Here is a 72,089-nt window from a genome sequence, read left to right on the forward strand (position 1 = left end):
ACGATGGTCAAGTCATAGGGGTCGAGGTGACAAACAATATTGCACCTCTTATCCCTTGTCAAGTGCCACTACAAGAAATTAAAAAAAAACAGTTTCCAAAGCTTGAGAACTGCAATGGTAAAGCGAAATCTAACCTTCTCTAGTCAGACAGAAGGACGCTCTTGCTCGAGGCTGTGAACACTTCAATTTATGTGCTTGGTGCACCCTTCACCGCGATAATCACTGACCACAAGTCGTTGGAAACAATATTCAATTATCCGAAGTATAAACCACCAGCTCACATTGAGAGATGGGCTCTTCGCCTGCAAAGCTACAACTTTACTGAGAAGTACCAAGCCGGGTGCAGGAAATCCCGCTGATTACATCAGTCTACATCCTGCCAACAGTTTCATCACCACCAAGCATCAGCAAGTTGCCGAGGAATATGTACACTCTGTAAACCGTGATGCAGTCCAAGGCTCTTATCAAATCCATACGGCAACCCTAGAGGATCCAACTCTGCACAAGCAACAGTGGATGCATTGACCAAGAAAAAAAGTTTCCACGCATCCCACTCCCAGGAGTTGACAAAGATGCATTCAAAGCAAATGAACGCATCCAAACAGAGTTAAGCCTTACGCAACAACGCGACACTGTGCTGCGAGGTACTCTTATCATTCCAGCAGTTCAGCAGCGTGCTCTGAAGCTTGCACATCAAGGACGCAAGGTCTTGTTAGGACCAAACAGCTGCTACGAGAAAAGGTGTGGTTTCCAGGTACTGATCGTCAAGCAAAGGACATGCATGATGCCTGTGTCCCTTGCCAAGATCTAGTGGATACTTCACGACACCTTTACAACCTTCACTACTACCTGCTGCACCATGGACTAAAGTATCGATGTACTTCTGCGGACCACTCCCAACTGGAGAGTACTTTATGGGAGTCATTAATGATCATTCACGTTATCCAAAAGTAGAAAAGTACTTCCACATCTGCAAAGGCTGTCATCCCAAAACTCGACAAGATCTTTTAAAATTTTAACATTCCTGAAGTTAAGACCGATAAGGGACCGCCATTCAATGGACATGACTTCTTCAACTTAGCCGAGCACATTGGATTCAAACATCGCCGTATGATGCCACTACATCCTCAAGCAAATTGGAGAAGTCGAGAGATTCATGCAACTTCTAATGAAAGCGGAACGCTGTGCTCATGCCGAAGGATGATCCTGGGAACAAGCTATGTTTGCTATTCTCAGGAACTACCGTACAACACCGAATGGAACACTGGGCAAGTCGCCTGGTGAACTGTTTGGGCGTCCTATGAGGATCACACTACCTGTCATGCCAGCTGAGGTAACTGATAAACGTCTCGCTCAGAAGGATGCACTGGCCAAAGGCAAAATGAAAATTTCTTATGATCAACATGCAAAGGAACAATTCATAAAGGTTGGACACTGTTCTAGTTAAAAAGAAAAAAAAAGAGGGAAAGCTAGATATGCCGTATGATACAAAACCATATAAAGTGATTAGTGTAAGTATCAGTAAAACAGTGAGTAATAAGAGTTCATAGTATACCACACAACATGGCTTACTTCAAAGTGATTCCAACTAGTTTAGAAAATGATCAAATGCAAAGTCGTACAAACGATAAAGAAAAAATTAGTTATAACTAAGCAATTCATCAAGGGATATTCCTGTGTTTAAGGACTTTCTAAACGTCATGTTAAACGCCCTACGTGATTTGATTGTGTTCCTATGTAATGCAAATTATTTACTTATGGTAAATTGAAATTAAATAGTTTGAATAATGCAGAGCTTACTCAATATTTTGTAACTGTAGTAGTATGTCATTTTTGTTTAACACTTCATATTTTAAACACTGATATCCGGTGTGGTAAAGATTAAGTTGTGTAAATTCTTTGTCTGCTTTATGTAAAATGTATGCAACATCTTTTGATATGTTAATAACTCGATAGCTTTGCTTTGTGCTACACGTATGGTAGACATCCTTTATTCATTCTTTTAAAGTAAAGGAGGGATGCCATGTTCATAGCAAACGGCACCATCCGTTTGTAAGCGTTGCGTTTCATGCGCCAGTTGTAAGTAAACAGAGCGTACAGGACGCCCACCTAACTTGGACGCTGCTAGTCATGTACTATTACATGTACTAAAGTCAGTAACCAAGCAATGGCTTTATATCAACCCTACAACCAAGACTTCCCCAGCAACACAACACCACAGCCCACATTAACCGAAATACACGGAGACGGCAGCAAGACTAACCCGCGTTGTCTACATCGATCTAAAAAAGTGTGGCGGCCTGCTAGCACCTACCTACCCAGCAACCCAAGCAAAAGGGCCAAGTTGTATCAAGACTTACTCCAGCAGTCTGCCAAACAAGAACCAATTTAAAGCACCAGACTTCACCATCCCCCCTTTAAGGGGATGGCGACTTAATTTTGCCCGTTTGGATTTTTTTTTGTTAAATACATAGGAGTTCTTTCAGTCTTGTACAGCCACTAGCACATAGCTTTTTGGGCAGGTCCTCAATCCTAATATTCCCCGGATTATGACCCGCCAACTCAACAACCAGGTACCTATTTTACTGTTGGGGAAACAGAAGCTACAGTTTAGGATTGGCAGCCAGAAATCTTCCCCCAGCGAACCCAGGCCAAAGTGCTCGCGAAACGCCAGGAGTTTTACCACTCGCCAACTGGTGAAAGCCATATCCGCCTCCGTAAAACTGACGTAACATTTCTTCAGCACCACAGAAGAAAGAAGACTAGCTTCATGGAAGAAAGAGGACAGCTGTCTTCACCTCGTCGCCCCCGACTCAAGACCCTGCCTCCTCGCCTAGTCGGCCCGGTGTTTAAAACCCTCTGTTACGCCACGCAGCTGGGTTTAGCCCTGGCCATATCTGTCTTCAAAGTTTCTTCTCACTGGCTATTCTTCAGCTATAGACACTTCCCCGTTCATCCGAAGGGTATCTTGTCCTATATCTCATTCAGGCACATCCCCCACCGGCATGGTAGACATTAACTTCTAACTTACCGTTTACTTGAAAACTGAAATTTCTCCACCTTAATTGCTTAGGTCTTTACCTCTTTACTGCATCTGACGTTATTGATAACATGCTACCAAGTACCTTATACTTGCCGCTATAGTACAGTTAACTCTATGAAATCCTTTATCCAGTTGATCCTAACCTCATCAGGAACAAACTATACTCACGAAATGAACGAAATTGTAAACAGCTCAATTCCAAGGCAATGTCAATTAAATCAAAGTGAAAAATCGAAATCTATGAAACGTCAATTTATCAAATACAGTCGGAAACACTGAAATGTAATCTTAACATTTAGTGTAGTGTGTGTTGCTCTTACATGCAACAGATGGCGCTGTTTTTCAAAAAAAAAAGCATGTTTTTACCTCACTGGTGTTGCATCTATAGTAGGTATATAAAAACATGCGCCTATTTGAATGCAACATTGTGTCAAAATTTCAAAGCAATTGGTAAAAAGGTTTCGATGATGTCACTCACATGACAACACATGAAAAACAGAGTTAAAAAAGCATGTTTTTCCTCGTCACAGACGTGACATCTATATAGTATGTATATAATAACCCGCTCGGATGCGAATGTAAAGTTGTGCAAAAAATTTCAAAGCAATCGCTGAAGAACTTTCGGAGATTACCGATTTTGAACAAACGAACATTTCCATTTATATAGATAGATTACCAAGGCCGCTCGATCCCAGAGAGTAAGGCCAAAGCCGTCATCCTTGAACATTAAAGAACTTACTCTAGCAGCAAGTTCCACGGACACGGGATCTAACATGGAGAAGAAACTCCAATACTCAATAGAGTATGATCATTCACACTGTAAAAAACACTGAACTAACCTGCTGCTCATCGTGTGCCGGGTATCACCTCCTCACTTCCCTGACACACTCGTAACTACGTCCGTCCACTGAAGTGCGAGACTGCACACTGAACACCAGCCGCTTCCCTCCCCGACTGCATGCACACTTGTCCACCAATCACCAGCCATCAGATTATTCCGCCAGCCAATAGCAACTTGCCATATGAACAACCAACGAATCAGATTTCAGCTCATACCCAGTCCGAATTACGGACCTCGTCTTCCATCAATAACAAATACTCAATAGCCTAGGACTGTTGTTTCAGCAGTTATCATTTTCCATAAGCAAAAATACTTTTTACTCAAGACAATATTTTTAAAATCTTATTCGCTATGCACGTATTTGCGATTGTAAATGAACATAATTCATACACTATATTTATTTTAAAATTGCAAATGAGTATCATACATTACTAGGCTCAGCAGCGAGTGTCGGTGTTGCTCTAGGAACTTTGTTTTTGTTTAGAATAATATACGAAAGTTTAGTTCTTCAATAATTATGTATACCCCATACTCATCCTGTGGAAGGTATTGGACCCCAATATCCATCCTGTGCATAGTATTGGACCCCCATACCCACTGTGGATAGCATTCGACCCCCATACTTGTCCAACAGGCGGTACAGGAACGGCTACATCCACACTTACTATCTACAGTTAGCAAACTATGAACATTGGGCTAAAATTCCTCGTAGTGGATAATTGTGAATGAAATATTTGAACAGTTGCTGTAAATTTGTTTTAGTTCTGTTTCTAAATTCACGTATCTTTTTGCACTCCATGGCATAGTGACGAAGAATTTGTGAATAGGTTTGCTGACACAGCTTACATCTGGTCAGGTCTATATCAGCGGGTAATGGAAACTCACAGGGATACTTATAATTGACTCCAAGCGAAGAATTAGTAACTTTTAGCAGTCTGCTGGTTTTATTGGATGATCCACAGCTGTGTGGCTATTCTTGCATTACTAGTGGCTTTACATGAATGTAAAACTTCAAGTCTCTGTACTCTCATGAACCCTATGTACCTTCTTGTATATAAATAAATAAATAAATTAACTAATGTAGTAATTTGCCCCAGATCTATAAAGTTCGAGTTTTTGGTGCAATATAGTTCTCAAGCTGCTTATAGGCAATCCAAGCAATTATAGTCAACTCTTCCTAATGAAGGCTGATTCTTTGACTATTAGTTGGCAGTGTAATATAATGAAGACAGATTCATTAGTTCTATTATGCAATTGGAGGCCAACTAAAGATGGGATCCACGTTAACTTTCATTGTATTTATATCAAGCTATTAACACGAGCGTGCCAAGTATGTCATAGGGTGGTTAGCGTAGTTAAAGATGATAAAGACTTACTTAGAATTAATGTTAAAATTAATTAGAATTAGAATTTAGAATTAAACAAGAATGTATGAACTCTTGTATATATAAATATAAAAAAATAATAAATGTCAAGTTTGGAAACACGTCTACATACATTAAAGTCCAGGGAGTATTACAAGTAGTTTACTCTGAAAGGTACAGTCCAAGCTTCGTCTTGACGTGCGCGCGCACACTCACACACATTAGGTGAAAGGAGCAGGAGGGTGAACACAAGGTACCATCTGGGAGGTGAAATCCTGCAAGAGTCAAATAGAGAGAGAGATTTAGGGAAACATCGAACCTGTCCCCAGAGGCCCACATCAAAAGGGTATCATCAGCGGCATATGCTAGACTGGACAACATAAGAACTGCATTTAGAAACTTGTGTAAGGAATGGTTCAGGACCCTATACAACTTATGTCAGACCAATCCTGGAATATGCAGCTCCAGCCTGGAGTCCATACCTAGTTAAACACAAGAATAAGTTAGAGAAGATTCAGCGGTATGCCACCAGGCTCGTCCCGGAACTGAGAGGTATGAGCTACCAGGAAATGCGAAAGAAGCTGAACCTCACGTACCTGGAAAACAGAAGAGTAAGGGGAGACATGATAACCACCTACAAAATTCTCAGGGGAAATGACAGGATGGACAAAGGGGGCGTTATCTCTGGAAAATTAAGTTGTTCAATGTCAACCATTATTTTTTGACTAGTTTTAAAGTTTTGTTAAAGTAAAAGTAAAGTAAAGTTTTGACTAAGTTGTAAAGGGCTGCAATTGTTCCAAGGTTCAGTACTGTAGCCTAAATAGTAAGGGAGATTTTTATTTTTTTTTATTTTTTCAACGAATTTTACACATTTTCGAGTGTATATTTACAACCACACCTTTCAGATATAATCATTTTATGACACTTTTCTGACACATTCGCATATAAAAAAGGATCTATAGGAGGGGATTTTCCAAAACGGCTTTAGTTTTCCTAATACAAATAGTCTAAGTTCCCCCCCCCCAAATTATGCAAATATATCATGTTTATTGCTATTTATAAAATCAATAAATGAACTCAGGAAAAAACGCTTCCTTACGATTTTAGAGACATAAACTTTACATATAAGATGTAAGTTTCATGTAAGTTGAATATAAAATGAAGAGATATTTATTTTCAAGTAACATAAACGTTCAAGTAAGTAAAAAAATAAAGTCTAAGGTGTTGCCATCTGTGGCTGAGGTTGACATCAACCAATTTCTTCCAAAATTAGCACCCTTACACATAGGTTTACGTGCAGTCAGGTGTATAAGTTTCATGCAAATCGCCCTATAAACAAAAGAGAGAAAAAATTAAAAAAAAAAAAAAACGAAAATTTGCCCTGTTTTTTTAACAAATTTTTTTTTAATAAAACTAATTATAATTTGTTTTTAATATAATCTATTGTGATAGCTGAGAGTCATAGACATGATTTCAGTTGACATTTTTGTTTGATAATCGTTTTTGACCATTTTGGAAAATTTTTGACACATAATTCAATATTTTTTTTCTCCCTTCCCATTTATGCTACGATACTGAGACTTGGACCAGATGAAACCCTTTCCATATACAACTTGTAAAAAAAGTTTGATTGAAATCGAACGAGTTTTCATTTATTGCATATTTTGGGTAAATTTGGAAGTAACGCCCCGTAATGGATGGGCAGAGTGCATATTTCTGGACTGCCAAAAAGCCTTAGATACAGTACCGCACAGAATATTGCTATTCAAACTTGAAAAGCAGGAGGGAGTAAACGGAAAGGCTCTAACATGGGTAAGGTACTATCTAACAGGAAGGAGCCAGAGAGTAACGGTAAGGAGCAAGAAGTCTTTGCCTGCCTGCTCTGGCAATACCCACAGCTCTGCTATTCAATAAATCTCTATAATGTCATACGTTTCCTGGTATTCTTAAAGAAGCAAGAGTGACACCAGTTCATAAAGGGGGCGAGACAGCTGACTAACAATTACATATCAATGGTATGTAATTGTTTGATGGTAATCATGGGCATAGTATTTTATACTGCTCGGAGCACTATGCAACTGGTGTACAGGAGACCTTAACCACTCGACCATCACGACCGTACAAAATATGATGGTAGCTGAGGCTATTTGCCCATCATCCTAGGGCCATCCGTACGGCTAAACGTGAATGTTGGGCATCTTATGTCTCAACAATTACGTCCGAAACCTCTCTGGCCCAGATCTGGAAGCGTATCCGCAAGATAGCGGGTAAGTTCATTCCCGATGTTTCACCGGTCCTTCACCTCCATGATACTCTTGTGGCGGACCCGTTGCAGGTCGCATCCGAACTGGGTTCCCACTTTTCTTCTGTTAGCTCTAGTCTTCATCTTCCCCAATCTTTCCTTCTTCGAAAACCTGTCCTTGAGTCTCGTCCCTTAGATTTCTGCACTCATCTTCAGCTTCCTTATAATGATCCCTTCTCTCTCTCTGAACTTCGTTCTGCCCTGGCCCTCTGCGGTTCTACGGCGGAGGGCTCCGATGGTATTCATTATGAGATGCTTCGCCATCTCCCTCCGAGCACGTCTCAGTATTTACTGAGTCTCTATAATCGGATCTGGGAGTCGTCGTCAGTCCCTGAGGGCTGGCTCGATGCCGTTGTCCTCCCTGTTCGCAAACCGGGGTCTCTGGGTACTTCCCCTAAGGACTTTCCCCCTATTGCTCTCACAAGTTGTGTCTGCAAACTCTTTGAACGTATGGTTAACGTTCGTCTGATGTGGTTCCTGGAACACCATCACCTCCTCTCCCTTTCTCAATTTGGTTTCCGCAAGTGCCGCAGCACGACAGATGTCCTGGTGAACTTGGAGGTCTATATTCGTACTGCTTTTGCTGCGAAGACCTCCGTTGTTGCCGTCCTTTTTGACCTGGAAAAGGCTTACAACACCACTTGGCGTTATCATATCCTATCTCAACTTCATTCTTTTGGCCTTCGTGGTCATCTCCCTCTCTTTCTCCGCAGCTTCCTCTCTCGTCGTTCCTTTCGGGTGCGCCTTGGCACCGCTCTCTCTCCCTCTTTTCAGCAATACGAAGGTGTGCCCCAGGGTAGTGTTCTGAGCACTACTCTTTTTCTGGTTGCCCTCAATGGTCTTCTTTCCTCTCTTCCTTCTGGTGTCTTCTCCGCTCTCTATGTCGATGATCTTACCCTTTGTTGTCAGGGTGATGATTCGCCTCTCCTTCAACGCCGGCTTCAACTTGCAATTGATGCCGTGTCGTCTTGGGCCACCGATCAAGGCTTCAAGTTCTCTACTTCTAAGACTTGTGCCATGACTTTTACGCGGAAACGGGTTGTTCTTCGTCCCTCTTTGTCACTTTATGGTCATCCCCTTGAATACAAAGATTCCGCGAAGCTTTTGGGGTTATTCCTTGACACTCGTTTGTCTTGGTCTCCCCATATCTCTTACCTCCGTGTTGAGTGCTCTAAGGCCTTTACCCTCCTTCGGGTCTTGTCCCATACTTCTTGGGGGGCAGATAGGCGCACTCTCCTTGCTTTACATTCCTCTCTCGTCCTGTCTAAGCTCGATTATGGTTGCCCTGCTTACTCGTCTGCTTCTCCTTCTACTCTTCGCCGTCTTGATGCTTTGCACCATACTGGGTTGCGCCTCAGTTCTGGTGCCTTTCGTTCGACTCCCATCCTTAGCTTGTATGTTGACACTGGCTTCCTGTCTCTCCAGGACCGCCGTGATCGCTACTGTCTTTGCTATCTTGCGCGGTCCTTGCAACATCCTTCCTCTCGCCTCTGTCGTGCTTTAACTTTTACCCCTCCTGCGGTTCCTGTTCCTCTTCACCACCTCCCTCTTTCTGTCCGGTTATCTCGCCTGCAGGATTCTCTTTCCGTTCGTATTTCTGATGTTTCTCCTCGTGTTGTTCCTTCTTTGCCCCCGTGGAGGGTCCCTCTTCCGCGGTTTTGTACATCCTTGACCCGTATCACTAAAGCTTTTACCCCTCCTACGGTTCTAAAACGCCTTTTCCTCGAGCACTTTTCTTCTCACTCCCGCTCCGTTTCTGTCTTCACCGATGGGTCTAAGTCAGCGGACGGTGTTGGCTACTCTGTTGTTTTTCCTGATCGCACTTATATGTGTCGCTTGCCTCCGGAGACTAGCATCTTTACAGCGGAACTTTATGCTATTCTCTATGCTCTTCGTCTCCTGCTTTCTCGTTGTCAGTCTTCCTTTGTAGTTGTTGTTGACTCTCGTAGTGCCCTCATGGCTCTCGGGTCCTTTAATCCGGTTCATCCAGTAGTTGTCGAGATCCAGCATTGGCTGTTTCTTGTTCACAGTAAATTTAAGTCGGTTGAGTTTTGTTGGGTTCCCAGCCATATTGGCGTGTCTTTAAATGAGCGTGTGGATGCTGCCGCCAAGGAAGCTGTCCGCTCTTGTCCCATCTCTCGTAAAGACATTCCGTATTCTGACTTTTATCCGGTTATCCATTCCTCAGTCCTTACCCGTTGGCAGGCTTCTTGGTTGTCTGTTACTGGTAACAAGCTACGTACCCTTAAATGTTGTGTTTCCTCGTGGCAGTCCTCCTTCCACCGTAACCGGCGGTTTGGAAACAGCTCTGGCGAGGTTGCGTATTGGCCATACTCGCTTAACCCATGGTCACTTGATGGAGCGCCGCCCTGCTCCTTATTGTCCTAGTTGCATTGTCCCTCTTACGGTCGTGCATGTCCTTCTTGAATGTCCAGACTTCCAGGACGAGCGTGTGTCTTGCTTTCCGACCGCCCCTCGCGGTCACCTGTCCCTCGATAGAATTCTTGGTGACTCGGATACTTTTGATATCGTTCGCCTTATGCGTTTTTGTTCTCGTATTGGCATCCTTGGTGATATTTAGCGCCCTCTGATTATTTTGCGTATTTGATGGTGCTACATAGCCTTCCCGGTTTGGTGCCTTCTTTTGATAATTACTTACTTACTTGCCCATCATCCCGAAGGCACTTTGATGGTAATCTTGGGCATACTTCGCATAATAAATAATTACTAATGAAGAGACATGGAAAGTATCTTTGTTTCCCTGTTAGTTTAGTTTGATGTTGATATTGTGAACGAGGGAATTGACTTGAGAAAATGGCAGATGATGGACGCGCAACCGTTGTTGCTGGAGGGACTCCCGGATCAAGAGGGGGTGCCAGCGTAAGTGGTGGCGACGGTAATGGGGTAAGAGCACGCGAGCTAGCTCAGATGACTAGCTACCCTCTAGTCTTCAGGTTGACAAGAGTGAAATGGGGTGGGATCCACATTTTGATCAGATAGGTGGGTGAGAGAGGAGATCTTAGGCTATTGTGTGGTTTTAAGACTCCAGGCATAATGGGAGTGTATGTGTTTGGGCGCTGGTCTACAAATGTACCAGAGATATTGTTATGCGGTTGTGTTGGTAGGCACAGCACGGGGTACACGCACCTCCTTTTGTACTGCAAAAGTCCTATCAACATTAACATGGAACACCCTAGTTCTGTTTTTTTAAACTTTCGCAGAATAAACAGATTGATGTGGACCTTCCATAATCTAGACAATGTTACAGACACTCAGTGGCTGATGAGTGGTTGGTGATTAGAGAGGGGGAAACGCGCAGGAGAGCGGGTGGTAGAAAATTGACAACCCATTAGCATAACACTCCAGTAAGCTCTCGACCACGCTGGAGGAAACATACCCCCAGATGTGCAAAAAGTGATAGACAACTTCACTATCACTATCCTTCACTATCTCGGAGAGAGAGAGAGAGAGAGAGAGAGAGAGAGTGAGTGTGTGTGTGTGTGTATGTGAGTAAGGTGGGGGCTTATTGTTGACAAAGAGGGGATACCACAGACAGTTACCTCGGAAGCGTTGTTGTTAAGTTCTGTGACACTGTGTGTGAGTAACTCACTATGGAAGGTGGAAAACATCTTCCAATTTGGGGATATAGGACAGGCTACCCATTCTGTAATGACTTGTTTTTAAACATAAGAAAGGGTGAGGTGGTGGAGGGGACCAGCCCTGCCTGCCACTTCACACGCCTTACATCATATGTACCTGGTCTCCTAGGCATGTGTGCGTGTGTGTGTATACTCAACTATCTGTACTTGCAGGATCGAGCATTGACTCTTGGATCCCGCCGTTGTTGCCATCGGTTTTTTACAGCAATGACTCCTGTCCCATTTCCCTATCATATCTAGTTTTAAAATTATGAATAGAGTTTGCTTCCACAACCTGTTCCTTAAGTGCATTCCATTTTTCCACTACTCTCATGCTAAAAAGAATACTTCCAAACATCTCTGTGACTCATCTGAGTTTCCAACTTCCACCCATGTCCCCTCGTTCTGTTATTATCAAGTGTGAACAATTCATCTATTTCCACTTTGTCAATTCCCCTGCGTATTTTATATGTACCTTTCATATCCCTTCTCTCCCTTCTTTTTTCTAGTTTCGTAAGGTTCAGTTCCTACAGGGGCCCTTCATATCCCATCCCTCATAACTCTGGGACAAGCCTCGTCGCAAACTTCTGAACGTTTTCCAGTTTCCTTATGTGTTTCTTGAGGTGGGGACTCCATGATGGCGCGGCATACTCTAAGACTGGTCTCATGTAGGCAGCGTAAAGCACCCTAAAAGCCTTCTCACTTAGATTTCTTATGAAGTTCTAACTTTCGCCAGTATAGAGTACGCTGCTGTCGTTATCCTCTTTATATGTACTTTAGGAGTCAGATTAGGTGTTACGTCCACTCCCAGGTCTTTTTCTCAAATCGTCAACGGTAGGTGGTTTCCCTTCATTGTGTATAGGCCCTTTGGTCTCTTATCACCTAATCCCATTTCCATAACTTTACATTTGCTCGTGTTGAACTCCAGTAGCCATTTCTCTGACCATCTATGCAACTTGTTCAAATTCTCTTGGAGGATCCTACAATCTTCATCTGACACAACCCTTCTCATTAATTTTGCGTCATCCGCGAACATTGACATATAGGACTCCTGTAAACATATCATTAACGTATATTATAAGCAGAACTGGTCCTAGCATTGATCCTTGAGGTACTCCATTCGTTACTGACTTCTTGCTCCTTACCGTTACTCTCTGGCTCCTTCCTGTTAGATAGTACCTTACCCATGTTAGAGCCTTTCCGTTTACTCACGCCTGCTTCTCAAGTTTGAATAGCAATATTCTGTGCGGTACTGTATCTAAGGCTTTTTTGGCAGTCCAGAAATATGCACTCTGCCCATCCATTACGGGGCGTTACTTCCAAATTTACCCAAAATATGCAATAAATGAAAACTCGTTCGATTTCAATCAAACTTTTTTTACAAGTTGTATATGGAAAGGGTTTCATCTGGTCCAAGTCTCAGTATCGTAGCATAAATAGGAAGGGAGAAAAAAAATATTGAATTATGTGTCAAAAATTTTCCAAAATGGTCAAAAACGATTATCAAACAAAAATGTCAACTGAAATCATGTCTATGACTCTCAGCTATCACAATAGATTATATTAAAAACAAATTATAATTAGTTTTATTAAAAAAAAAATTTGTTAAAAAAAGGGCAAATTTTCGTTTTTTTTTTTTTTTAATTTTATCTCTCTCTTTTATTTATAGGGCGATTTGCATGGAACTTATACACCTGACTGCACGTAAACCTATGTGTAAGGGTGCTAATTTTGGAAGAAATTGGTTGATGTCAACCTCAGCCACAGATGGCAACACCTTAGACTTTATTTTTTTACTTACTTGATCGTTTATGTTACTTGAAAATTAATATCTCTTTCATTTTATATTCAATTTACATGAAACTTACATCTTATATGTAAAGTTTATGTCTCTAAAATCGTAAGGAAGCGTTTTTTCCTGAGTTCATTTATTGATTTTATAAATAGCAATAAACATGATATATTTGCATAATTTGGGGGGGGGGGGAACTTAGACTATTTGTATTAGGAAAACTAAAGACGTTTTGGAAACTCCCCTTCTATAGATCCTTTATTATATGCGAATGTGTCAGAAAAGTGTCATAAAATGATTATATCTGAAAGGTGTGGTTGTAAATATATACTCGAAAATGTGTAAAATTCGTTGAAAAAATAAAAAAAAATAAAAATCTCTCTTACTATTTAGGCTACAGTACTGAACCTTGGAACAATTGCAGCCCTTTACAACTTAGTCAAAACTTTACTTTACTTTTACTTTAACAAAACTTTAAAACTAGTCAAAAAATAATGGTTGACATTGAAAAACTTAATTTTCCAGAGATAACGCCCCTTTGTCCATCCTGTCATTTCCCCTGAGAATTTTGTAGGTAGTTATCATGTCTCCCCTTACTCTTCTGTTTTCCAGGTACGTGAGGTTCAGCTTCTTTCGCATTTCCTGGTAGCTCATACCTCTCAGTTCCGGGACGAGCCTGGTGGCATACCGCTGAATCTTCTCTAACTTATTCTTGTGTTTAACTAGGTATGGACTCCAGGTTGGAGCTGCATATTCCAGGATTGGTCTGACATAAGTTGTATAGGGTCCTGAACGATTCGTTACACAAGTTTCTAAATGCAGTTCTTATGTTGGCCAGTCTAGCATATGCCGCTGATGATATCCTTTTGATGTGGGCCTCTGGGGACAGGTTCGATGTTTCCCTAAATCTCTCTCTCTATTTGAGTCTTGCAGGATTTCACCTCCCAGATGGTACCTTGTGTTCACCCTCCTGCTCCTTTCACCTAATGTGTGTGAGTGTGCGCGCGCACGTCAAGACGAAGCTTGGACTGTACCTTTCAGAGTAAACTACTTGTAATACTCCCTGGACTTTAATGTATGTAGACGTGTTTCCAAACTTGACATTTATTATTTTTTTATATTTATATATACAAGAGTTCATACATTCTTGTTTAATTCTAAATTCTAATTCTAATTAATTTTAACATTAATTCTAAGTAAGTCTTTATCATCTTTAACTACGCTAAACACCCTATGACATACTTGGCATACTCGTGTCTATAGCTAGACATAAATACAATGAAAGTTAACGTGGATACCATCTTTAGTTGGCCTCCAATTGCATAATAGAACTAATGAATCTGTCTTCATTATATTACTCTGCCAACTAATAGTCAAAGAATCAGCCTTCAATAGGAAGAGTTGACTATAATTGCTTCGATTGCCTATAAGCAACTTGAGAACTATATTGCACCAAAAACTCAAACTTTATAGATCTGGGGCAAATTACTACATTAGTTAATTTATTTATTTATTTATATACAAGAAGGTACATAGGGTTCATGAGAGTACAGAGACTTGAAGTTTTACATTCATGTAAAGCCACTAGTAATGCAAGAATAGCCACACAGCTGTGGATCATCCAATAAAACCAGCAGACTGCTAGAAGTTACTAATTCTTCGCTTGGAGTCAATTATAAGTATCCCTGTGAGTTTCCATTACCCGCTGATATAGACCTGACCAGATGTAAGCTGTGTCAGCAAACCTATTCACACATTCTTCGTCACTATGCCATGGAGTGCAAAATGATACGTGAATTTAGAAACAGAACTAAAACAAATTTACAGCAACTGTTCAAATATTTCATTCACAATTATCCACTACGATGAATTTTAGCCCAATGTTCATAGTTTGCTAACTGTAGATAGTAAGTGTGGACGTAACCGTTCCTGTACCGCCTGTTGGACAAGTATGGGGGTCCAATGCTATCCACAGAGTGGGTATGGGGGTCCAATACTATGCACAGGATGGACAAGGGGTCCAATACCTTCCACAGGATGAGTATGGGGTATACATAATTATTGAAGAACTAAACTTTCGTATATTATTCTAAACAAAAACAAAGTTACTAGAGCAACACCGACACTCACTGCTGAGCCTAGTAATGTATGATACTCATTTGCAATTTTAAAATAAATATAGTGTATGTATTATGTTCATTTACAATCGCAAATACGTGCATAGCGAATAAGATTTTTAAAATATTGTCTTGAGTAAAAAGTATTTTTGCTTATGGAAAATGATAACTGCTGAAACAACAGTCCTACGCTATTGAGTATTTGTTATTGATGGAAGACGAGGTCCGTAATTCGGACTGGGTATGAGCTGAAATCTGATTCGTTGGTTGTTCATATGGCAAGTTGCTATTGGCTGGCGGAATAATCTGATGGCTGGTGATTGGTGGACAAGTGTGCATGCAGTCGGGGAGGGAAGCGGCTGGTGTTCAGTGTGCAGTCTCGCACTTCAGTGGACGGACGTAGTTACGAGTGTGTCAGGGAAGTGAGGAGGTGATACCCGGCACACGATGAGCAGCAGGTTAGTTCAGTGATTTTTACAGTGTGAATGATCATACTCTGATGAGTATTGGAGTTTCTTCTCCATGTTAGATCCCGTGTCCGTGGAACTTGCTGCTAGAGTAAGTTCTTTAATGTTCAAGGATGACGGCTTTGGCCTTGCTCTCTGGGATCGAGCGGCCTTGGTAATCTATCTATATAAATGGAAATGTTCGTTTGTTCAAAATCGGTAATCTCCGAAAGTTCTTCAGCGATTGCTTTGAAATTTTTTGCACAACTTTACATTCGCATCCGAGCGGGTTTTTATATACATACTATATAGATGTCACTTCTGTGACGAGGAAAAACATGCTTTTTTAACTGTTTTTCATGTGTCATGTGAGTGACATCATCGAAACCTTTTTACCAATTGCATTTGAAATTTTGACACAACGTTGCATTCAAATAGGCGCATGTTTTTATATACCTACTATAGATGCAACACCAGTGAGGTAAAAACATGCTTTTTTTGAAAAACGGCGCCATCTGCTTGCATGTAAGAGCAACACACACACTACACTAAATGTTAAGATTACATTTCAGTGTTTCCGACTGTATTTCATAAATTGAAGTTTCATAGATTTCGATTTTTCACTTTGATTTAATTGACATTGCCTTGGAATTGAGCTGTTTACAATTAAGTTCATTTCGTGAGTATAGTTTGTTCCTGATGAGGTTAGGATCAACTGGATAAAGGATTTCATTGAGTTAACTGTACTATAGCGGCAAGTATAAGGTACTTGGTAGCATGTTATCAATAACGTCAGATGCAGTAAAGAGGTAAAGACCTAAGCAATTAAGGTGGAGAAATTTCAGTATTCCAGTAAACGGTTAGAAGTAAAGTGTCTACATTGTCAGGGGGGGGGGGGAGCCTGAATGAGATATAGGACAAGATACCCTTCGGATGAACGGGGAAGTGTCTATGGCTGAAGAATAGCCAGTGAGAAGAAACTTTGAAGACAGATATGGCCAGGGCTAAACCCAGCTGCGTGGCATAACAGAGGGTTTTAAACAACGTGCCGACTAGGCGAGGAGGCAGGGTCTTGAGTCGGGGGCGACGAGGTGAAGACAGCTGTCCTCTTTCTTCCATGAAGCTAGTCTTCTGTGGTGCTGAAGAAATGTTACTTCAGTTTTACGGAGGCGGATATGGCTTTCACCAATTGGAGAGTGGTAAAACTCCTGGCGTTTCGCGAGCGCTTTGGCCTGGGTTCGCTGGAGGAAGATTTCTGGCTGCCAATCCTAAACTGTAGCTTCTGTTTAACCCAACAGTAAAATAGGTTCCTGGTTGTTGAGTTAGGCGGGTCATAATCAGGGGAATATTATGATTGAGGACCTGCCCAAAAAGCTATGCGTGCTAGTGGCTGTACAAGACTGAAAGAACTCCTGTGTATTTAAAAAAAAAAATCCAAACGGGCAAAATTTAAGTCACCATCCCCTTAAAGGGGGGATGGTGAAGTCTGGTGCTTTAAATTGGTTCTGGTTTGGCAGACTGCTGGAGTAAGTCTTGATACAACTTGGTCCTTTTGCTTGGGTTGCTGGGTAGGTAGGTGCTAGCAGGCCGCCACAATTTTTTAGATCGATGTAGACAACGCGGGTTAGTCTTGCTGCCGTCTCCGTGTATTTCGGTTAATGTGGGCTAAGGTGTTGTTGCTGGGGAAGTCTTGGTTGTAGGGTTGATAAAGCCATTGCTTGGTTACTGACTTCATGTAATAGTACATGACTAGCAGCGTCCAAGTTAGGTGGGCGTCCTGTACGCTCTGTTTACTTACAACTAGCGTATGAAACGCAACGCTTACAAACGGATGGTGCCGTTTGCTATGAACATGGCATCCCTCCTTTACTTTAAAAAGAATGAATAAAGGATGTCTACCATACTTGTAGCACAAAGCAAAGTTATTGAGTTATTAACATATCAAAAGATGTTGCATAAATTTTACATAAAGCACACAAAGAATTTACACAACTTAATCTTTACCACACCGGATATCAATGTTTAAAATATGAAGTGTTAAGCAAAAATGACATACTACTACAGTTACAAAATATTGAATAAGCTCTGCAATATTCAAACTATTTAATTTCAATTTAGCATAAGTAAATAATTTGCATTACATAGGAACACAATCAAATCACGTAGGGCGTTTAACATGACGTTTAGAAAGTCCTTAAACACAGGAATATCCCTTGATGAATTGTTTATAGTTATAACTAATTTTTTCTTTATCGTTTGTACGACTTTGCATTTGATCATTTTCTAAACTAGTTGGAATCACTTTGAAGTAAGCCATGTTGTGTGGTATACTATGAACTCTTATTACTCACTGTGTTACTGATACTTACACTAATCACTTTATATGGTTTTGTATCATACGGCATATCTAGCTTTCCCTCTTTTTTTTTTTTCCTTTTAACTAGAACAGTGTCTCCAACCTTTATGAATTGTTCCTTTGCATGTTGATCATAAGAAATTTTCATTTTGCCTTTGGCCAGTGCATCCTTCTGAGCGAGACGTTTATCCTTTACCTCGGCTAGCATGACAGGTAGTGTGATCCTCGTTGGACGTCCAAACAGTTCACCAGGCGACTTGCCCAGTGTTCCATTCGGTGTTGTACGGTAGTTCCTGAGAAAAGCATACATAGCTTGTTCCCAGTATCATCCTTCGGCATGAGCACAGCGTTCCGCTCTCATGAGGTTGCATGAATCTCTCTACTTCTCCATTTGCTTGAAGATGTAGTGGCATCATACAGGCGATGTTTGAATCCAATGTTATCGGCAAAGTTGACGAAGTCTTGTCCATTGAATGGCGGTCCCTTATCTGTCTTAACTTCAGGAATGTTAAAATTTGGAAAGATCTTGTAGAGTTTCGGGATGACAGCCTTTGCAGATATGGAAGTATTTTTTACTTCTGGATTAACGCGAGTGATCATCAATGACTCCCATAAAGTACTATCCAGTTGGTAGTGGTCCGCAGAAGTCCATTGATACTTTAGTCCATGGTGCAGCTGGTAGTGGTGAAGGTTGTAGAGGTGTCGGTCTTGAAGTATCCACTAGAGCTTGGCAAGGGACACAGGCATCATGCATGTCCTTTGCTTGACGATCAATACCTGGAAACCACACCTTTTCTCGTAGCAGCGGTTTGGTTCTAACAAGACCTTGGCGTCCTTGATGTGCAAGCTTCAGAGCACGCTGTTGAACAGCTGGAATAAGAGTACCTCGCAGCAGTGTCGCGTTGTTGCGTAACGCTTAACTCTGGATGCGTTCATGGGCTTTGAATGCATCTTGGTCAACTCCTGGGAGTGGGATGCGTGTAAACTTTTTCTTGGTCAATGCATCCACTGTTGCTTGTGCAGAGTTGGATCCTCTAGGGTCGCAGTATGGATTTGATAGAGCCTTGGACTGCATCACGGGTTACAGAGTGTACATATTCCTCGGCAACTTGCTGATGCTTGGTGGTGATGAAACTGTTGGCAGGATGTCGACTGATGTAATCAGCAGGATTTCCTGCACCCGGCTTGGTACTTCTCAGTAAAGTTGTAGCTCTGCAGGCGAAGAGCCCATCTCTCAATGTGAGTTGGTGATTTATACTTCGGATAATTGAATATTGTTTCCAACGATTTGTGGTCAGTGATTATCGCGGTGAAGGGGTGCACCAAGCACATAAATTGATGTGTTCACAGCCTCGAGGAAGAGCGTCCTTCTGTCTGACTAGAGAAGGTTAGATTTCGCTTTACCATTGCAGTTCTCAAGCCTTGAACTGTTATTTTTAATTTCTCGTAGTGGCACTCGACAAGGGATAAGAGGTGCAATATTGTTTGCCACCTCGACCCCTATTACTTGACCATCGTACAGTACTCTAGTTCACTGACTGTGGTCTTAGTGTGGAACGACACACAGCACCAAAACGACCTAGTTTTCCGCACAATCAGCACTTCTTAACTTGAGTAAGACGAGCATTATCTTGATGTGGGTGGTCTCCTCTACAATTGTAAGTTTTTTGTTGATACCCTCTGATGTGAGTCATTGTGACTGCTTGAGTCTTGTTCCTTGACCGCAGTTGTGATGTGGTTCCCGGCTCAAATTGCTATTGGGTTTGCCATGATATCTTCAATCACGGTGTCCTCCCTGAACCTTAGGTACCCCATCAGTTAGGGACACTGGCAGCACCGTTGTTGGCACTGCACTCAATAACAAGAGCATCACGTGCCGCATCTTCCATTCGACGAGCAATGTCCAGAATCTTCGTAAGAGAACTTTCATAAAGTTAAAGAGCTCTTCGACGGAGACGTGCATGTTTCAATTATTTGCCGTTTGATTTGTCAACATCAGCAAACTCGCAATGTGCTGCCGAGTCCTGTAGATGTGTGTGGTATTTATCTACAGTTTCATTAGTTGTTTGGCTCTTCTGAAATGCATAATTTCCATAGTTTTTTGTCGAGGTTTGATATGCTCAGTTTATTTATCTTTGGCAGTGTCGTAATCTTTTTCACCACCAGTGTCTTTCAGTGTGTCAAAAATGGGACAAATTAGATCACCTACATAATGAAGGCATGCCTTCTTTCAACACTTGATGTCTGAAACTATTAAAATTTTCAAACCCTCTAAGCTATTTGGTCCACCTGTGACATGTTTGGTCAAGATCAAATGCAGGAAACTGAGGTATATTTGCTATTTTTACTGCATAAATGTAAACTTATCACTTTAATGTTCCTTAGAATACTAAAAACTTACTGCACTGCGAATGTTAGTTAAAAATTCACTAATTACTTTAATTTTGCAAAGCACACAAGCATTTTAATGCAAAAGTTCACAACGGTGCACAATACAGCAGCAACTGATCTCTCTCCTAGCCTTGTGTACATGTGGTCCAACTCATAGTTGACATGGCAGTTGTCAGCAATTTTGAGTTTACATCACCTTCAACAAAGCACACAGTTCACAGCATGAAGAGTGTAAGCATCGTTTAGTACACAAAACATTGGGTTTTGTACGCAGAATCGGTACATATCACACAGCTTCAGTGGGCACACGGCATTGGTCTGGTGTTCACAGATAGCACGGTTTTTCCTGAGGCAAGACAACATGCTTTTCCCCTTGTTTTGAGCTGGACGAATACCTGTGTTCACTATTTATCCTCGTCGCCAGTGTGGTGTTCTGTGTTGCTGGGGAAGTCTTGGTTGTAGGATTGATATAAAGCCATTGCTTGGTTACTGACTTTAATACTTAGATTGGTACATGACTAGCAGCGTCAAAGTTGTACGCTCTGTTTACCTACAGCTGGCGTATGAAACGCAGCGCATACAAACGGATGGTGCCGTTTGCTATGAATGACATGGTCTCTCATTTTCATTGGCAGGGCTGGGTGACTTGGGTTGTGGAATAAGAATTTGCAAGGGGTCCGTAGTTCACCTAGGTACCCCATGTGTAAATGATTCTGCGTCGAAGTTTGACATGGTAATACTTGCTTCCGGATGGGATGTCTTGTCTCACGTGGGTACGTGAGAACTTCATTCAAGGGTTTGTTGACTTGGTAGGCGGTAACGAAGTTGTCTTCAAAGGTTGTGGTTTCGTCATTATCTGTAGTTTCTATTGCTCCTGAGTGGTCCGGGGTCGGTGTTGGCGTTCCTGGGTCACGTCCTGGCGTTGGTTTGACCTGCAGGTTCCACGATCGATGGGGAGGGTGGAGGGGGGGGGGGTTTCTCAGAGGTGCGGGTGCTTGTCGGTATTGGAATTGGTTCTGTAGGCTTGATGGGGTCTATAGATGGGGTGCTGGCCACTGGTTGAGAAGTATCAGGCGAGTATGGCCTCAGATATTGAAGACGAAGATTTTCTACGAATAGTATTTGATACTGCCTTCTGATATAGTATCCTGGCCGGGGAAGATTTACTGGGCGTCAATCCTTACCTGTAACCTGTTTATCCAACAGTTAAATGGGTACCTGGTTGTTAAAATATTTGGCAGTCGTATTCCGTGGAATATAGAATTAAGGACTTTCCCGAAACGCAATGTGTGCTAGTGGCTGTACGTGAATGTAAGAAATAGTTGTGTACATAAATAATACCAGAAAATCTGCCAGTTTTTTTCCTTGAAATGGATGAGGGGCAGCAACAGTGCCATCGATGGTGGGTGGCGGTGGCGACGGCCGGGTCGATGATTGGCTGGCCTGGTTGGGAGGTGTCATACGGATCTGCGATTGGCTGTTACCGCGAATGTTTGTCCAGTAGTTGCATGGAGCGCCGCCCCTTGTCGGGAGGTCTGGGAAGGCTACTGCCTGGATGTTGAATGTCTTCGGTTTTGGAGTGGCAGTGGTGTCTGACTTCAGTCATTTTCTGAACTTCAGCTTTCCTAGCTGTGCAGTCCGATGAAACTGCGGTGTGGGCTTCATCTCATAGTAGGCAGCGCTGGTATGTAGGTAGCCTTGCAACTCCTGTAATGTTTTTTTCTCAACACAGATGTTGCAACTCTAATCACGGCTGATGCAGTTCTGGGCAAAGTGGGTGCATTGATAACGCCTGAAGCACTGTCGTAGGCGGAAATACAGCCTACAGGTGCAGCAGTTCCTGGGAGAGGAAAGTGCACTAGGGTGTTCTGTCCACGTGCAGTGTGAACTTCAGTCCGTGGTAACGTTCAACGTGCACGTTCAGCTGTCAATCTGCAGTTGAAAAGCAGATTCAACAGGTACTCTGAAAGAGAACGTTATAAACATCAGAGGCCCGAGACTGTTCAACACGCTTCAACTACACATTAGGGGCATCACTGGCCGACCCCTCGGTGTTCAAGAGAACTTGGCGAACACATCCAAAGGATACCTAATCAACCAGGCTGTGACTCTCACGTCAGGCTGCGAACAGCTGCGTCCAAAAGCCTGGTTGACCAGTCTAGCAACGAGGAGGCCTGGTCGACGACCTGACCGTTTGGTCGCTAAGCCCCGAGAGCACCTCAAGGTATCCTTAAGGTAGGGGTAAAGGGAGAAGCGAAACGTGAAATGCGATGGTGTCCAGTGATCGCGAAGATTACCACTTTAGGTGGTAGATGCTTGACGTAGGAATGTGATGCATTTTTCTTATGCTGTATTTAATGTTTTACAAATAAGATACAGAAATACCAAAACCAAGCATAATCACTACACCACACAACAACATACACCATAAAACAAAAAAACAGTAACAGCACATAGTAAGCATAGAATAACAAGGAACACGGTGACAAAATACAGATAACAAGGCACACAGCAATATAACATAAGAAAACAATACAAATACATGGGAACATAAAAAAAAAAAACACAAGCTGCACTACCCAGCTGGGGCGCATTAAAGGTGTCAGTAACGACAAGTGTACAAGGAAACAAGGAAACAATTGGTAAAAACAAAACGCATAAAACTGAAAACAAAAGCAAAACAAATTACAGAACAAAAATCAGAACAGGGCACATAACCAGTATAAGAAACACACAACATTCATAACAGAAAACAGAACCACACAGGGAACCGTAAGTACAAAAACACGTGCAGACGACCAGAAGGCCGTGAGGACATAATACACACACACACGCACACGCGCGCAAATTAAAACAACCGGAAAACAAAACCCGCCCCCATCCCGGACACACGTGCAATCCCACCCCATCCCGGACACACACATACAACCACGCACCCATGTGCAAGCAACACCACAACACACAGCAATCGTGGAGAATATTTTTCAGGGAATTTCCATGAGATACTTAAATTAAGCTTATTAGCCATCCAAATACTCTTGTTCGGTAGGGGAACCGCCCTCGTGACAACCTGGGGAGCACGACCCCGCAGAAGGTCAGCCTCAACGACACGGGGGACGAGACCGCCACCCACAGAAGAGACAGGAGAAAGAATTGGCGTTGCCAGAAGAGAGGAAGAGACCAACAGTGGTGAGGGAGCCTGCAGGGATGTCGAAGGTGAGAGGTGCAGAGGCGGAAACAGGTGCAGAAGCCCTCGGAAGCGAGGAGACAGACTGCGGGGGCAGAGCCCCGCACACCACCCACCTCTTCATGTACACCACTATCCACACACGCTGGGCCAGCAGCCGAGGAACTCTGAACCACTACCGGGTCAGCAGGCGGCAGGGAAACCTCCCCACCCACTCCATCATGAGGCGAGAAGTCCTGCGCCACCGAAGGGGGGGGGGGGGGGGGGGGATCCTCTTCCCATAACAGATCAACAGGTGCAGCCGCAACCCCAGTGCAAGTGGCTGCCAGGTGCCCCTCAAGGCCACAACAAAAACAGGAGCGTGGCTGCCCTGCATAGAAAGCCCGCAGTGTGTACCCCAGCAAGGTAACCTTGGAGGGAACCGGGGACTAATCTAAAGGCGAGAGTCCGTGTACCACACGAGACCCCATGCCACCTGCCGGAAGAAACAGTCCATACAGAGACCACCATGCCATATTGGCCAAAGAATCTCCGAAGCAGAGCCTCTGAAAACTCGAAGGGCACACCATGAAATGTCACACAAGTAACAGGTCAGCAGTGGTTGGAAATGGCGGCCGTACTGCCGTCCCCAGAGAGGGTCCAAAATCCGTCCATCATAGCGGGCTGCGAACTCATTGTACACTGCCGCGGAGTTAAACTTCACTAGCGCTCGGTGGGTCATCTGGAGCTTAAGCCCGTACGCCTATTCCACACGAACAAGCAACATGTCCAACAACACAATATCCAGAGCAAGGTGTAAAGCACGTTCTGAAAACTCCAAACTAATGGCCTTCTGGCGGGGTCCCATGGTGCCGGCAAGCTAAACGGCACCCTCCCTCATGCAACAACTGGCAGGTCACGTAAACACGCCAGACCCCCTTGGCGGCCAGGTTGGCAAACTCTCGCCAACTATCTGAGAGGTCAGGCAACAGGTCCTCGCCCCCACAGTAGCCAGGGCCGGACTCCCTGGAATGTGATATTGGTCATGGGATGGTGGCAAAAAAAAAAAATAATTGCACACCAAGTGAATCGGGTAGTACCCCCCCCCCCCCATCCTCCCTCGTCAATTATCTCAAGCAGGAGGTAATAGTAGGGGGAGAGCAATGTTGGCTGATCAGAGATACGTGCATTTTTTGTTAACAGGAAAGCTTTAACACCTTAGGAAGTTTAGTCCGGCGTGCTCTATATTTTGTAGTACGCATTTGTTGCCAATCTTTATATTCTGGACTTACTATCGTGGGGAAGGATACTATTTGAGGCAGTTAGCAGATTTTTTTATGTATACAAAAGTAGGCACTGCTGAGCGCTTCAGGATGACGCGCTCAGCGCTCTGGGGATTGTTAGAGCAGTGTCCAGCCAGCAACTTGTTTCCTTACCACATCGTAGATGGGGTGTGTGGGGGCGGGGGTTTGACTAAACTGTCAACAAAATTGACATTGTTGAAAGTGTTAATGAATTGTATCGGTATAAACGGTAAACGCCAAATGTACTTGATCCTACCTTTCAAAAATTTCAATATTTTGTCCACCTAATAACCCTTCTGCTTGCTTATCCACACATTATAATCAGAAAGAACCACAATTAATTTTTCTATACTTTTCTATTTACTATAGAACATGGTATTTTTTCTGAATTACCATATACATTAACATCTGTATTGAATATTTCCTGCTGTGGGGAAAACACTCGTGGGATTTATTGATTTATTTAAAATTTATTAATTATATATTAATAATTCACAGCAGCTTGGACACATCAGCTGACTCTTCTTGAAGGCTTTATAAATGCATTCGGCACAAATGTGTGGCCACACGGCAGTAAGCGAGGCCGTAACAAATTATCATAACTATTAAGACAGATTGAACATTGTTCTGGCCCCCCCCCCCCCAAGCTTGAATAGTGCTTGCGGACCATTCAAGCTTGGTCGCATATATTTATAAAGTTTATTCCTTACGTTAATTTTAGATAACCGACTGTATGATAAGGTGGACTAAGAGTTTATTCCCCTACAGTTTCCTACACAAGGTTGGGGGGGGGGGGGATATAATGCAAATCTATCAATCGGAATTATAGATTGGTAGAAAAATCACTACACTGTTACTAGGTGTTAAGACTACAAACGATTAGTAACTAAAATTAAAACAAACACAGCTTATCTGTTTAGCTGATTATAGCGTGGACAATCAGATATGAACACACTGATACTCCTAGTGGGTGAGGCTAGCGTAATAACAAGTTACTTGTTGTACCAGGTAATTGATATTAATTCTTCAGGTTGTCACGGATTACCTGCCAGAAGTATAAATCGTAAACACTAACATCCTAATATGATATTGTATGACAATTATTAATACATTAGTATGCGAGGCTTGCCCAATTTTGGGTATTTTCGGGCGGAATAACCATATCAGTAAATACAATTCGTAAGTTCCTATGTTAAATACTGTACGGATACTATGCTTTCCCTGGTAACGATGGTATCAATTTGTGATGATAAATTTTTCGACAATGCAGTTCCTCGAGTAAAAGTAGAGTTCAACATGACACACTTTAACTGTCCAGGGAGTAAATTATTACTCCATTCTCTCCCTCCTGCATCCGGTGTTCTCCAAATGCGTCAAATCAAGAAATGAAAGAGGGTTTATATTTAATCTCTTTGTACTGTTTTTTTTATTTACACATTTTAGTACAACTGCATTTGTTCTGCTACCCTTTCATCTTTATTAACAAAATTTAATTACAATTTTGTCTAATATGAATTCAATTAGGTCTTATTAGTGGGGATGACTGTTGGTATTCACTGTCACACAGGACAGAGGGTCATACACAAGAAAATAGGTCTGTGCTGTAGGTTGAAGCGCACACTATCATGGTTACAATCGGTTTCAATGTACGGATATGTAAATTCAACTTGTTATGCACTGCCACACACAAGCAGGGATGGGATCGTGAGTTGCAGCTTCAAAATAATATATATAGCTCTTCATTCTTTAAAATGAACAAGCAAAATTTTGGATAAATTGTTAGGGTGTCGTCAGTACACCAGATTCAATGAAATAGTTGGTGGTAGGCCAGGAGGTCTAAAATCTTTGTTTTACATTCAACAACATAGTGTTCTAGTGAATGCATTAAAGGTTTGCAACGGTTTATAGTCTGAATATTCTGGTAGTGGCTCAGCCTCGCTAACCTGCCAGATCTGCCTATAGCCGAAGCGAATTCGCGCAATGACTAAATCACATTGCTTGGTCCGGTTACTGTGCTGACTATCCAAATACCTATTGCAAAAGTTGTCATAGCTTTTAATACTGCAGCTTTCAGCCCTCTGGGCCTTTTAGATCTTCTAAATTTGAAGTAATTTCTTTAATGCAATTATTAGAAACATTAGGAATTATAGTCCAAAGTTATAATCTGTTTTCTTTCCTGCAAACCTCATTGGCCAATCACTGAGTCATGCTTTCCAACTCAAACATGGGATGGGATCCACACAAAATTTATACAATAGTTATTATCATTGGCAAAAATTACATTCCATTTACCATTACAAGCTACTTTCAGACATAAATTGAAGGGTTATTTAGTGACTGCAGAGCACTCACTCTATCCCCATTGCGCTTAAGGTACTCAGTGGTTAGATAGCTACCCAGTAGCTGTCTGTGTCGTGCTTGCCTAGGCGTTAAATGTGTGTACTAGACATGATCATTTCATTCCCTTTATACACAGCACAAGCACAATCGTTTCTAGCAGTTCCTAATTGCACAGAACAGTCAGTAAAAGCATAGGATTCAGTTGGTTTGAGATTTTTAAGATGACTGTCTCTAGTGTTATGCATTTGTTTCAGTGTTATAATTTGTCAGTTGTAACATCCTTGTTTGCTGACATCCTTGGCTAGATGCGTGTACCGGTAGCACTTCGGACATTGTTTGAGAGCGTTCCATCTTAATTTGGTAGGGTGGGTGGAATCTTGATGCCAAAGCGGTAGTCCTTGTGTGGTGGCTTGGATGGTTGCGGCTAATGAGGTGAAGGTTAATTTCAGTTTTACATTCGCCGAGGAGAGCCCCAGAATATACCCTAGAGGTTTTAATTTTCTACGCTGGCGTAGATGTCGGCTATTGGCTCTTCAGTGGTCCATTGACACCCTTCCCGTTGATGAAGATGGTTCTCGTGGCCTGGAATTGGTGTGAGAGTGGAGGTTCTTTTCGATCAATCTAACGTAGTGGTCCTGAATGGCTAAAGTCCTTCTTGCTGTCAAAGAATATAAAATCTATTCCTCTTTGGCCGATGTAAAGGAGAGTAACGCCTGCCGCGTCCTCGAGGATCAGGCAGGAGGTCGGTCTTGTTGAATACCAGCTGGTTATTAAGGCACCGCGTTGTCGACTATCGCAGTGTTTTAGTCGGTTATATGTGAAAGTAAAATTCGTAGTAGGAAGATAAGTACACAAATGAAAAGACCTATGTGAAGGTAAAATTTTGTGGTAAAGAGCTCTTGTCTATTGTTACACCCCATGCACCTCGGTATGGTTCGTGTTGCCGTACAGTTGCCGGAACTGCCAGATATACGTGTAGCCAAGACGTATTCCAGCTGTGACAACGTCTGTTAGTCTGCCGTTTTTGTTACTTGCTCCCATACACACGTTTTACGTGACACATTTCATTCGACGTTTCGGTCAGTCCTGGACCATTATGAAGTCGATAGTGATAGACTTTATATTTGGCGTTGTGCTGCATCCCAAGTAATCTGAGTTTCCACATAAACCAGATTTCTCTGCAAAGTACACAACCGACAGGAATTGTTGCACATTCTTAATTGCAAGTAGTAGTAGTTTGGAAGAATTTTGTATTTGTGAGTCTGTTCTTTGAAAAGTCAGACCCCTCTGTATGGTTGGGCACCATTCCTTCCCCCATCCCATCCCAAATCCTTATCCTGAGCCTTGCCCAGTGCTATATAGTTGTAATGACTTGGCGCTTTCCCCTGATAATTCCGTTCCCTTTACAAATAAAAGCTACGCATGCAGATTTTTTCCTGGGAACTATTGATGCCTGGTTCAACGTTGGGTGAACATGTGAACTCTTGCTTTACCTGGGTACCGCTGGTTTACTGAACGCGACTATTGCCCTTTGCGTCACAATACTGCTCTTTGACGTTACTCATAAACGGTCCGCTTTCCGACGCCTTTGTCGCTTGGGTTCAGGGTTTTTTTTCTGGATTCTTCGGGTGCAGGGTTGTCATAACACCAGCTTGGCCTTTAAGATACCAGACAGTTGGCCAGCTTTTGCTCGTGGGCGTCCGGCTCCTGCTAGTTCACTGGTAGATGCTACTGAATTGGGTTTAGAGTACTTGCGTTGGGAAATCGCGAAGTGATACCCTTTGCAGAGCATGCAGCATAGTTTGCCTTGCAGATTGAATAGTGGTAGTCCTTGGCGCAAATTCAGCACTTCTGGATGGAATGCTGACACATTGGTGGGGTTGGAGAACTCGTAGCACTTATCTCGTAGAAGCGTTCTTTCACGTGATCTTGATACCAAAAAAAATTATTCCTTGTATAGTGGTCTCGGTTGTCGCGGCTACTAAAGGTCAAGGTTAGCTTCATGGTTGAACACCTGCCGTCGACACCACCCCGGAAAATGCCTTAATGTTCTGGATTTTCCAATGACGAAGATATCACAAGTGCTTGTCTACGATCCAGTGGCTGGTCTCACTGATAACTGTTCTTGCGGCAAAGAATTGACGAAGGTCGCGAGGTGTCTTCGTGCATATATCGGTGTAGTGTTTAGAGTCCTCCACGCTCTCGAAGTAGAGTACCGTTATGACCTTTGACTTCTGGGTATGGTTTCTTCTGCTTTTGCGGTTGTAAAATATATAAATGCGGCTTTACCAACTAAAATTGTCTAGGGATAAAAAAGTCGACCGCTTAATATGCAAAGCAATATACTTTAAGGGTAACAAAGGAACATACAAACAAATGAAATACAGGTAACACAGAATCATCAGAATTACTCGGATACATGAGGTAACTAAAGTCTGAGCACGTGTTACTTGATTAAATCTTGTATGGATAGATGGTTATGAAAATGATGGTCTAACCAGAGAATTAACCATGTTAATTGAGCAAAAACAGGCTCCAAAGACTTGTCTACAGATCATTCTTCTCCAGTCAGCTTCACTCACGTGACTAACTCGGCTAGACGCCTTCCTCGGAGGCTTCTGCACATTACCAACTAAGTGTAACTTACGATTATGTTTGCTGTTGGGTAGATTAGATAGTCTAGTGGCTTTTCATATATATTTAGTGGTCTTGGATACAGCACTCTCATAGACAGAGCTTGGAGCAGAGCAGAGTGAGGCACGAGTCGAGTCGTGGAGCTCTGGGAGTGTGTGACGGCTCGATTGGGAAGAGTGTCTAAACTCAATGGGGAGCGAGTGATGTAGCTCGGATTCGGTCGTATTCGGCTGCCTGCTCAGTGTCGAAGCTGGAGGTCTTGGGGTTGATTAGAACAGTACACGCAGTGCTACATTCTTGAGGTTGAAGGCGTGTTAAATTCGAAGTCTGAACTGAAATCTGAATCACTGGAAATTGTACTGTTGCTTACTCGCTTACTAACTGCTTATAATATTGGACTACTCCTCGGCTTCCTCCAATACGATGGAAACAATGTTACCTGTAATTAGGGAAATGATTTTAGTCATAATTAGTGTTAATGAGGTTAGTCATTCAGGTAATGAGATTGGAGCGAGTATAATATTTACTCGCTACATAAGGAACACATGAAATATCTTACTCTGCTGTCTGAGAGTAATACTTATGAACATATTTGTAAATACACTAATATGCATTTAACACTAATAAGGTGTAATTACATAAAAAAACTAATTATAGTGAATCAGTAATGCTGTGTTGGGTACACTACACACATTATTGGAACAGCATATATGGTCACCCCCCCACCCCCTCCAAATGAGACTCCACTGAACCCTCCCCCCCCCCCAACACACACACACACAGACACAGACACAGACACAGACACAGACACACACACACACACACACACACACACACACCACACACAGAGGAATAAACATGCAATAACATTAACAAATATCTTGTACAAGCACACTACAGCATGCTACATTTAACTTGTATATTAGAGAACAAATGGGCAATATTAATCTCCCAGTAAATGAGGAAACAATATATGAACATAAATGCTTCGTTAAAAGGTACAAAATTCTCGGGCAGTATCGATGGGTGTAGCTCCGATGTTTTGGGGGATCTTTATGAGGTCGATCTTTTAACACAATATCGTCGACGGGGTTAGTCTTAGACTTTGAAGCATTTATTGCGCATTGAAATTGAATTGAAATTGAAATAAGTTTGAGGTAAAATACACACAAAGGGATGAGGTAACTCGAGCTATTCTCACCCCATTCAGTGTTCATCTATATAAATAAAAATGGCAATGTTCGTTTGTTCAAAATCGCTAATCTCCGAAAGTTTTTCAGATTGCTTCGAAATTTTCACACAACGTTCCGTTCACTTCCGAGTAGGCTTTTATATACAAACTATATATAGATGTCATGTCTGTGATGGGAAAAACATGCTTTTTTTTTAAAGACTGTGTTTTCATGTGAAGGAAATCTTCGGAACCTCTTTACAGATTGCTTTGAAATTTTGACACAACGTTGCGTTCGAAAAGGCTTTTTTTTTTTTTTTTTATACCTACTACATACATGCCTCATCTGTGACAGGAAAAAAACAACGTTTTTTTTTTTTAAAACAGTGTCATCTGTTGGACGTAAGAGCAACACACACTTTAATCTCCGAAAGTTCACCAACTGTCTTGAAATTTTGACACTTATGACCACGCATACATCAGTATGATTATACTGAGATTGGTGTATGAGTGTGCTCAAACGATAGAGATATCTTGGGTGATAGCCTCGTATCACGAATATTGTGTGTGATGTAATCTCGTGTTACCATATATTAATCTTATTTAATGTATTGTCAATGTGTGACATAAATTTCCCAGTCTATATTAATTCTGTATTAAAGATGTATGCCATGTAATTGTGGATATATTTATATTAGATGTCTAGTTATGCAGTTGAATGTCAGATTTGAAAAAAACATCCTTGTATGTTTATTGTAAGTAATGCTACATCCTGCAATATAGGTAACATTATGTGGACCATGTTAGTGCATACATTTAGTTTCTATATGTATTCATCACATGTATACCGAGAAGATTCCATATGAGTGTTGTACCTTGCATTACTCATTTGTCCTGACATTATATGAAATTATGGCACTGTGAACTGTTTTCCTACTTAGACAATCTTATGATACACACGTTGTATATATTTAATATATTTATTATCTTTGAATGCATATGTATGACCGTTGGTTATGTCGTTGAAGCCTCCCCACCCCCCCCCCCCCACCCTTCTCCCCAAGTGCAGTACCGGCTCTGCCAGTGTTGCCATCTCGTATCCATGCGAATTCTTTGTACTTTTGTATTTCATGATAAATTCTTTAATGTATCGAATTACTATTATATACCATTATGTAAGGTTGTGCCTTATACTCCTAATTCGCTATACAACGACTTAAAAGTTCCTGAATGAGTTTAAATTGTAAATGAGTTGGCGAGATTTGAAAGTTAAAGGTCCGTTGACTTATTGGAGTTGGTAAGTGTCGCCTCTCGGCAAAAGTGCCTCAAGACATCACTGTTCTTTGATCTTTTCAGGCGAGCAGACGTGTTAGGTTTCTGTCCGTGGTTTGTGACCTTATATTGGTTATTGTGCCCGCTAGATGTTATTCATGTAACTATGTACTTATATACAGTATTATATTATATATATATATATATTATATATATATATATATATATATATATATATATAATATGCCCATGCACTCGGCCCCAGGTCCAGACTAGTGGAATTCAATATTTATAAAGAAATGCAAAGTGCCTGTAGCACAGGCACTCGGCATAGTGTGGAGGAAGAGCTTGGACACGGGGGAGATACCAGATGCACTTAAAGTAGCAGACATAGCCCCTCTTCACAAGGGAGGAGCAAAGCATTGACAAAGAATTATAGACCAGTTGCACTAACATCGCACATCATAAAAGTATTTGAGTGAGTGATTAGGAGTCAGGTCACCAATTTCATGGAGACCAATGACCTTCACAACCCAGGCCAACATGGATTTCGAGCGGGAAGATCGTGCCTCTCACAGCTACTTGAGCACTACGACAGTCACTGAGGCATTAGAAGAAAAACAGAATGCTGATGTGATATACACGGACTTTGCAAAGGCTTTAGATAAATGTGACCATGGCGTGATAGCACACAAAATGAAGTCGATGGGAATAACCGGTAAAGTAGAACGCTGGATACTCGGTTTTCTGTCAAACAGGACTCGGCGAGAAACAGTTCAACCATATAAAGTCTAGTCCAAGTGCAGTTAAAAGCTCTGTACCTCAGGGTACAGTCCTTGCACCGCTGCTTTTCCTTATTCTCATGTCGGATATAGACAAAAATACAAGTCACGGCTTCGTATCATCTTTGCAGACGACACAAAAATCAGTATGAAAATTACCTCGGCTGAAGACATTGAAAAACTTCAAGCTGATATTAATAAAGTTTTAGACTGGGCATCGAAAAATAACATGTTTAACTGATAAATTCCAGGTACTCGGGTACGGTAAAAATGAGGACCTTAAACATAATACAGAGTACAAAACACAATCAAATGTACCCATAGTAGGAAAACGGCATGTAAAGGATTTGGGAATAATACTGTCTGACGACCTAACGTTTAAGGAGCATAACAAAGCAAATATTGCGAACGCCAGAAAAATGATAGGATGGATTACGAGAACTTTCAAATCCAGGGATCCTATCACAATGGTTGTACTCCTAAAGTCACTTGTGTTGTCCCGTCTTGAGTATTGCTCAGTACTCGCTTCCCCCTTCAGAGAGGAGAGATTGCTGAAATAGAGGGAATACAGAGAACATATATGGCACGCATAGACGCAATAAAGCACCTAAATTATTGGGATCGTCTCAAAGCTCTCCAAATGTACTCGCTAAAGAGAAGAAGAGAGATATCAAATAATATACACCTGGAAGATACTGGAGGGCCAAGTACCAAATCTACACAGTAAAATAACAACGTACTGGAGTGAACGATATGGAAGAATATGCAGAATAGAACCAGTGAAGAGCAGAGGTGCCATAGGCACAATCAGAGAACACTGTATCAACATCAGAGGCCCACGGTTGTTAAATACCCTCCCAGCAAGCATAAGAAATATTGCCGGAACAACCGTGGACATCTTCAAGAGGAAACTAGATTTATTCCTCCAAGGCGTGCCGGACCAACAGGGCTGTGGTGGGTATGTGGGCCTGCGGGCCGCGCCAAGCAACAGCCTAGTGGACCAAACTCTCACAAGTCAAGCCTGGCCTCGGACTGGGCTTGGAGTAAAACAACTCCCAGAACCCCATCAACCAGGTATATGGATCATTTTCTACTGTTGTCCATTATGTATACCAGGTGGTAGGTGATTATTACGTGTCTTGGTGGGGTGATATATTTTGAGGAACTTGTGAAATGCCAAGGTGCTGTATGTGATATTATTCTTCTTACCTCGTGTGTTATTGGTTGACACACCACCATCCTTGTTGGTATTAGCAGCATATAGGCACTAGTGGTCCACTGCGCTAGGCAAAGTTCCTGGTGTCGGCTAATGTTGTTTGATGCAGTTTGCAGACCTATTTGATGTATCATGCCCAGTTGTTAAGCTGGATATAGTATTAGTGTTAGTAGTGTTGTAGTATTAATGTTGTGGAAGGTTCTTAATGCCAGTAAACTGGAATATTTGTTGCTAGCTTTTTTTACTCCCCTAGAACCTTGCGTGGTATGTGGCCAGGCTATGTGTTCCAGTGATGCTGAAGGTTACTACCTTAAAATATGTATATGGAGGTTATATCTCTGCGACCATGACACACGGTTCCATTTCAATATATGCGTGTCTTTATATACCTACTTTATAGATGCCACATCTGTGACGGGTAAAAACAAGCTTTAAAAAAAAAAATCTGTTGCATGTAAGAGCAACATTCGCAATACTTAATGTTACAATTCCATTTCAATATTTCCGATTGCATTGAAACTTGAAAACGTCCATAGAGCTGGCAAGCAGGGGATGGAAGAACGGGGCGAGGCTCGGAAATCTTGAGCAAGGATCCGGGGATGAGGTGAAGAGGGGAGATGAAAGATCGGTGGCCCAACCACCGCGGATTTGAACTTGATCAGATGGAAGTTGAATTGAGTAGGGTGTCATTTGCAGTACACACTGGGGCCGGGAACGCAAGCAGCTGGCAGTGGAGGTTTGATGTCAGATGTTGATGTTAAGTCAGTTCGTTAGTAGTGTTCTTCCTTGTTGATTTCACCAAACTTTGATCGTTGGTCTTCTTTTTGGGCTTGTCGGTCTTGGTGGTCACGTTTCATGTTGATGCTTGGAGGTGATCTTTCCTTGGGGTGATGGTGTTCCAACAGATACGTCTTCATCAGATGAGTGAAGAGCAGGGGGGTTGAGTTCTTGGAGGTTGAGTTCTTGGAGGTTGAGTTCTTGGAGGTTGAGTTCTTGGAGGTTGAGTTCTTGGAGGTTGAGTTCTTGGAGGTTGAGTAGCAGTGGTAGGTACTGCAGCAGAAGGGGCTATATAGTAGGTACCCTCTATAGTCACACCAAGGGTCGATTGCAGCGGAATTCGTCAGAGAAGGGTGAAGGGACAGCAGCAGCTGGAGAAACGTGTGGAGCAGGAGCCGACAGTATGTCTGAAAGCGTGGTCGCGTTCACAGTGATGTCATGGTTAGTAACTGGAACTGTTGCAGAAGTGGGGGTCACAGGAGGCAGTCTTGTGAGCTGTGGGTACCCGAACAGGATCTGAAGTCTGCATTGCAGTGGCGGAATCGTCGTCGTCGGATGTAGAGTCGGCATCCTCTACAGGGTCAGTTGTTGTTGAACCTGGAGCGTTGAAGACTTCTTCAGGAATAATGAAGGTAGGGAGACCATTCGCCTTGTAAAGAATTTTCAAAAGCCTCACAAATTCTCGGGTTATTTCCAGCAGTCATTCTGGCTGTTGATATCAAAGCTTTTACTGTGCTCTGCCCAATCAGCTTTGTCTTTGGTTGGGCTAGATCCCCATTGGCTAGTAGAGACAATACCAGGATGGTGTGCAGTGGCGATAGTTCCTCCTCCCTGAAGCTACGGGAAGGTGGTTGCTTGGATGTTGAATGTAGAGGCTCAGGTGGTAGTTGTTGATTTGGAGCTGGTGCCTGCTGCAGAGGTCGAGGAAGTTTTGGATTTCTCCTGGGTCTCCAAGTTTTTGATGACTTCTTGTCTGCGTGGACATTGATGGGAGATTGCGATATGCTCGCCGTTGCAGAGCAGGCAGCATGGTTTTTTTGGAGGTGCAGATCGATTAGTGGTGGTCTTTCGCGCAAATGCTGCATTTCTGGATGGTCTGCTGGCACTTGTTGGATTGGTGAGAGTAGTCATAGCATCGGAAGCATTGGGTGATTTTGTAGATTCTTTACATCTTCACTCGGAATGACGGGACGTGGACTCCATAGCAGAAGCCACCTGTGAAAACTTGGGTAGCCTGATTCACAGTGCAGAAGTTGACCTTCAAGGTGCGGCTGTTGCACAAAGAGGTTTAGAGTACCATCAAGCCCGGGTTCTCGTTTTCAATGTTCTCTGCAAGTTCTCCAGTGTAAGGTGCCTCATCAATCCGTTCCTTGATCCAGTGGCTGAGCTCACTGACAATGACAGACCGGGCACGAAGCAACTGGCGTGGGAAGTGGAGATTGTGGTGGTGATCTAAACGAAATAGATGTTCACGTTTCAACAGTTTGTCTTGTTCGTTGGTGAAACGAAAAACGAAGTTGGTGCCTTCTTGTTCGATGTCGTCAGGTGTTACTTCAGCTTCATCCTTGAATAGCTTCAGGAGGGATGGCTCGGTGAATGCTTGATCGTCAAGGGGTGTACCCCTGACCTTGAAGTGCTTGTGATGCAGGGTGAACAAAGGTTCTCTCTCAAAGACTGCACGTCACTGAAGATGGCCTCCCATCTCTACCCGGCATAAAATACCAAGTTAGGAGTGGGGTCTGACCATCTAGAGACGCAAGTCTGCTGCCAATTGTTTATCCACCCTGCAGTACTAGGTGCGAGAGAGAAGAGCTGGAGCAACGCGAGCACGTCCGACCGCGACGGTTGCGGTGATCGTGATCTGTGATCTGTCATTGCATTGATAATTTGAATTTTCATAGATTGATTTATTTTGTGTACCATTACACTGGAATTGAGCTGTTGTTTACCATACTGTTCATTTCGTGAATAAAAGTATAGATGCCACACCTGTGACAGGTAAAACCATTTTTTTTTTTTTTAGTGCCATCTGTTTCACGTAAGAGCAACATTCGCAATACTAAATAAGTTACAATTCCATTTCAATGTTTCGAATTGCATTGATAAATTGAATTTTTAATAAATTTCGATTTATTTTCATTTCGATTTAATTATTTTGTGACATTGCATTTGAGTTGGGCTGTGTTGTTTACCCTAACGTTCATATCATGTGTATAGTTTTTTTTTTTCATTGGTTTTCATTTCGTTTTTGATTTTTAACTGTATTTATTTTTCAGTGATGAACATCAGATCATTTGATGTTCCCAATTTACTGATAAGAAAATCAAATCATATCATTTGGGAATGCATCGGACAGGGTAGTGGGGAAGACGAGGGGAAGGGAATGTGGGATGGTTGAGTAAATGAGGACGCGGGTGGGAGGTAGTGCTGCGGATGACGAGGGAATAGGGGAGTTGGGGATGGTAGGGACGAGCGAATGGGGAAATGGAGAATAGTGGGGGGGGAGCAAGGGGAGAGGGGGAAGGTGGGGAGGAAGAGGTGACAGGGTAGGGGGAAATGGTAGGGAGGACGAGGAGATGGTGGAGTGGGGAATGGTGGGGAGGACAATAGAATTGGGGAATGGGATTGGTGGCGAGGACGAGGGGAAGGGGGAATGGTGGGGAGGACTAAGGGATAGGGGTAGGTTGATGTGGCTCAGCAACGCGCACGCGTTGCTGAGCCACAGCAACGCGTGGCCGGGTACAGCTAGTGCATATATACACACATCACAAACAATGAACATTGCCACCCGTTGATGGGTGGCAGTGACGGTGGGCAGGCTTGTGATCTGTATTGATTAGTTTCCTGCGATCTTATTTTGTGCAGTGGCTCGAGCTTGCAAGTGCTTTACCCTTCAATGCTAATTACTTAGAGGCGCTCCATCTTCTCCAGGGTATGTTCAGGATGAGTGGGGCTGACCTAGTGTAACGCGCCCTGCCAACTGTCACAAAACTGGTCGCTGTGGGTGACAAATTTCTGGTACAGGGAATAGTACAAGGTCTGCAGTCTGGTCAATTGTTCCGTTTTCTGTATGTCAGGATTGGGTTGGTTGGAGGTTCTGGGCAAACTATAGCATTTTCCTCGGCTGAAGTCATCGTGTTTTGTCGAGTGAGGGCTGTAGGTGAGAATGGAGCAGAGCGCAAGAGCAGAGCGCAAGAGCAGATGAGAGACAGATATACTATGAAGACAAGTGTGAGTGAGAAAGATAGGAAGATAGTCAACAGTCTCGACCATCATCCAGGAAAGCAGCATGTACACAGGCAGTGATTCCTTCATATGAGAGGTGTGAGTAGTATAAGGTGGTGGCGGGTGAGGGAAGAGAGATGGAGAGGACCGAATTTGTTGTGCAGTAGTAGGGTGGTGGTGTTGCTGGTGAGAAGCATTAAGGACACTAGCATAGCACATGGAGTTGGCTGATGCTGTTTGGTGATGGGATGGGTTTTGGGAGGTTAAGGAAGAATGTGTGCGCTTGAGTGCGAGGTTGGTTAGGACGAAGAGCGTCGAGTTTTTCTCAGAGGGGAAGATTTATAAACTACTGAATGAGCACCATGGCAATTGGTTCATTTTAGGGTGTGGGCAGAGCACAGAGTATAAAAATGACCGTCTGCAGAGCATTTGGAGCAAATTTGTGGACTTGTGCATTTGCGTGTTTCCTGATCGTACTTGTAACATTTGAAGCATTATAAACACCAAGGATCTTGGTGTTTAGTATTAGGCACCGGGTACATCTCCATTATAGTAATGACATTCCTGTGATAATGTTCCGAGATAGATATTGATAGGTGCTGAAAGAACAGAGCTGTCGACATTTGGTACCAGAACAGAGCATTTAAATTTTTGTTAAAATGTGAGTACCAGAGTCAGAGAAGCTTGGGCGAGTTTACTAAAAGCAGGTTCCCTAAAACAGGCAAAAAAGGTAGTCTTCAGAGGCAATGAGGAATGTGATGCTGTTGCACGTTTGATATTAGTGGCAGGTGTTCCAGTGTCAATGAAGAAAGTAGTGATGCAGTCAATAGTGTCTGAGTGTAGTGCTAGTGTAGTTCATCCGCAGACAGTGAGCCATTGTGATTCACTATCTACAGTCAGTCTCATGTTTGTGCCAATCTCTGCGAATCCATAAAGCTCTGGGGGGGGGTCAGTGTGTAGGCCAGGTTTAGGACTTGGCCTTAGGGTCTCACCACGAACAAACGCCAGGTCCAGGAAGGTTGCAACCCCCAGTTATGGTGGAGTTAACGTCAGTTACCGTGACGAGCGCGCAGAAGAGTTCTGTGGTCGTGATGAGTCTGTTCTGGTAGGTTCTTTGAGGTTTTGGATCTTGCCGCCCTGGCAGATGCCAGGCTGTAGCAAAGCGCCTGCTCTAATGTTCCTGCTATGAGGTGCAGCTGATTTTCCGCCAACAGGAAATCCTTATTTTTTGAAGTTTAGCGTGTTTTCCGACATATGGGAATGGCGGGGTATATACGGCAGTGTTGTAGTTGCCCCTTAAACCAAAAGCTCCAGTGGCACTTCCATTGAACAAATGCATTTTATATTTCACCAATATTGATATAATTTAAAATTTAAATTTTTATTCAGGTAAAAGTACATAGAAGATGAGTTACAAAACATAGTTGGATTTACAGATAGATACATACAATACCTAAAGCCACTAATACGCATAGCGTTTCGGGCAAGGTGTGGGGGAAGGGGAATTTTAGACTAAAACTTTATAGTAATTGAGATTAAAGTATAAATCGTTGAAAAATGAATAAAAAAAAGGTCGGGGGAAGGGGGGGGGGGGGGAACCAGCAATTTTACAAACTGGTCAACAATCCACCCGTTTAAAATAGCAAAGACATGGGTTGATATTTAGGGCGGTAAGGTAGGTTACATGGAGTTTATTAGGTAGTACTTAGTTTTTTCATGTCCCCTAAATTCCCCTTGCAAATTCGGGGGGTGGGGGGTTAAAGGTGTTGCTCTAGCTTTAGAACAGGTCATGGGTCGCTTGGACCCCTCAGCAGTAACCCTAAAAATCATCTAAAAACTAATACTTATGTATGGCCTACGATGGTAATAAACAGTCAATACACCCCAAAAAAAGACAAAATAAATACATGGATAAAACATAACATAACATAAAATGAGCGTATGCATGCCAAATAGATTAAATAACCTCTCGTGAGGGGACTATCAACGTAAATGTCATGTGCGCATGAAAAACAAAATATCACGAGAGTCATGCATGACTAGAACCAGTCAAGTCCCTGGAGTGTGTAAGAGACCATGCACGCATGGGTCCCTCCGGCCGTAACTTATCCTCTCACGGGTTCGGTCAAGCCACCACCATCCCCAGAATAACCACAAAGTGGTTCCCCAAGATGACGTCCGGCTCCTTAGCCAGAGTCCATTCATTCTAGTTTTGTGGGTATCGGAGCACAAGGGTATAGCCACCCATGCCCTTGTCCTGGGGTGATCATTATCAACCCCTTCCCGTGCTCTTAGACCACATACGATGAAGTACGTCCAGGTTAGGGGCTTTGACGGAACAGATCTCGAAGTCCCCATTAGTCAGCCCCAACCTTTTTAAGAACACGAGTACACTCCATGCAAAACCTCCAATTCAAAGTGATTGAAGAGGCAGAAGCTGCATTGACACTCCCCGACCCATTGAAGGATCTCGGGTGTGCCATATCGGTGACACTTGCTCTGGTGTGGCCGGGGAAGTGAAAAGTCGTCAGCCGAGACTTGGGTGTCTAAAATCATGACCTCGTTCCTTTTGCAAGCAATGATGTCAGGCTTGCAAAAGGTCCCACCATCGGGTATCCGCACCTACCTCACCACCTCGTACCCTCGCTGTCTCAATCGACCAGCTACGAACCGGGTGATATCATGACGTACCACCCGTGCTCCGTGTGTCCTCGGGCATGCTTGTGAGATATGCTCAAGGGTGCCAGTTGTCCTACACGTGTCGCACATGACACTAGCACCTGGGCATCCCCTGGCGGCCCTGGACGGCGTGGCTAAAGCGTTAGCTCTCACCTGGACTGCACGCGTGAACTTGCAACAGCTCATAAGGTGGGTGTTGGACGAGATGCACCCCAAGCATGAGGACCACAGTACCGCACCATCTGCCGTGCGGTACTCTCTCGCCAGGTCAGAGAGCACTCTGATCTATTGTTACCGGCTCGCCCCCAATCATGGCCGGGCCAATCCACCGACGTATTTTACCTTGGATTGCTGGTAGAAGGGCTGCTGCTCTGATTGTTGGGTCGGCCAACTCCATTAGACTATGGAATTGCTTGTTCTTATGCAGCCGGATTGAAGAGGCAAATTCGGGCATTCCCTCCCCCCCCCCCCCCCAGACCACCGTTCTTCCAGTCGGTATAAAAGAACGCATTCGGGGTGTCGTGCGCATTCAGAGCACTTTACTCTAGGTGGTCAGACCCAACCCTTAGCCGGTGCATTATACCGGAAAGATGGGAGGCCTCTTAAGCAAAGTGCAACCCTGTCTGTGCTAAGCATGTGTAGATCTGAATCGCCCCTTGATCTACCGGATCAAGGGGCGATTCAGAGGGGACCGGGACCTTACCAGGTCACATCCTGGACCTGATCACATCCTAGACCTGATCACATCCTAGACCTGATCACCATTAAAATCCCTGTTGCACCACTAGACGTCGTTGACGACGGAGAACCCCAACTGCTGTTCAGCAGTGCCGCAGCATTACAGGGTCTGTTCGACACCATCACCCCCTCTGCTTCCTGAGGAGGTGCACATGATTCTCACCCCACCACGACACTACCTCGCAGCCAGGACGGTGCCTGTCCGGAGAGTGAACTCCCTACTGTGAAAAAGCTGCCACCGACGTAGTCACTAGCATAAACGAACAGAACTCTTCCTTGACTGCTGTCACTGTAAAGTTCATTCATATACATGACAGCCACCTCTCCACCATGGTCACCTTCATATCGCTTGAGGAAGCTACCTTTGCTACTTCCAACGGCTTCCAATCCTTTGGAATCGCTAGCACATCCCAAATGATCACCGAAGGACACTATTACCGGCTTCGACAATGCTAAAAGTGCTATAGCTACGAGCATTTCACAAAGAACTGTACGTCTCGGGACCAACAGTACAGCAAGTGCGCCGGGAACCACCACTTCAAAAACTGCACCAACGAATATCTTCACTGCCTTCTCTGTGATTGGCGAACATTCTGCCATTGCCGCTGAGTGCCCACGAAGACTTGAAATACAGATAAAAGTCCGGCGTGGAGTCCCACCTGAGCTTCCGTAGGGTGCAGACATGTCGTCTGACCGCTCCGGCAGTTTGGGGGGGAGTGCCGTTTTTCGCCAGCAGGGGGTGTGGGTGTCTCTTACCCTTCCTGCATGTCCCTGACTGGTGTTGACGTGGCGCTTTTGCGATAAGCGGCCATCTTCCCGCTGTTAAGAGGGTAAACTCCGTGGGGTTGGAGTTTACCTGCCGTGCAGGGTATCCTCTCGTTGAGCAGGATCATGTGTGACGTGCTACATGGCCCGGTCGATGAGGTCTACGGGGTTGAGCTGGTGACTGCTCGCCGGGTGATCATCAAGTTTGTGGGTGAGGAGGCGTACCGTGGATTTCTCCGGCGGTACGAGGGCCGTACCTTGAAGTTGTTGGATGGCACTGGTTCTGTGGCCATTTCTGATCGGAGTGGTGCCGTGACGTATGTGAGCGTCCATGGGGGGCCATGGAATTCCCTAGAGTCCCTTCTCCGGCGTTTCTTCCTGAGATTTGGCTCCGTTGTCAGATGTGAGGATGCACAAGGTATCTTCTGGAAAATATGAGGGAATGAAGATGAACATTCGTACCCTCGGGATGCGCCTGAGGTCGGACATTCCATCCTCTGTCCGACTTTTAGGGTACTACAGTGCGGGTGTATTATGCCCGGCAACCCCGTACTTGTTTCCGGTGTGGCATGTTGGGGCATCAGGGCTGCCGGATGCACTGCGGATCCGGTTACTCCGGTCAACTTGTTCAGAGAAGAGGATTTCCTGCCGCTCCCTCTGGAGGTGGTCTCTGGGAATGAAGAGGCGAGCGTTCAGTTAGCGGATGCGGCTCCCCCTACATCGCCGGACGTTCCTCCGGGTCATGTAGTGCCATCGGATGGTCTACGTGCTCCTGTCGCTGTCTCCGCTGCTTCTGACGGCCTTCCTGGTGATCATTGTGACGCGCCGCCGTCTTCTCCCTCGTCTTCGGCTGCTGCGTCCTGGCCCTGTGCTCTCGCCTCGGGTCCCGGATGTGCTGGGTGCTGGGGTGGCTGCGGAGCCTCCTGCTGTGTGTGTGGGGCCGGTTCCCCCTGTGGTAGAGGCTGCTGCCGTTCTGCGTCGGGCGTCGGTTCGTCCGGCTGGTGGGACCCGTGTTACTGGATCCGCTTCCGGCTCTGACGATCTCCGGCCGGAGCCCTAAGCGTTCCAGGCGTTCGTCGTCTGCCTGGGCCGATGTTGGGGAATTCGGTGACTGTGGGTCCTTGGGAGTTGACGGTGTGGAACAGGGTGTGTCGCTGTCTCCACGGTTGGTGGTGGCTGAGGTTCATGTGCCTGCTGGTGCCCAGGTCTCGGGGGTGCCTTCCGTTCCTTCTCCGCCTGGGGACACTCTGCAGTGGGAGGATGGTGGCTCCCGCTCCCAGGGATGGTGTGGTTGCTGGTGCTGGGCGTGGGCTGGTTGTGACATTACGGAAGGATGCGCGCCGCCCTGGTTCCCTGCAGTCGTCTGGTGTGCCCGTGGCCACTGGTGCCCCGGTGGTGGTGCCATATGTCCGGCCCCCTCCTGTAAGGGTACGTGTTGGGGCCCTGGGGGACGTGTTGCCGGCGTCGGAGATGCCGCCGGGTCACTGGTCGGCGATTGCCGATTTACTGCTGAATGACGAGCAGGGGGAATTTCATTGTGGGGGTGTTCACATGGTGTGGGGGATTGTGGCAGTTACTCGCGTCAGAAGTGATACCATTTGGGTCCCCTGCTTACGGGTGTTTGTTGCTAGGGTTCCGGATAACATGGCGTCCCCGGTGGGTGAACGAGACCCTTGGCGGGAGGTTACGTTGGGAGGCGTTCAATGTGCGATTCCCACGGGTCTTGTTTCCGGGCAAGTATGTCCGCTGATTCCCTGTTCCCTACTGTCTTCTGTGCCCGTGCCTCTCCCTTTGTTTGTGGAGGGGCCGGTGTTTTGCAGTGTGTGTTCTCCATGTATTACCATGTTGTCTTGTGTTCTTTTTAATTTTTCTTTTGTTTATATTTATGATTTGTTTTGTGTGTGCATTGTCTTATTTCATTTTATACATTGTGTTTTGTTGTCGGTCCTTCCGGTCGGTGCTTGTTTGTTTGTTCTATATTGTTCTCAAGTTTTGTTTATTTGCTTACATTATTAGCTTGTTTGATATTGTTATTGTTATATAATGTCTTGATGTATGCTGTGTTTCTCATGCATTCCTCCATTTTTGCTAATTATTGTCTTGTGCTGTCGGTCCTTCTGGCCGGTGGTTTCTAAGTTTGTTTTTGTTTTGTGATATTTTATTGTATTTGTCTTTACCTTGCATGCTTGCATGTAAAAAAAAAAAAAAAAAAACATAAAAAACTGCACCAACGAATATCTTCACTGCCTTCTCTGTGATGGCGAACATACTGCCATCGCCACTGAGTGCCCCCAAAGACTTGAAATACAGATAAAAGTCCGACGCAAGGCAGACAAACACCATTCGCCGTGCACCATCAAATGTCAACATGCAAGCTGCCAACTTCCCTGAGCTTTCGGGCAGGGGCGGAGCGTCTGCACAGCCTGCAAGCCAATGGGGGGGGGGGGGGCCTTAGCTCCCAGTCCGCCAACCAATCATCGGCTCAGCCGCCACAGCTACAGCCTCTCTGGCCAATCAACAAGCCAGCCTTCACCACACCAGTTGTTGTCCCCCAATATCGATCATAGTACCATCTTCAAACTCGTCCGCCTGGCTGAAGTGATGGTAGGCACGAACTGCAAGGAATTCGCACAAATTCTAAACATACTATACGCTGCTATGGTCTACCGACATTTAATGTTCCTGAGGAACTCTTCACAACTTCAGCCACTGCCACCGCTAAGTCTTCAGCTACTGATACTACTTCGGCCTCTGACATCACTGTCTCTCCAGCTGCACTGCCAGATTTGTCTGCTGACGCCCACCCTCTGCAACCTGCTACAGCTCCATTACTTCTGCAAACTGCCACTCCAGACCAACCACCTATTACTCCAGTTATACCGGCGACTACATCACCTGCATCCGCACAAATATCAGTTGCTCCTGCAGACCTTCGCCTGTCTTCTAATGACGACTCTACTGCCTTTGGTGAGATTAAAGCACACTCACCACTCCCAGACTTGGAGGATACCACGATGATTGATTCTCCAGCAGTAACTGAATTATATTAACGTTACAAAAGTACATTTGGATCTCCTGAATTCAGACGGCTTACCAGCCGTATATATAACACGAGGTATGAAGAACTCTTGTAGAGTAATCTAGGAGCTACTGTGAAGTATGTAATTGACAACGACGCAATCTTCTCGGTGGGCGATGAATCCATACCGGCAGCCGAACTCTTTCCCGAGGTTAACGACGAGAATAATAATAAACATCAAATAACACGAAGAAATAGATAGATGAAAGACACAGAAAAAAGAAGACCCAAGAAAGACGCCACCAGATGTCACCACCTAGAATGAAGCACCGCCACTGCCGCCCTTCCTGACCCGACTCAAAGCCTAGCTAGTTGGGGGGTTGTTTCAGCATCGACTTAAGACACGCAGTTGAGTCGAGCCCTGGCACTTTACAACTTCAGCGTTTCCTCTCACAGACTTCTCTTCAGTTGTCCCCACTTAAAGGCTCGCCCTAATGCGTATCTTATCCTGTGTATTATTGTATTGTTGTGCGGTGAACGGAGCCGGCTACGGATAGCTTGCCTCATCCTCTGGTCGATTCTTGCTAGCTCAGTTTTGACCACCACGCCCAGAATAAGACGGTGGTTCAGTTTAGGAACGAGGTGGTGCTTAAACATGTATAATATGAGGTTTGAAGGGGGGGGGGTGCCTGCGTGATGATAATACCCTCCTCAATGAGCCATAGGAGGTGCCCCTGCTACCGTCACCAAGAATATCCAAGGCACTTGTACTCATCAGTGATACTAATAATCCATGGCCGCGCCCTGGACATGCAACCTCGTTTGTGAAGCAAGATACCATTTCTTGCGTTTGCCATCAATCAGTAGGGTCAATGATCGGCAGTTTCCCGTGTTGATCCTCAAGCCAGTGCCACTTAACATATCACGTATAACCTCTATCAATACCTGAAGGCCGGCCGGCATCTCTGCCGCTATGACCAGATGATCTGCAAACGCTAGTTCTGACGCCTATTACTTCCCCAGACGAATCGCCAAGCCCAGTTTCTTCGCATTGGTAATTGCCTCATCAATAACCAAATAGAATATAAACGGACAAGGGATCTCACCGTTTGTCTCCCCTAGTCACGGTGATTACCCTCGATTTCTCCTTCTGGCTGGTTATGACTGTCGAGGCACCATCATAGCCCGACATAATATAATCCCTAGGGGCTTAGTGATGTCCTTGCGTTCCATGGCCCGATCGATGGCCGCATGAAGGACGCTGTTGAAAGCATTCTCCACGTCGAGGTGCACAGGATGTATCAGCACTCGGGCCTCAGCCAAAAGAGCATCTAGGATCGCCAGGTTTTTAGCTCATCCATCCACAGGGATGAACGCCTTCTACCTCCCGTCGATCCTGATAGCTTGAGAAAGTAGGCCGTTTACGATCTAATGAAACAGCCGCACTATTGTGGAAGACATCGTAATGGGGCAATAGTGTGAGGGGATTTCTGGCATAAGATTCTTAAGAATCAGCACAGTTTTGCACGCCCGGAAAGGAAGTGGCAGGGAGCGGCTAGCCAACCCACAGGTTGAACATTTTAGTAATACCCTGAGCGGTATGGACCAGAGGAGACGCGTGGTTATCCCATCAGGACTGCGACAGGTAGCCATCTGCCACAGGTAACGGTAACTTAACCTGATCCTGGCAACCACTGTTGCAGTCTGGTGGACGTTTTGGGCTGCCCGTAAACATACTTTGGATCTGAACAAATCGTGTGTTTTTATACTGGTGCTTTCAGGTCGTTGGAAGTCTGTAATTTCTCTACAATGAGACCCGAGTTTTTGGAACAAATATAGTTTTGACAGCAGAGATGGGGCTACCTAGGTATAATCAACATCTGTTACACGCTAATTTGGCTGCAATATGTCATTATGATTTGTTATATTTGTGTGATGGTATCCATACCAAGGAGATTCGAAACCCTTTACTCTGTGTAGCAATTACGTCATTTATAATTGGTAGTATGTGGCTGAAAATGCAGAAGTTAGTCTGCACTAATTCCTAATTTTCCTTTCAATGTCTCCCAGGCTAGTATCCAGGGAGCATCAAACTCCTCAGGCGTTGCCCTGAAATAATAATTGTTAATAATTACAGGTTTTATATGAAAATATTAAAGTACACAGGGGTTTAATAGGATTCATAATAACTGAATTACTTGTTCGTAGATTAGTTTGAGCTGTAACTTTCAAAAGGTAATATTTTTTTTCAGTGTGCTAGTACTAATGGTGATGGTGATTGGGGTTACCTATGGTATGGGTGTTCCTCTTGACGAACACGGAGCAAACAAGACGAAGGCAGAGTGGGAAAGGTTGTGGACAGTCGTTCCCTTGGCGAGATCAGGCTCCACAGTCGGCAACCTTGTCTACAGGTAAACCATGTTTTTCAACTGTTCGGCTCTGAGAAACTTGTATTAAAGTAAGTTTATCGGTTAAATTATAACCTAGTTTCCAAGTTAAATTATTTTGGTAACATCTGTAAAATGTGCAGATTTTGTAATATTAACCTAAGCTTTTATATTAAGAAGTCGGCTTTAAATCTTGACACTCCCGGCAGGATAATTAATGTAAATGAAGCGGAGCATCAATGCACTGCAATTTGTGGCTGGTCAGTATATCAAGTTACAGCAAGGGAAGATTTTAATGCTTTAACAAGCAAATGTAAAACGTTGTATAATAAAGCAAAAGTTCTTGAAAGATTGGAGACGAAGGGTCGCAAGATATTGCGAAACAGTTTGTGCCACAGTGAATGGTTAAAATTTTCTGGTAATTTGATTATCAATGTACATGTAGCCATTTAAAGTACTGAGTGTCTACATGGTTACAGTAAAATTGCTGTTGGTAAATTTTTAATTTGTTAAAATTTGATAATTTTCCTTAATTTATATCTTCTATTTGAAATTTTATAACGTTGACCTGGTACTCTATATTACTGTAAGTGATGGAATCCCTATTCCATTTAGGCTGCGAAAGGCTTAAAATATGCTTTAATTTGTCTGCTAACAATGTAAGAATGAATAAACTGCAGATGACATTTCCAATAATTGCTAGAGCCTACTCCCTCTAACCGGTACTCAAGCCTGTTAGAGCCTACTCAGTATTGTATGAGAATAGCATTAAGGCATCATAAAGGTTAGAGCATAACCAAGGCTGAAATAGTTTAGACTTCATGTGCTATTTAATTGTCGCGCACTGAAAAATTAACTTGCTCTTTTATTAAGAGTGGGTATAAATAGGTGCCGTGCAAGAACAATAGGGTTTCTGCAGTTTACTTTAAAAGTCTTAATTACAAACTGAATTGCTACTTAAAGGGCATAAATTTAATTAGTCGCTCAAAGCACCTGAAATGTCGTAACTTATCCAAAGCAAAAATTAAGGGATCCAATATGGTGGAATTCTCCCAATTGTGGTTTACCAAAATGAAACAAAACCTAGATAAACATACTAATGCAACCTAAGGGAATACATAAGAGCCTAACAATATATATATTTTTAAACTTTTAAGGGGGAAAATTAGCTTCGTCGAATCGGTCTACCATACTACTACTACTCCCTTTCTTTCATGGGTCAGTCCTTTGTCCTTTTGAAGCCTTATGCTCCTGCTGCTGTGTTTACTAATTTTGCCAGAACACACTTCCTTGTTTCATTTTTCTTCCCCCCCCCCCTCTCCTTCTTTCTAATTGTCATTTCCTGCCGACATTTTGCAAGTCTTAATTATTCTTCTTTCGGACTTCCTCTGTTTTGATGCCTGGGTGTTTGGGGAAGCATATTCTCGCCCATAGAACTGTAGTACCCAACGTCTCAAGTGAGGGGATGCTTTTATTGTCAATCCTCCTTTCATCGCTGAACTCTATCTCGACGGATTGACGGTTCTTAACGTGGCGATTGTGGGGCGTATACTAAAGATCCCACCCCCCCTAGGGGGCACCGGAATGACAGGCAACATGTCTCTTGTTGAGCGTCCTAACCTCTAATAGTGGCTCCGTGGTGGGGGCAGGAGCACATTCGTGAATGAAAGTATTACTTCTCGTTTTCATGTCGCTGAATACTGTTCCTCTTATGACTTCTCAGACTCGTGGGGAGGGCGACCAAGCTCCCGAGTTGGACTGTGTAGGATAACCTGGCTATGTAGCCTGCGCTACATTAGGCCCAGACCTAGCTCCTCCTTTGACCCGCCTGATTACTCCCCTGGATTCCCTACCACCTCTGTTGGGTCAAGCCGTACGCCCCCAGCAGTCACCACCTCGTCTCCTGGCGCGGCTCTCTCAATGTGTCTACTGCACCTTTTTAAACCCTCTCTTGGGGGTTCTCAACGTCGTCCACGCAACGGCCGCACTCGCACGATCCCTTCCCATACTAATAAGTACCAAGCCTTGTTTTGCCCTTGTTCGTGGGCTAAATACTTTGATCTCCTCCCTCTGGATTCTACACCACCTGGCGATTTCTCACGCCATAAACACCTTGATTCGGTGCATGCCTCGGTTACTTTTAACCCAACCTGTTTAGGTACATGTGTCATCGCTGCTCCTTCACCAGATGCAGCTACCTGCTTAGCCACATTGTCCAGCATTGGGGATATCCCTGTTCGGGTCTCCAAAAACGCGTTGGCACTGTTCTTCTCCAGCACAATGTTGCAACTGGTGTTAGGGTCCTAAAAGACTGCCATTAGAATATTGAGCATACCACCGTTATCATCCAATGACATATATTTTAGCCTCTAGGAAACCTGGACTCTTATAAAACCTTTCCAACTTCTGAAATATTACTCTACCCAATCTTGCAACCCTGGATATAGACAAGGATAGGCTTATCTGACTGAACGGCCGGAGAAAACCCCTCAAATAGCAGGAACGGTCGGCAGCGATATACCTCCCCCTCCAGTCAAGATGGTGTCTTCCCCCTCTATCATCGCCCCTTAATACTCTATTCTTTACATATGCTATCAAATACATTAATGATTTTATTTACTATATTCCCCATTCCTAGCTTTTGATAGTCCATTTTTCCCTTACATAGTTAGGTTATTCCAGTTCACATTATTTCTGATGATCTCCAGCTGAGAAGGCACTACTTTACTGGGCGGAGTAATAATGATGACTCGCGGCCTCTCTGATCTCGGCTGGGGATTTATTCTAATAAACACTCGCGACAGTCCACCAACATTTTACAACCGAAACCAACCTCCACAGGAGGTAAGGTTCGTAACAGTGGAGACGTTCACTCGACCCCCTCGTGGTCGCCTCAGTCAGCTCCTATGTGTTGTGAAAATCGCCTTCGATAGTAGGTCACTTTCGCCCTCTATCATTCTTGCTGGTGCCAGGTGCTCCGTTTAGGAGTACATCCCCTCTCCTAGACTTGGTAATAAGTGCTGGAAGTTCGGGCACGGCACCCTCAAATGCAAAAGTCTTGTTTCTCTATGCCCCGTGTTTGGGGACGATAGCCACTCTATAAGACAGGCTCTCTGCCTCAATTGCGGTGAGACCCACCCTACCTTCTCCCGCACGTGTATCCACTACAAGCTTGAGGAAGCAGTCCTTGACTTGAAACACCGGGATCTTCTGACTTTTCCTGAAGCGAGACGCAAAGTCTCCTCCCTTTCACTGGAGTATCTTATGCTCGTGTGTTGCGTTCTACCTCTCATCCTTCACACCTTCCTCGGTCCCACAACCGTTTCCAGGCCTTGGACCCGGACATGCCCACCACCTCCTCCCCGACTTACGTTCTGTCCTGGAAGGTCTTCCTCCTGGTTCTCCTTCTGGAGATTTCCCCTCCTTCCTACCCTGTCTGCAATGTCTCCTGTCTTTTTTTTTCCTTCTCCCACTGATCCTTCTTCCCGACCCTCGCCACAATCTCTTGGCCCTCCACGCGCCGCCTGTCTGTCCAAGTTGATGTCCATCATCCTCCCAGCAATCTTCATGTTGTTCACTCCCGTTCTTCTTCTGCTGAGATCATAGTCTGTCGTCCAGTACGTTGTTTCTGGACCAAGTCTCTGAGTCAGAAACGTAAGCCTGGTTCCTCTCCTTCCTCTTCCCCAGCAGGTAAGAAGGCATCGCTTTCTTCCCTGTCCCCCAACTGACTCTATCTCTACGTCCCCTCCCATTTTGGTGGTTGGGCCCCCTGACCCAGCTATGGAGGTTTCTCTCCCGATTTCCTCTCGGTTGCTGTCCTTGCCGAGGTGCACTACGCGGATTCTGCCCCTTCCCCCTTCCTCCTCCTCCTCCCTGTCCTTGACAGTCCCTGTCTTGTTGTCTCCCCCTCCTCTGGACCCCGTCCGTCTGCCTCTGATCTGTCCTCCCGCTCCCTTCCCTCCATCCTTACTAAGCTTACCCATGCCAGCTAACACTGATTTTTGCTGACCCTGATCCTGAGCTTATTTAATATACTGTGTTCTTCTTTACCTTTGTTTCTTCATTGTTCTGTTACTGTCTTTTCTCTTTTTGATAATGTATATTCTTCAATGGAATATTCGTGGATTTTATGCAAACTTACATGAACTCCAACTTCTGATTACACAGTTTTCACGACTTTGTGTATGTCTCCAGGAGCCAATGCTTGGTGCTCGTCTAGGTCGCATTCGTGATTATTGGTTTTTCTCCCCCCCCCTTTCTTTCCCCCCCCCCACCTCAGCTCTTGCTGGGGCCCATAACTGTTACTCTCTTAATTTGTACTGATATACCCTTCGTCCCCCTACTGTTTCCATCGCCTATCCATTGTTCTGCTGCCCATGTTTGTGAGTAAATGGTATGCAGTCTGTTACATTTATCTACCCCCAAATGTCCTGCTTTCCCTTCCTGATCTTAAGCACCTCCTGGACTCCTTACCAGAGCCGGTGCACCTGTTGGGTGATTTCAACTGTCGAGATAGCCTCTGGGGTGATGTTCTGACAAACACCCAAGGCCGCCTTCTCGAACCGTTCGTCCTCTCTTCTTCCCTGTCTCTTCTGAATTCCAACGAGCCCACCCATGTGGACTCTCGAACTTGTACCCTTTCCCGTCTTGATCATTCTCTCTGCTCGTCGTCCCTTTACTTAGATCTCACGTGGCAGGGTCTTTGACTTCCATAATAGTGACCATTTCCCCATCCTTGTTTACTTTCTCTTTTCACCCTCCCCCTTCTTCCCTAGGTGGCAGTTTGCTCACAAGGAACCTTTTCATCCTCCGTGCTACTCTCTCTGACCTCTCCTCTTTGCCTCTTCCTCCTTTTCATGAGTCGACGCTACCCTCCGCTCTATTCCTCGCTCTACCTCCCAGGGCACGCAGAAGTGCGTTCCCTGGTGGAATGCGGACTTTGCTCAGGCTGTCCGCTGTAAGCGTACAGCCTGGAAGAAACATCGACGTCGGCAGACGGCCGATTCTTTTTTGTTTCGGAAAGCAAGTGCGGTGGCCCGTAGGACCATCCGAACAGCTAAGAGTGAAAGTTGGAAAGCTTATGTTTCCACCATAATGTCCCATTCTCCTCTGCTAAAGGTCTGGAAGAATATCTGCAAGATTGCGGGTATTTTCGTTCCAGATGTCTTGCCGGTTCGTTACAGCTGTGGTACTCGTGTGGCGGACTCAGTGAAAGTCGCGACCGAACTAGGTTCTCACTTTTCTGTTAGCTCTGGTTCTCATCTTCTTTAATCCTCTCTTCTTCATAAGCCTATTCTTGAATTTCATCCCTTAGATTTCTGCACTCGTCTCCACCTTCCTCATAACGGTCCCTTCTCTTTGAACTTCAGTCTTCCCTCGCCCTCTGTGGTTCTATGGCAGCTGGCTCGGATGACATTCATTGAGATGCTTCACCATCTCCCTCCTTGCACATCTTAATATTTACTGAGTCTGTATAACCAGGTCTGGGAGTCGTCGTCAATCCGAGGACCGACTCGATGCCATTGTACTTTCTATTAGGAAACCGGGGTCTCTCAGGACATCCCATATGGACTTCCGCTCTATTGCCCTTAAGAGTTGTCTGCAAACTCTTTGAGCGTATGGTAAATGTTCGTCTGATGTGGTTCTTGGAACACCTCACCACACCTCTCCTCAACTTGGTTTTTGCAAGTGCCGTAGCACAAGTGATGTCATGGAGAACCTCGAGGTCTACATTCGTACTGCTTTTGCTGTGAAGACCTCTGTTGTTGCTGTCCTTTTTGATCTGGAAAAGGCTTATGATACAACCTGGAGATACCATATTCTGTCCCAACTTCGTTCTTCTGGCCTTCGTGGTAATCTCCCTCTCTTCCTCCAAAACTTCCTCTCTAGTCGTTCCTTTCGAGTCAGGCTTGGTGCCACTCTCTCTGCCTCTTTTCGGGTGTACCCCAAGGTAATGCAGAGGACGAGTCGCAATAACGTGGCTGAAATATGTTGACCAGACCACACACTAGAAAGTGAAGGGACGTTGTTGTTTCGGTCCGTCCTGGACCTTTCTCAAGTAGATTCAGGTATTATCAAGAGTGTATATCATTAAATTTCTAGTTACGTTTGAAGATTGTTTGATAAGTTTCTAAAATCTTTAAGTTTTGCCGAAATGCCACGACACTTGTGGAAACTCTGTACAAAATATTATTCCTAATAGTAGGTGCAGTTTGCAAAAAAAGATTTGTCCTTGAAATGACTGCACCAGTACAGATGTTGGTAGACGCCATTATATTGAGGATGAGAAGTTTCAAAAGTGCCTGTTGCGTTGTGTTGTAGATAAGAGGAGCGGCGACTAAAACAGAGGTGGATGTTAGAGGGAGACTTTTCGCACCGTAGGGCAGTATGTTATGTTTATGGCATCGGCTTATCCATGGTGTTGCGACGAGGCAGTTGTTTTCAGTGTATAACTGTTGGTGGCACCAGGTATAAATGTGGCACGGGTCAGATGTGACCCAATTTGTTGGTCGACTGGAGATATTTAGCCAGTGCTTTGACTATTTGGTATTTTTCCTGTAACGAGTGGTCACCTCCTAATATATGCTCTGGTAAAGGGTATTTTAAGTGCGATAAAGACTTGTTTGAAATTTACTCTGGCACTATGATGTCGGAAGCAGTGAAGGAGATGGTGTTAGGTTGTTTCAGGCACCTGATAGTGGATGTAGAGTTCGTTGTTATCTGTTCTGTACTTAGAACTGTGTGCTGCCAGTTTGGTGTGTCCCAGCCTCAATCTGGTCATAGTTGCATTAATTTCTCTGCTTTTATATCTGACATGTTTCAAAGTTTCCCATTTCTTTTTAATTGATCCATAGTACAAAGGTGAGCATGACGTTTTCTATTTCGTTGAAAAAATCTTGGGTGATGGTATTTTTGAAGGCTCCTTTATGTGCAACATGGGGAATTGGATGAGTAATGTGAGGCGTGTTGTGCATCGCTTTGGCTAGTTGATCTAAAAATTCATTATGGGGAATAACACAATATGCTGGGACCCATTGGTTAGTGGTATCATAACCGTTCAATTGTTCATGGAGAAGTTATAGGCATGGGTAGACAAACTCCTTGCACGTTTTTGAAAGGTACATAATTGAATCGCGCTCTTGGAGTCACTACAGATTGTATATATCCCAACTGGTAATGTTGTGATTATTTGGAGAGCTTGATACAAGGCATATAATTCAGTTGTGAAAATAGTTGGTTTGATAAGTCATCCCTGCTCGAGATGGTATTCCGGTATCCATACAGCGCTAGGGACCGAGGATACGTTGTTCATGATGCGAGATCCATCTGTATAAATTGCTGTGGTATTTGGGTAGCAATTTTTAATTGTTGACACTGAAGCTATGGCTGAGTTTGGTGCAGACTTTGGAATGTTGTCTTAAGAGTTGTATTAATGTATTAGTTGTACAAAACCAAGGTGGGACAGGAAGTTGGGTTTCAGAGTTTTGGAGTTTTCTATATTGAGGTTATATGTAGCCCATGTGACGAAAGGTTGCGAGTGAGTGGTTGGGAAGCGGGGATTATGTGGGTTGACTGTTGGGTTTATTTTTTTATCTGTATGGGTGTGTCTGGTGAACAGTCGTACAAAATGAGTTGGCACAGTCTCGTTTGGTGGTTAAGCTTGTGAGGCCCGTTTCCCCGTAAAGTCCGAGGATAGGAGTGGAACGCATTGTGCCACATATAAGTCGCATGGTATTATTTTATGACCTCGAGGCTCTGTAGGTTAGTAGGCGCAGCTGACGCATATGCCTGGCAACAAGTCTAGCTGGGGGTGAATGTAGCTTGTACCCGTCTGTTTAAGATGTTGAATGCGTGCTTTCCAGGCAAGTAAGGGAGAGTCTAAGTACATGCCAAGGTATTTGTTCTCGTTCGTGTTGTATGGGCGTGTTGTGTATTGAGGGTGGGTATTTGAAGCCTTTTTTTTTTTTTTTTTTTTTTTTTTTTTTTTTTTTTTTTTTTTTTTTTTTTATGTGATAATAGGTTTTGGTAGTATTAACTTGAAGGCCCAATTGCTGTCCAATCTGAGGTGGTAAAGTGCCGTTTGCATTGTTGAGACTGTATTAGGTAGGGCAGTGTCTGAATAATACAATGTCAAGTCGTCGGCATATGCCGAGAAGTGAACAGGATGGGTGTCAGGCAAATCTGCTAAAAATGCAGCAAAAAGGGTTGGCCTTGGTATAGAGCCTTGGGGGACACCCGTTTGTATTGGAATGCCATCGGAAAACTCGCCTTGTATATAGACTTTAAGAGGTCCTGTTCGTAAGATAGGACTGTAACCATAGAAATAATCTTCCCCGTACGCCTAAACGTGCAAGCTTTGCCAAGAGTCGAGTATTAATTTAACTTAAAAATAATACACCCTATGTATAATGCAGAGATTAGTGTGATCTAGATAACGCTAAAAAAGAAGTACATTTGGCTGTTTTACAATCAATCCCCCTCCCTTCTGCCAGGCTAAATTTGTTCCTACTGTGTCCTAAATTTGTTCCTAATCTTATAAAACAAAATTCAAAGTGACTATCGTCCACAATTTTGATACACTGAATCGGTATTACAATTAAAAGTTTAAATACTTTGAACAGTTTAAGCCATGCAGCTTTACTGATGTGTGAAGTTGCTTATCCCCCTGATGAATGTTTTAGTGTGGCTGGCTTTCTACTCGGTGGAGTGCTGCTCTTCGTGTCGTTGTTTGACCCCACTAGAAAACCGGTCATAAAGTTCTTCGACAATGCCTTTGGTGAGAGATCAGTGAGGCAGCGGCGTGAAGTAGGGACTGGCCTCGAGTCGCATGTTGCTGTGGCTTTTGACGCCTTCACTGCTGCTCTCGACAAGATGGAAGTGATTGCCAAGATGAATCTGAATTATCTTTAATACTTTTGAGAATGTTAGCACAATTGTACACCAGTCATGTATAAATAGTGATCATAAATTTTTGTTCTTAATAACCTCTAGCAAGTCTGATTGTTTACTTCATAGGCAATTGGCAAATGTGAGTCTAGTGGTAGTAAGTATTTGAATACAAAAGTTGATTATTTATATAAAGGTGCAAGTTTAATAGTCAATCCCCCCCCCCCCACCCCGCAAAGAGGTCTCCTTGCCAGGGTAAGTAGCCTGCTGAGGTTGGCTCGGCCTCCCACCTTATGCCTGCTTTGGGTGTTGTACTTAAAAAGGAGACCAACGTAGGTTGAGGTTGTCAGTTAGGATCATCGGACCACCAACTGGCGGGATTCCTGGTGAGGGAGCTAATTTCAGAGGTATGTTAGTCTCTGGGATCGTGCAAGACGGAGAATACTTTGCACCGGCGTGAGAGAATGTACAATACCGTAGGACTGTTTAAAAGGAGAGCACTGCTTGGGACAATGCCTTTAACTGCGTCGACAAGCATTTGACGCGTTTGCATGCCCGGTAAGTGGTCTCCCTCGGCTCCGGACAGAGCGGAGCAAAACTGGTGACGGGCCCAGGCTGGACGAGAAATGTAGGTACCTTTTCAAACTGCTAATTTTTTTAATCTTTGTTAAATATGATTTATATACAAGGTATATAATAAATAATTATTCAGGTAAGTGCATACATGAAAGATGCATTACAATGTTGGATTTTTAGAGCTAGTACATACTATGCCTAAAGCCACTATTACGAACAGTTTCGGGCAATGTGGGAAACGGACTAAAACTTAAAACTAATTGATCAAAGCATAAATTGAATTAACAAAAGAAAAAAGTGATTATGATGTATGGAAGGACAGAAATTGAAACAAAACAGCAAAAGTAATTTTAACTAAATGGACTACAATTTTCATTTTATGCATGGCGGATATCGGCAGTTAGTTGGTCAATAATCAATGTTAGAAAATAGCAAGACAGTTTGACATTTAGGAGGTAAGGTAGGTTACATGGAGTTTATTAGGTAGTACTTAAAATTTTTCTCTTAAACTGGTTGAGAAGAGTACAATGACATGATTGGGAAAGTCATTCCTCATTCTGGGCCCCAAGAATTGCAGAGCATTTCTAGTTTGGTTAAGTCGCACTCTTGGAGTGTCAAATAGGTATTTTACTAGTGTGGTGCCCCCTACCCTTTACAGTCTGTTGTCGTCAAGAGTGTTTGGGGAGGCACTCGCCCATAGAACTGTAGTAAAAAGTTGCGAGCGAGGGAATGCTTTTGTCAATCCTCGCCTTCGTTACTGAACCCGATCTTGACGGACTGATGGTTAAGGTGGCAATTGTGGGGCATACTCACGATGCACCCCTTGGGGAGGGGGGTGGGGCTGTCTTGTTGGGTGTCCTACTCTATAATTGTGGTTCTATGGTGGGTACGGGGGCTTATTTGTGAATGTAATTATTACCTACTCGTTTCTTGTGCTGCTGAATGATCATCACTTCCCAGGCTCGTGGAGTGGGCGACCAGGCCCACCCCTCTCCCCTTCCATGAGTCGGACTGTGTTGGAAGACCAGTCTTTGTAGCCTTCACTACATTGGGCCCAGACCAAGCTACTCCTTTGACCCTCCCGACAACCCCCTCCACTCGCCTCTGTGGTAGGGTTGAACCCCAAGATCCCAGTGGTGACCCCCCTCATCACCTGGAGTGGCTACTTCTCTTTATGACAACTGCACCTTTTATCTCCACCCCTTTTATTGGGGGTGTTCGGCACCGACCCCCCCCCCCTCTCATTTGGGGTGCTCGGCGCAGACTCGCCATCTCAACCCTGGTGATGGTCTACCCACCATATTAGGTTTGGCTTGGTCAGATGTTCTGGTTCCTTCGGGGACGTCCCCTTCGCCTCTCTTGCGATCGCTGGTTTGGCCCTCAGGGCCCTTGTATCCACCGCTGCGTTGCTGGCTTCTGCTTCGGGTTTTTCGGGGTTCCGTGCCGTGGCGCCTACCTGAACCCTCGCTCGATGTGTTCAGGTATGCATTGTCTCTTGGCTGGGGCTTTGTGACCAGTGCTCACCAGGCCAGGGGCGGTGGGGTCCGTCCTTCCGTCGGGCCCACAGCATGGTGCGGGAGTTGGCGGCGGTGTGGTTTGGGCTTTGGAGGGTTCGGGTCGCCCGTAGAGTTAATTGCCTGAACTGAGGAGGGTGGGATGTGGTCCTTGGCTCTTTGAGGCTGGTGGCTTTGGGTGACTCGTCTGCTGCGTTGTCAGGGTTTGACTCTCCTGGTGGTTCATGTCAGGAGTGTCTCCGTCCTAGCGGATAGCCTGTCCCGGTTTGTTTCTCTGTCCCGGAATGGATGGTAGATGCCAACTCCTTCAGTTGGCTCTGCCAGACGTTATGACGCCGGAGGTGGACCTCTTCGCGTAGGCGTGGTCGAGGATTCTTCATATGTATGTGGCTCCCTTCCCTGACCGCGAGGCCGTCGGGATAGATGCCTTTCGGCAGGTGGAGGTTCCTGTACCTCTTTCCCCCTGGTGCATCTGTTGCTCCTGGTACTGGCTTGCTTGCAGACATACCAGGGGCGAGTAGTCCTCTTGGTCCCATGGTGGCTAACCCAGCCGTGGTTTCAGGTGCTGCTTGCCCGTTGTCCAAACCCAGAAGCTTTTTCATGGCTCTGCCTCTTTCAGATCAGCCCGGTCCGTTATGAGACTGGTTTGCTCCTCTCGAGTTTTTGCATCCAGTATTTTTGACTCGCGTTTATCATTTGTATGGTGATCAGGTGACTTCATTGATGGTGTCCCCACCTGCAGGCTTCATCTCGGCAGCAGTATGAAGTTTCCTGGTGGTCCTTCCATTTCTTTTTGACTCGTCATTGTACTTTGCTTTCGGTTCGGGTGTTGTTGCCCCCTCTCGTGGTTGTTCCAGGATCATGTTTTGACGAATACTGTCGCCTCCTATCGTGTGGCACTGGCAGAGCCGCTTCAGCTTGCTTTCGGTATTGATGTTACTTCTGCACCACTTCGCAAGCTGTCTCGTGCTTTGTTTGATCTCCAGCCTACTCATGCGCCACCCTAGCCGTCTTGGTCTTTGGATTGGGTTCTCTATCTCCTCCTCCTCGGTTTGTAGTTGCTCCTTCGGTTCGGGATTTCTTTTCGAAGGCTCTTTCCTGTTGGCATTGGCCTCTGGGAGTCGGATCAGGGAGTTTAATGCTCTCCTCCGGCGCAGGGGCTTCTGCTCTTTAGAGTCGTGGTGATAGGTTCGTTTGTTCTGGCAAAGAATGAGACTGCTGCTCTACGGAGGAGTCCTTGGGCTGTTGATGCTTGGTTGGTCAGGCCGGGGGTGCATCATGTGTTGTCCGGTTACGACTAAGAAATTATTTGCGCACCACGGCTTCTATGTCCGGGGAGGGCCTTTGGGTTGATCCGGTTTCCCTTCTTTCCTGTTCACGGGTACGGGTGTGTCTGGTCGCCTGCAGGGTTATAAAGTCTTGCAAGCCTGTGGTCTATCCCCGTGCCAATGACATTCCAAAGTTTGCTGCTCTTGCTGCTGGCTTTGGTCACATGTCCTTGGCTGACATTCGGACACAGGGTTTTTGGCGGTTGAACATGGTCCTGGTTGCACGCTACCTCATTAACGTTCCTGGGGCCTAGTTGGGCCTGTGCTGCTGTGGGTCAGCGGCTGCAGCTTGTCTTGACTTGAGGTGTGAAGCACCGACCGCCTCCCGGGTAAATCCTTCATTTTAGTCTTTGTTGAAGTAGCTCTGGAGTGCCATTGGGGTTCGCCCCCAGAAAAACCAGCGTTGATTGTAATGTAATAAAACACCATTTTCTGGGAGTCTCGGAGGCTCCCCGACATCCCTCCCAGTCGGCGGTTTTTCGCGTATTTTGATATCCACCCTCAGAACTGCAGTGTGGATCGCCAGCACGGTGTGTTGAGGTTCCCCCTTTCCCCTCCCCAGGAGTAGAGGGGGGGGGGGGAGCTGCACAGCAGCCCCTCCTCCGAATAGACAGTACTTTTTAATACTTAATGTAATGAGTACAATCCTGACTATTGGCTTAGTACATAAACACACTTAATCGCCAGAATCGCACCAAAATAGTGAATATTAGTTTACCTGAAAAGCTGTACAGAAAACCACGACTTAACTTTCTTAACATAGAAGGACAAGCATTTTGCTTCTTAATTACAATTAGTACTTAACCTATAGCTATATTGATATTAGTTTTATAAAACTAATAAAAGAAAACTGGAATCTTTCAATAAATTATAAAGTAGCTCCGGATATTTTCAAATTTTGTATAAAATCTCTATTGTTTAATAAAACAGAGAAATTCCTGATTATTAAAACTTGTGTGTAGCAAATTGAACTTGAAAACTTCACCCTAAAATTTTGAGTGTCTTAACAGAAAACGAAGAGAATAAATGGCTTGGAGGATGGGTTGCAGCACAACGCATCCTCCGATTATATGATACGTACATTCCTTACTGTCTGCATGATACATAAATACATTTAATTGTGCCATGAAATTTTCATGTTCAATTCCAAATACACAAGTTTCATATATAGAATTTTTTAAATTTTATTACCGTGAGGAGTTTAGTGGACGGCTGCTGGAGTGGGATGCTCCGTGGAACAGTCCTCTGTCCTTTTGTGGCCTTGTACTCTTGCTGCTGTCTTCTCTAATTGTGCCGGATTGCTTTTCCTTTTCCTTTTGTTTCGTTTTTCTCGTCCCTCTTCTCCTATCTGCTTGTGTTTTCCTGCCGACCTTTTGCTTGTTTTGGTTATTCCTTTGTGTTTCTTCTATTTTGACACCTGGGTGCTTGAGGAGGCATACTCTTGCACCCGTAGAACTGTAGTACCCGACATCTCGAGCGAGGGGAACCTTTTATTGTCAATCCCCCTTTCGTCGCTGAACCCGATCTCGACGGACTGACGGTTCTTAAGGTGGCGTTTGTGGGGCGTATACTCACGACGCACCGCTGGAGGGCCCCGGCTTAATCGGCAATAGCTTCCTGTTGGATATCCTACCTCTAATTGTGGCTCCATGGTGGGTATAGGAGCACATTCGTGGACGACTTTCTATTCATTCATATGTTGAATGTTTGTTGTACCCTCTCAGGCTCGTGGGGTGGGCGACCAAGCCCCCGAGTCGGCCTGTATTGGAAGACCGGCCTCTGTAGCCCCCGCTGCATTGGGCCCCGACCTTGCTCCTCCTTTGACCGTCCTGAATTCTTCCCCCAGCTCCCCTCTCTCCTCTGTGGTTGGGTCAAGCCTCAAGCCCCCAGTGGTGACCACTTCGTCCCCTGGTGCGGCAAAGTCTCTCGTTGTGACTACTGCGCCTTTTGACCCCTCTCTCTGGGGTTCTCAACGCCGTCAGCGCCACGGCCGCACTCGCTCGTTTCCTTCCTGTACTGATGCATATCAGGCCTTATTTGGTCCTGCTTTGTGGGCCAAATACTTTGATCTCCTCCCTCTTGATACTGCGCCTCCTGACGATTTCTCCCTCCATCGGCATCTCGTTGATTCCGTGGACGAGTGTTACTTTCAACCCCATTCGTCCCGCTACACGTGTCGTTGCTGCTCCTTCTCAGGATGTGGCTTCCCGCTTGGCTGCCTTATCCTGCCTTGGCGAGATCCCTGTTCAGGTCTCAAAGAACACTCGGTTGAATGCCAGTGTTGGCACTGTTCTCCTCCGGCCCCATGTTGGAACCGGTGTTCGGAATCTGCAGGACTGCCACGATGACATTCGGCATATCCATGATGCCCAAGGCCATTCTGTCCTCCAGGTAGACTTGTTTACTCGTCCCCCTCGTGGTAGTCGCCGTCAACCCCTCCGGGTTGTGAAGATTACCTTTGAGGGTAGGACCCTTCCACCCGCTGTCATTCTTGCTGGTGCCAGGTGCTCTGTCCAGGAGTACATTCCTTCTCCTCGGCTCTGAACAAGTGCTGGAGGTTTGGGCATGGTGCCCTCCGCTGCTCCGGGACTGTCTCTCTCTCTCTGTCCTTTGTGTGGTGGCGAAGGTCACTCTTAAGTCGGAGTGCACTTCTCCCTAGGCTCGTTGCCTCAACTGCGGTGAGGCCCATCCTACCTTCTCCCGTGCGTGTGTCCATTACAAGCTTGTGGCAGCCGTCCTCAACTTGAAGCACCGGGAGCGTTTATCTTTTCCAGAGGCGAGACGCCAGGTTCGCCGGCTCCTGCCTTATGCTAATCTCTCTTATGCTCGCGTGTTGCGCTCTTCTTCTCCTCGTCCTTCCCACCTTCCTCAGACTCACAACCGTTTCCGGGCCTTGGACCCTGATACGCCCACTGCCCCCTCCTCTGTTCCTTTGGGTTCTCTCCCGAAGGATCCACCTCCTGGTACTCTGTCTGGGGTTCCCCTTCTTTCTACCCGGTCTGTCTTGTCTCCTGTGTCTTCTTCCTCGTCTCCCTCCGTTCTTCCTTCCCATTCTTCCCCTCCATCTCTTGACTCTCCCCGCCGCCTGTCGGTGCGGGCTGATGTCCATCGCTCTCCAAATGGCCGTCATGTGTGCTCTCGTTCAGCTTCTCCTGTTGAGACGCTAGAATCAGTTGCCCAGTACGTGGTTGCTGGGATACCTGTCTCTTTAAGTCAGAAGCGTAAGCCTGGCTCCTCTCCTTCCTCCTCCCCAGCGGGTAAGGTGGTTTCGCTTTCTTCCTCAGCTCCTATTTCTGGCTCTGTTGCTCCTTCCCCTCCCGTTTCAGTGATTGCGCCCCCTGTTCCTGCTATGGAGGTTTCTTTGGCCCCTGCTTCCCTTTCGGTTGCTGCTCTTGCTGGGGTGCGCTCCCCTCTTTCTACTCCCCCTCTTCCTGCTGCTGTCCTTGACTGCTCCTCTCAGTTGTCTCCTCCTCCTTCCTCCTCCTCCTCCTCCTCCTCCTCCTCCTCCTCCTCCTCCGGACCCCGCCCGCCCACCTCTGATCTGTTCTCCCGTTTCCTTCCCTCTGTCTTTGCTCAGTTTACCCATGCCCCCTAACCCTGACTTTGCTGACCCTGATCCCGACCCTGATATTCTTTAACGTGCTCTGTTGCTCTTCCGCCTTTGTTTCCTCCTTGTTCTCTGTTTTTGTCCTTTCTCTTCTCGTCGTTGTCCATGCTTCAATGGAACGTTCGAGGTTATTACGCCAATTTCCTCGAACTCCAACTTCTGATTTCGCAGTTTACGCCCCTTTGTGTCTGTCTCCAAGAGCCAATGCTTGGTGCTCGTCCTGGTCGTTTTCGTGGCTATTCCTTTCTCCCCCCCCCCCAGCCATTGCTGGGGCTTCTAATTCTTCTGCTCTCTTGATTCGTGCTGATGTTCCCTTTGTTCCTTTACTTTTTCCTTCGCCTCTCCATTGTTCTGCTGCTCGTATCTTTGTGGGGAAATGGTACACAGTTTGTTCCATTTATCTCCCCCCGAGTGTCCCGCTGTCTCTTCCTGATTTGAAACACCTCCTAGACTCCTTGCCGGAGCCTGTGCTCCTGCTGGGTGACTTCAATTGTCGTCATTCTCTTTGGGGTGACGTTCTGACGAATACCCGGGGTCGCCTCCTTGAGCCGTTTCTCCTCTCTTCTTCCCTGTCTCTTCTGAATTCTGGTGAGCCCACTCATTTGGACATCTCGGACTCGCACCCTTTCCTGTCTTGATCTTTCTCTCTGCTCTTCTTCTCTTTACTTAGATTTCACAGTGGCAGGTTCTTGATGACCTCCATGGAAGTGATCATTTCCCCATCCTTGTTTCCTTTTTCTCTTTTCGCCCTTCCCTCTCTTTCCCTAGGTGGCAGTTTGCTAAGGCAGGACTGGACCCTATTTACCCTCAGTGCTGCTCTCTCTGACCTCTCCCTTCTGCCTCTCTCTCGCGCTCTCCTCCTTTTTCATGACACTGTCTTCAACGCTGCCCTCCGCTCTATTCCTCGCTCTTCCTCTCGGGGTCCACGGAAGTGTGTTCCCTGGTGGAATGCGGAACTGTGCTCAGGCTGTCTGCTGTAAGCGTGCAGCCTGGAAGAGGCACCACCCGTAGGCAGACGACCGATTCTTTCTTTTCTTTCGGAAAGCGAGTGCGGTGGCCCGTAGGGCCATCCGTACGGCTAAACGTGAATGTTGGGCATCTTATGTCTCAACAATTACGTCCGAAACCCCTCTGGACCCAGATCTGGAAGCGTATCCGCAAGATAGCGGGTAAGTTCAGTTCCCGATGTTTCAGCGGTCCTTCACCTCCACTGATACTCTTGTGGCGGACCCGTTGCAGGTCGCTTCCGTACCTGGTTCCCACTTGTCTTCTGTTAGCTTCTGGTCTTCATCTTCCCCAATCTTTCCTTCTTCGTAAACATGTCCTTGAGTCTCGTCCTTTAGATTTCTGCAACCGTCTTCAGCTTCCCTATAATGATCCCTTCTCTCTCTCTGAACTTCGTTCTGCCCTAGCCCTCTGCAGTTCTACGGCGGCGGGCTCCGATGGTATTCATTATGAGATGCTTCGCCATCTCCCTCCGAGCACGTCTCAGTATTTACCGAGTCTGTATAATCGGATCTGGGAGTCGTCGTCAGTCCCTGAGGACTGGATCGATGCCGTTGTCCTACCTGTTCGCAAACCGGGGTCTCTGGGTACTTCCCCTAAGGACTTTCGCCCTATTCCCCTCACGAGTTGTCTGCAAACTCTTTGAACGTATGGTTAACGTTCGTCTGATGTGGTTCCTGGAACACCATCACCTCCTCTCTTCTTCTCAATTTGGTTTCCGCAAGTGCCGCAGCACGACAGATGTCCTGGTGAACTTGGAGGTCTATATTCGTACTGCTTTTGCTGCGAAGACCTCCGTTGTTGCCGTCCTTTTTGACCTGGAAAAGGCTTACGACACCAATTGGCGTTATCATATCCTATCTCAACTTCATTCTTTTGGCCTTCGTGGTCATCTCCCTCTCTTTCTCCGCAGCTTCCTCTCTCGTCGTTCCTTTCGGGTTCGCCTTGGTACCGCGCTCTCTGCCTCTTTTCAGCAATACGAAGGTGTGCCCCAGGGTAGTGTTCTGAGCACTACTCTTTTTCTGGTTGCCCTCAATGGTCTTCTTTCCTCTCTTCTTTCTGGTGTCTTCTCCGCTCTCTTTGTCGATGATCTTAACCTTTGTTGTCAGGGTGATGATTCGCCTCTCCTTTAACGCCGGCTTCAACTTGCAATTGATGCCGTGTCGTCTTGGGCCACAGATCATGGCTTCAAGTTCTCTACTTCTAAGACTTGTGCCATGACTTTTACGCGGAAACGAGTTGTTCTTCGTCCCTCTTTGTCACTTTATGGTCATCCCCTTTAATACAAAAGATTCCGCGAAGCTTTTGGGGTTATTCCTCGACACTCGTTTGTCTTGGTCTCCCCATATCTGTTACCTCCGTGTTGAGTGCTCTAAGGCCCTTACTCTCCTTCGGGTCTTGTCCCATACTTCTTGGGGGGCAGATAGGCGCACTCTCCTTGCTTTACATTCCTCTCTCGTCCTGTCTAAGCTCGATTATGGTTGCCCTGCTTACTCGTCTGCTTCTCCTTCTACTCTTCGCCGTCTTGATGCTTTGCACCATACTGGGTTGCGCCTCGGTTCTGGTGCCTTTCGTTCGACTCCCATCCTTAGCTTGTATGTTGACACTGGCTTCCTGTCTCTCCAGGACTGCCGTGATCGCTACTGTTTTCGCTATCTTGCGCGGTCCTTGCAACATCCTTCCTCTCGCCTCTGTCGTGCTTTAACTTTTACCCCTCCTGCGGTGCCTGTTCCTCTTCACCACCTCCTCTTTCTGTCCGGTTATCTCGCCTACAGGATTCTCTTTCCGTTCGTATTTCTCATGTTTCTCCTCGTGTTCCTTCTTTGCCCCCGTGGAGGGTCCCTCTTCCGCGGTTTTGTACATCCTTGACATATATCACTAAAGCTTTTACCCCTCCTACGGTTCTAAAACGCCTTTTCCTCGAGCACTTTTCTTCTCGCTCCCGCTCCGTTTCTGTCTTCACCGATGGGTCTAAGTCAGCGGACGGTGTTGGCTATTCTGTTGTTTTTCCTGATCGCACTTATGTGTCGCTTGCCTCCGGAGACTAGCATCTTGACAGCGGAACTTTATGCTATTCTCTATGCTCTTAGTCTCCTGCTTTCTCGTTGTCAGTCTTCCTTTGTAGTTGTTGTTGACTCTCGTAGTGCCCTCATGGCTCTCGGGTCCTTTAATCCGGTTCATCCAGTAGTTGTCGAGATCCAGCATTGGCTGTTTCTTGTTCACAGTAAATTTAAGTCCGTTGAATTTTGTTGGGTTCAAGCCATATTGGTGTGTCTTTAAATGAGCGTGCGGATCCTGCCGCCAAGGAAGCTGTCCGCTCTTGTCCCATCTCTCGTAAAGACATTCCGTATTCCGACTTTTACCCGGTTATCCATTCCTCAGTCCTTACCCGTTGGCAGGCTTCTTGGTTGTCTGTTACTGGTAACAAGCTACGTACTCTTAAATGTTGTGTTTCCTCGTGGCCGTCCTCCTTCCACCGTAACCGGCGGTGGGAAACAGCTCTGGCGAGGTTGCGTATTGGCCATACTCGCTTAACCCATGGTCACTTGATGGAGCGCCGCCCTGCTCCTTATTGTCCTAGTTGCATTGTCCCTCTTACGGTCGTGCATGTCCTTCTTGAATGTCCTGACTTCCAGGACGAGCGTGTGTCTTGCTTTCCGACCGCCCCTTGCGGTCACCTGTCCCTCGATAGAATTCTTGGTGACTCATACTTTTGATATCGTTCGCCTCGTGCGTTTTTGTTCTCGTATTGGCATCCTTGGTGATATTTAGCGCCCTCTGATTATTTTGCGTATTTTAAGGTGCTACATAGCCTTCCTGGTTTGGTGCCTTCTTTTGATAATTACTTACTTACTCTGTACTTTGGATCTATCCTGTTTCTGATATACGTAAATGATCTTCCAGAGGGTATAGACTCATTCCTCTCAATGTTTGCTGAAGACGCCAAAATTATGAGGAGGATTAAGACAGAGGAGGACAGCTTGAGGCTTCAAGAAGACCTGGACAAGCTGCAGGAATGGTCGAACAAATGGCTGTTAGTTTAACCCAAGCAAATGTAATGTAATGAAGATAGGGGTAGGAAGTAGGAGACCAGATAAAAGGTACCATATCGGAGATGAAATACTTCAAGAGTCACAGAGAGAGAAAGACCTGGGGGTTGATATCACGCCAGACCTGTCCCCTGAAGCTCATATCAAGAGGATAACATCACCAGCAAATGCCAGGTTGGCTAACATAAGAACGGTCTTTAGAAACTCGTGTAAGGAATCTTTCAGAACATTATATACCACATATGTCAGACCAATCTAGGAGTATGTGGCTCCAGCATGAGTCCATATCTAGTTAAGCATAAGACTAAACTGGAAAAGATTCAAAGGTTTGCCACCAGACTAGTACCCAAGCTGAGAGGTATGAGCTACGAGGAGAGACTACGGGAATTAAATCCTCACTTCGTTGGAAGACACAGTTGGGAGGGACATGATCACCCACATTCAAGATTCTCAAGGGAATCGACAGGGTTGATAAAGACAGGCTGTTCAACACAAGGGGCACACGCACAAGGGGACACATGTGGAAACTGAGTGCCCAAATGAGCCACAGAGATATTAGAAAGAACTTTTTAAGTGTCATAGTGGTTGACAAATGGAATGCATTAGGAAGCGATGTGGGAGACGCTGACTCCATACACAGTTTCAAGTGTAGATATGATAGAGCCCAATAGACTCAGGAACCTGTACACCTGCTGATTGACGGTTGAAAGGCGGTACCAAAGAGCCAGAGCTCAACCCCCTCAAGCACAACTAGGTGAGTACACACACACACACACACACCTTACGACACTGGAAAACAGAAGACTAAGGGGAGACATGATCACAACCTACAAAATCCTCAGGATAATCGACCGGGTAAACAAGGATAAACTATTCAACACTGCTGGAACGCAAACAAGGGGACGCAGGTGGAAACTGAGTACCCACATGAACCACAGAGATATTAGAAGGAACTTTTTCAGTGTCAGAGTAGTTAACAGATGGAATGCATTAGGCAGTGATATGGTGGAGGCTAACTCCATACACAGTTTTAAATGTAGATATGATAGAGCCCAGTAGGCTCAGGAATCTGTACATCAGTTGAATGACAGTTGAGAGGCGGAACCAAAGAGCCAAAGCTCAACCCCCGCAAGCACAAATAGGTGAGTACAAATAGGTGAGTACACACACACACACACACACACACACACACACACACACACACACCCCTTACGACACTTAGAGGAAAAAACAGTGCAAGGTATGATGAACCAAGTCATATTGAAATGCAAGGAGGCTGAAGAGAGATTTATTCCAACAATAAAGGAAAAAAGCAGGAGGGAATATAATAACCCATGGTTTAATAGACAGTGTCAGGAAGCAAAGGCGAGAAGCAGGAGGGAGTGGAGGAAGTACAGAAGACAAAGGACAGAGGACAACATGATTAGATGTAACAGAGCTAGGAATGATTACATTAACATAAGACGAGTGTCGGAAATAAATTATGAGAATGATATTGCAGTCAAAGCGAAAAAGCAACCTAAACTACTACATAGCCGTATAAGAAGGAAGATGTCGGTAAATGACCAAGTGACAAGACTGAGGAAAACAGAAGGGGCATATACAGAAAGCGACAAGGAAATCTGCGCGGTACTGAATGCAAAATTCCATGGAGTGTTCACAACCGAGCCTGAGCAGCTCCCATTGTTAGAAGCGATTACCCTAGATGTAAGACTATCAGATACAGAGGTGACAGCAGAGGAGGTAATGAAACAGTTGACAACACTGGATGCAAATAAAGCTGTTGGACCAGACAAAGTATCACCGTGGATACTTAAAGAGGCAGCGCAGGCTCTCAGCGTGCCTCTGGCAATGATCTTTAATGAGTCACTTATGTCGGGAGAATTGCCCAGTTGCTGGAAGGAGGCAAATGTCGTACCGATTTTCAAGAAAGGTGATAGGGAGAAGGCACTTAACTACAGATCCGTATCACTGACAAGCATCCCCTGCAAAATACTTGAAAGAATAATTAGGCTAAGACTTGTTGAGCACCTGGAGAGCATTCGGTTTGTAAACAAGCACCAACATGGGTTTTGAACAGGGAAATCATGCCTAACAAACCTTTTAGAATTCTATGATAAAGTAACAAGGATAAGGCAGGACAGAGAAGGCTGGGCAGACTGCATATTTCTTGACTGCCAAAAGGCCTTTGATACAGTACCGCACATGAGACTGCTATACAAACTTGAGAGGCAGGCAGGAGTAAGCGGAAAGGCCCTAGTATGGGTGAAAAACTACCTAACAGGAAGGAGCCAGAGGGTAATGGTAAGGGGCGAGAAGTCGGACTGGCGAACAGTAACAAGTGGAGTACCTCAAGGATCGGTGCTGGGACCAATCCTCTTTCTAATTAACGTAAATGATATGTTTACAGGAGTGGAATCATACATGTAAATGTTTGCGGATGACGCAAAATTAATGAGAAGAGTTGTGACAGACGAGGATTGTAGGATCCTCCAAGAGGACTTAAACAGGTTGCAGAGATGGTCAGGGAAATGGCTAATGGAGTTTAACACCAGTAAATGTAAAGTTATGAAAGTGGGATCAGGTGATAGGAGACCAAAGGGACAGTACACAATGAAGGGGAACAGCCTACCTGTAACGATTCGAGAAAGAGACCTGGGAGTGGATGTGACACCTAATCTAACTCCTGAGGCACATATAAATAGGATAACGACAGCAGCGTACTCTACACTGGCGAAAATTAGAACTTCATTCAGAAACCTAAATGAGGAGGCTTTTAGGGCACTTTACACTGCCTACGTGAGACCCGTCTTAGAGTATGCCGCGCCATCATGGAGCCCCCACCTGAAGAAACACACAGAAACTGGAGAAGGTCCAGAGGTTTGCAACGAGGCTTGTCCCAGAGTTACGAGGGATGGGATATGAAGAGCGTCTGCAGGAACTGAACCTTACGACACTAGAGAAAAGAAGGGAGAGAGGAGATATGATAGGGACATATAAAATACTCAGAGGAATTGACAAAGTGGAAATAGATGAAATGTTCACACGTAATAATAACAGAACGAGGGGACATGGGTGGAAACTGGAAACTCAGATGAGTCAGAGATGTTAGGAAGTTTTCTTTTAGAGTGAGAGTAGTGGAAAAATGGAATGCACTTGGGGAACAGGTTGTGGAAGCAAACACTTTTCATACTTTTAAAACTAGGTATGATAGGGAAATGGGACAGGAGTCATTGCTGTAAACAACCGATAGCTAGAAAGGCGGGATCCAAGAGTCAATGCTCGATCCTGCAAGCACAAATAGGTGAGTACAAATAGGTGAGTACACACACACACACACACACACACACACACACACACACACACACACACACACAAGAGGCATGAGTTATGAGGAAAGGCTGCGGGAAATGCACCTCACGACACTGGAAGACAGAAGAGTAAGGGGGGACATGATCACAACCTACAAAATCCTCAGGGGAATCGACCGGGTAAACAAGGACGAACTTTTCAACACTGGTGGGACGCGAACAAGGGGACACAGGTGGAAGCTGAGTACCCAAATGAGCCACAGAGACGTTAGAAAGAACTTTTTCAGTGTCAGAGTAGTTAGCAAATGGAATGCATTAGGAAGTGATGTGGTGGAGGCTGACTCCATTCACAGTTTCAAATGTAGATATGATAGAGCCCAATAGGCTCAGGAATCTGTACACCAGTTGATTGACGGTTGAGAGGCGGGACCACAGAGCCAGAGCTCAACCCCCGCAAGCACAATTAGGTGAGTACAATTAGGTGAGTACACACACACACAAACAAAAGTTCAAAGATATGCCACTAGACTAGTCCCAGAACAAAGAGGCATGAGTTACGAGGAAAGGCTGCGGGAAATGCGCCTTACGACACTGGAAGACAGAAGAGTAAGAGGAGACATGATCACTACCTACAAAATCCTCAGGGGAATCGACCGGGTAGACAAGGATAAACTATTCAACACTGGTGACACGCTAACAAGGGGACACAGGTGGAAACTGAGTACCCACATGAGCCACAGGGACGTCAGGAGGAACTTTTTCAGTGTCAGAGAAGTTAACAGAAGGAGTGCTTTAGGCAGTGATGTGGTGGAGGCGACTCAATACACAGTTTCAAATGTAGATATGACAGAGCCCAGTATGCTCAGGAATCTGTACACCAGTTGATTATCAGTTGAGAGGCGGGACTAAAGAGCCAAAGCTCAACCCCTGCAAGCACAAATAGGTGAGCACAAATAGGTGAGTACACGCACACACAAAATGTAATGAAATGAAGATAGGTGTAGAGAGCAGGAGACCAGATACAAGGTATCATTTGGGAGATGAAAT

General features: G+C 45.0%; 2 protein-coding genes across 4 annotated transcripts in view; one reads left to right on the forward strand and one right to left on the reverse strand.

Annotated features, from left to right (window-relative positions):
* The window catches only part of LOC123758387 (uncharacterized), an 85,847-nt gene extending 81,797 nt beyond the window's left edge, over positions 1-4,050 (reverse strand). Inside the window, exon 1 of one of the 2 annotated variants that reach the window (XM_069322441.1) lies at positions 3,883-4,039. In XM_069322441.1, coding sequence (XP_069178542.1) covers positions 3,883-3,893 — 11 coding nt within the window. In that variant the 5' untranslated portion in view covers positions 3,894-4,039. Of the gene's footprint in view, positions 1-3,882 lie in introns of both variants that reach the window. The other variant, XM_069322442.1, reaches the window with a different exon arrangement.
* Positions 4,051-15,378: 11,328 nt separating this feature from the next.
* LOC138363405 (uncharacterized) lies at positions 15,379-56,733 on the forward strand. Of its 2 annotated transcripts, none has more exons than XM_069322443.1 (3): positions 15,379-15,555; positions 47,631-47,789; positions 47,975-48,313. In XM_069322443.1, the coding sequence occupies exons 1-3, from the start codon at positions 15,545-15,547 to the stop codon at positions 48,216-48,218; spliced, it is 414 nt and encodes a 137-aa protein (XP_069178544.1). In that variant the 5' UTR covers positions 15,379-15,544; the 3' UTR covers positions 48,219-48,313. The 2 variants fall into 2 exon arrangements, with proteins under 2 accessions (XP_069178544.1, XP_069178545.1); XM_069322444.1 differs by lacking the exon at positions 47,975-48,313 and adding an exon at positions 56,447-56,733 and having other exon boundaries at positions 15,385-15,555.
* Positions 56,734-72,089: the final 15,356 nt, after the last annotated feature.

Source organism: Procambarus clarkii, chromosome 11 (assembly GCF_040958095.1).
Source record: "Procambarus clarkii isolate CNS0578487 chromosome 11, FALCON_Pclarkii_2.0, whole genome shotgun sequence".
In the NCBI taxonomy this organism is placed as follows: Eukaryota; Metazoa; Arthropoda; class Malacostraca; order Decapoda; family Cambaridae; genus Procambarus; species Procambarus clarkii.

What these genes read in the sequence shown, in the direction of transcription:
- LOC138363405 (XM_069322443.1), top strand. An exon ending in GTCGGCAACCTTGTCTACAG is followed by an intron (nt 47,790 to 47,974) that starts GTAAACCATGTT and finishes CACTCCCGGCAG; the next exon opens with GATAATTAATGTAAATGAAG.